The sequence below is a fragment of the Helianthus annuus genome, chromosome 5, assembly GCF_002127325.2.
Source record: "Helianthus annuus cultivar XRQ/B chromosome 5, HanXRQr2.0-SUNRISE, whole genome shotgun sequence".
NCBI classification, from domain to species: Eukaryota; Viridiplantae; Streptophyta; class Magnoliopsida; order Asterales; family Asteraceae; genus Helianthus; species Helianthus annuus.
The window spans coordinates 172,539,350-172,611,148 of NC_035437.2; the positions used below are offsets into that span (position 1 = coordinate 172,539,350).

A 71,799-nucleotide genomic window follows, 5' to 3' on the forward strand; every position below is an offset into this window, starting at 1 on the left:
TTTATTATTCGTACCTACACTTATTGTCACACCCCCAAAATCCACCCGCGGAATACCACCGCTCGGGAGCGTGACTGACCAGGATCAAGCCATCAATCATATCAAACCATAGCAATTAATAATAGAAGTAGTTAATATAAGTCACCATGACATGATTGATGTTTCAAAAACCAAACACTGTTTTAAGTAGCGGAAGCATAGTAAAGTAAATCCAAATAGTTTTACGAGTTATGAGTTCAACATCATCACGATCCATCTGCCCACAACGACCTGCTCTTCCCTGTGCAAGCTCCAAGTATACCTAAGGTCCTGCAAGGCATGCAGCAAATAATCAACAAACTAGTTGAGCGAGTTCACAGAAAGTAAGTTCATTGTGTAATGCATAAGTATAGCTAGTGGGGGCTTCCCATACTAGTGTGTAATAAAGGTGGGGGCTTCCCATGTTCATCCTGGTTAATGAGGGCTTCTCATTAACGGTACTTACTAGACTAACATCCGACCATGTGTTCTTCTTTACCGAGAACAGGAATACGTACAGGGTCACGTAGGCTTTACGTGACGTGCCCTTCCCCGAGGACAGTGGTACGCGTGGGGGCTACGTAGGCTTTACGCAGCGTGGCCTTCCGACCTGGAAGCCAGTGAATGGTATTGGGTTACGTAGGCTTTACGTAACGTGTCCTTCCCGACCCGGGAGACATATGGCAAGCATACTGGGTTACGTAGGCTTTACGTAACGTGTCCTGACTAACCTGAGGACGATGGTCTATAGTCTGGTATATGCGTAAGTACAAGTAACTCCTTTTACAATAACGTATCCAACCCAATTCCCAACCCGGGAATCCCATGCCTTGGCTGTGTGAACTCACCTTGGTTTGCTCGGCAGATACACAAAGAATATAAGTAGCAAGTAAATGGTCACTCACGTCCTATCATGGTTATTATACGAGTCAGGTTTGTATAGCACGTATATAGTAATCACGTATAGTCATGGCAAGCATGTACGCACGTAAGCAGATAAGACATAGCATGTGAGGATCCAATTGTCTAAGTCCAACCATACCCAGCCCAATGACATAAGCAGCCCAATAACAAAACAATCCAGATTCTCAATCGGCCCAAATAGCAAGCACAAACAAGTCCAATAATAAACAGTCCACAGTTCAAATCGTTGGGCTCAATAGATTGGGCCCGTGACAGTGAAGGCCCAACAGTGTGCGTGTAAACGATGGTCTCGAGTCGCAGCGGAGATCTCGAGTCGCAACCGGAGATTACGAGTCGCAACAGCTGGTTGCGAGTCGCAATGGAGATCTCGGTTCATCATGGTCTGGTTACGACTGATCATGTGCTGGTTACGAGTCGCAACGGGACTCGCAACCGTAGTCTCGACTTGTGCTGGCTTGGTTACGAGTGGGATTCTGACTCGCAACTATGGTCCCGACTCGCAACCAGGTGTCGAAATCGCGTATGTAACTGATTTCCATAATTCCTGCATTGACTATTCCGTGATTCTAGCAAACATCTACGGCAGTTTCGAAATCAGATCAATCACAGAAATTTATCATCAGTTAATTCAGATTTCATGCATATTCATAACAATTCAAGAACATCAAAAACGTGAACTGCATTCATATGAACAATAATCTATTTCTATGAACATGTAACCGTGACTAATTACCTAGCCCAAAACTTAGCACATCTACAAGTTAACATCCGAATCACATAGCATGACAACAGATTTCATCGAGTTTCATCCGATCCGTATGAACATGTTAACAATCCGAAACACATATTAACATTTGATTTATAACAAAGCACACATGTAAACCGGTTCTATCCCAATCAACCATACTATCATCATCCGAATTACATCATGTAATGTTCAAGAATCATATAAAATCATCAAATACAATCAAATAACAATGTACACTAACCGGTTGAAATCAAAGAGAGGGTGAGCCGAGAAGTGTTGTTCGCCGTCGGGTTCCAAGTAAACGAGAGAGGGAGAGCAAAGCTTCTAGGGTTTGTGTGTGTGTTCTTGTGTTTTGCAAAAGTGGTAAAACAAAACCCCTAAACTCAGTTTTGTGTGTTGCGAGTGGGGAGTGGGCCGAGCCCACTCGGTTGTCTAATGGTCCGCGTACAAGGTGTGGCCCAAAGGGCTTTGTGTGGCCGGTTTGTAGTGTTGTGCGGATCGGGTTTGGCTCGATAAAGATAAACATAACACACACACATAAAAAGCACATAATATCATAACATTCATTAGTCCGAAAATATCACATAAGCACGTAACGTTACATCACAGCAAGCCTAAAGTTCGAGTTGTCACATTATCCCCAACTAATTGGAAATTTCGTCCCGAAATTTGGTATGCACTCACTGAGGAAGCTAGGTAAACTGTACTGTTCACTGGTTTTCCTGGGGTGTCACATCCTCCCCCCGTTGATCTGGAATTTCGTCCCGAAATTCCGAAGTAGTAGCTTCAGCCTCAGTAGTGGTTGCCTTGTTCCCGAATAACTGGGGGTACTTTTCTGTCATCCTGTCTTCGCGTTCCCAGGTGTACTCTGGGCCACGTGTGGAGTTCCAACGAACTCGGACAAGAGGGATTCTCTTGTGTTTGAGGACCTTCACATCCCGGTCCGTGATTTCAACTGGTTCCTCGACGAACTGTAACCGCTCGTCGATAGTGAGTTCTTTAAAAGGAATGATAAGATTTTCATCTGATAGGCACTTCTTTAAGTTCGATACATGAAAGACATTGTGAACTGCCCCGAGTTCAGCTGGTAGGTTCAACTTGTAGGCTACCTTGCCAATCTTTTCTATAATTTCGAATGGTCCGACGTACCGCGGATTCAGTTTACCCCGTTTGCCAAAACGAACCACACCCTTCCAGGGTGAGACTTTCAATAAAACCCGGTCCCCGACCTCAAATTCCAATGGCTTTCTACGCTTATCCGCGTAGGCTTTCTGACGGTCGCGTGCTGCCGCCATGCGTTGTCGTATTTGTGCAATCTTTTCTGTGGCGTCCACAACAATCTCTGGACCCGTGATCTGACTATCTCCCACCTCTGCCCAACAGAGAGGTGACCGGCATTTACGCCCGTACAATGCCTCGAATGGAGCGGCTTGAATGCTGGTATGGTAACTGTTATTGTAAGAAAACTCCACCAAAGGGAGGTGCTTTTCCCAGCCGTTGCCGAAGTCGATAACGCATGCCCGAAGCATGTCTTCAAGTGTTTGAATCGTACGCTCAGACTGTCCATCCGTCTGAGGGTGGTATGCTGTGCTCATGTCTAGTCGTGAGCCAAAGGATTTATGCATCGCTTGCCATAGTTCTGATGTGAATCGTGCGTCGCGATCCGAAATGATAGATGTGGGCACCCCGTGCCTCGAAACAACTTCTTTAAGATAGACGTCTGCAAGTGTGGAGAACTTGTCCGTTTCCTTAATCGGTAGGAAGTGTGCAGACTTAGTGAGTCGATCCACGATCACCCATATAGTATCATTCCCACGCTGGGATCTAGGTAAACCCGTAACAAAATCCATGGAAATTTCCTCCCATTTCCATTGCGGTATTTTAGGCTGCTGCAGTAGGCCAGCTGGTTTCTGATATTCGACCTTGACTCTTGCACAGGTCAAGCATTTTCCAACGTACGTAGCAATGTGGGCCTTCATACTAGGCCACCAATAAGTAGTGCTAATATCGTGGTACATTTTATCCGACCCTGGATGTACCGAATAGCGAGACTTGTGTGCTTCATCCATCACAAGTTCGCGTAGACCGCCATAGAGTGGGACCCAAATCCGGCCCGTTACATAGTAGGCGCCGTCTGCCTTCTGTTCCATCTGTTGTCGTGAGCCGCGTAAGGCTTCAGCCTTGGCGTTTTCGGGCTTCAGTGCTTCTGTCTGAACAGCTCGTATCTGAGCAGGAAGGCTAGACTGAATCGTAAGCTGTAGCGCTCGCACGCGCCGTGGCAAAGTGTCTTTTCGACTAAGGGCATCAGCCACAACATTGGCTTTGCCTGGATGGTACTTGATGGCGCATTCGTAGTCATTAAGTAACTCGACCCATCGTCGTTGACGCATGTTCAAATCCTTCTGCTTAAGAATATGCTCGAGACTCCTGTGATCGGTGTAAATCGTGCACCTGGTACCGTACAGGTAGTGTCGCCATATCTTAAGCGCAAAAACAACAGCTCCCAGCTCTAAATCGTGCGTCGTGTAGTTCCGTTCGTGAACCTTGAGTTGACGAGAGGCGTAAGCGATAACCTTGTCGCGCTGCATTAACACACATCCCAATCCCCGAATGGATGCATCACAATAAACCACAAAGTCATCCGTGCCCTCTGGCAATGAGAGGATAGGTGCACTGCAAAGTCTATCCTTTAGGTGCTGAAAAGCAGTCTCCTGGGGCTCTCCCCAGCGATAGGTAACACCCTTCTGTGTCAGTAACGTAAGCGGCTGAGCAATCTTCGAGAAATCCCTGATAAACCGTCTGTAGTAACCTGCCAGACCCAAGAATTGGCGTATTTCTGTCGGTGTACGCGGTGCAGGCCAGTTCCTGATCGAATCTACCTTGGATGGATCGACATGGATCCCATCCTTGTTCACCACGTGGCCTAGAAAGTGGACTTCACGAAGCCAGAAGTCGCATTTAGAAAACTTAGCGTACAGCTGTTCCTTCCGAAGGAGTTCCAAAATCAGGCGAAGATGCTGCTCGTGCTCCTCCTGACTCTTGGAGTAAATCAGGATGTCGTCGATGAACACAATGACGAACTTGTCGAGATAGGGTTTGCACACCCTGTTCATAAGATCCATAAATACCGCAGGCGCGTTCGTTAACCCGAATGGCATGACGAGAAACTCGTAGTGACCGTAACGAGTTCTGAATGCAGTCTTGGAGACGTCCTCATCCCGGACTCTCAGCTGATGATAACCAGACCTCAAGTCTATCTTCGAGTAGTAGCACGACCCTTGCAACTGGTCGAATAAGTCGTCTATGCGTGGAAGAGGATAACGGTTCTTCACCGTCACCTTGTTCAGTTCCCTGTAGTCTATACACATCCTGAACGTACCATCCTTCTTTTTCACGAAAAGTACTGGAGCTCCCCAAGGCGAAGAGCTTGGTCGAATGAAACCCTTTTCCAAGAGCTCTTGTAATTGCTTTGACAATTCCTCCAATTCCGATGGAGCTAGGCGATATGGTGCGCGAGCTATGGGTGCTGCTCCTGGAGCGAGCTCGATCTGGAATTCGACCTGACGATGAGGCGGTAAGCCAGGTAAGTCTTCAGGAAACACCTGAGGGTAATCACGTACAATCGGAATATCCTCCAATTTCTTTTCCTTCGTCGATGCATCTGAAACTAGTGCCAGAATGGCAGTGTGCCCCTTACGTAAGCATTTCTGAGCCTTCAAGAAAGAGATGATGCCCACCACTGCACCACTCTTGTCGCCTTGAACTTCTAGAGGTTCCTGACCAGAACGAGGAATGCGAATAACTTTTTCGCTGCATAAGATTTCTGCCTGGTGTTGGGAAAGCCAATCCATCCCAATCACGACGTCGAAGCTACCCAAAACTATGGGAATGAGATCAATGGAGAAGGCTTGACCAGCTAGGATAAGATTACAACCCTGAACTACGTGCGTGGCTTCTAGACTTTTACCGTTAGCTAACTCTACTACATGTTTGGTGGGTAAAAGTGTTGGTGCACGTTTTAGCAGTTGACACATTTTCACAGACATATAGCTTGTATCCGCACCCGAATCAAATAAAACAGTAACGTAAATATTGTCAAGGAGAAACTTACCCATGACAACGTTGGGATCGTTCACTGCGTCGCCTCGACCTAGCACAAAAGCACGACCACGAGCTTCATTGTCGTTGTTGTTGTTGTTTCCACCATTGTTGTTCCCGTTGCCCTGGTTGTTATTGTTGTTGCGGTTCTGGTTCAACTGAGGGCAATCGCGTTTGAAGTGACCTTCAGCCCCACACTGGAAACATCCCCGGTTTCCACGCTGTGGCTGCTGCTGCTGCTGCTGGTTCTGTGGAGCTGGTTGCTGAGGCTGCTGATTCTGATTCGCAGGACGAGGGCTCCTACAATCTTTGGCCTCGTGACCCATCTTGAGACACCTTTGACAGCGACCCTTGTTACATGGGCCGTGGTGATGCCTGTTGCAGTTGTGGCACCTGGGTTGACTACCCTGATATCTCCTCTGTCTGTGACCACCAGAGGATTGCTGACTGGGACTCTGATAATGGTCGATTTTCTGTTGCTGAGCTTGTGGCTGAACAGATGCTGAACCTTTACTAGAATCTCCATCCCATTTTCTTTCACTGTCACCAGATGTAGCAGGAGTAACTGAGGTGGTGACGTTAGCAATAGCATTAACACGCTTGGGCAGTTTATTCTGATCAACTGCCTGATCGGTGATACGGTGAGCGAGACGTTGAATTTCCTGGATGTTTTCGAGGTTAGCCGACGTCACGTGGCTCTGAATTTCTGGCGCCAATCCCTTGAGATACAACTCAATGCGCTTGTATGGAGGGTCCACCATAGTTGGACACAGAACGGCCAGCTCATTGGACCGTTTGGTATACGCTTCGATTTCCGATCCAACCATTTTCAAGTTATAAAGCTCATCTTCCAGCTTGTGTATGTCTTCCCGCGTGCAATACTCACGCTTGATGAGTTCCTTAAAGTCGTTCCATGGGGTGGCGTTAGCAGCTGCCAACCCTAAAATCTGCACTTGTGCGTTCCACCAAGTGAGCGCAATCCCTTCAAGTGTGCCAGTGGCGAACTTCACCCTGCGAGCCTCAGGGCATTCGCACATTTCGAAAACCGACTCGAGCTTTTCAAACCAGTGTAGGAGTCCAACTGCTCCCTCTGTGCCACTAAACGAGCTAGGACGACATTCCATGAAGTTCTTGAAGGTGCACCCAGGCTGCTGCTGAGCGGGTTGACCTGCTTGGGCGGCTGCAACTGCCGCAGCAATGAGAGCCTCTAGCTGGGCTTGAGTCATGTTAATTCGTGCGGCCATTGATCTTCATAGTAACAAGTAGCATACATAAGAATGGTTCGCGAGTAGGGCGATGACAGAAAAGCGTAGGCATATAGGTGTTCTCATGAAATCAAAGCATGTGTATCTAAGCGTAATGCGAGCAAAGTTCTAAGCAGTTCTAGCAAACAGGCAATAAACATAACATAACCCTTATTACCTAGGATGTCGAGTCTTGCACGTGGAGCGAAGCGTCGTTGTGGATCGTTGAGAGCACTGTTCTGGTTATAGTCCGGTTTTAATAAAAACGTTTTCCCATATTAAAACCTAGTTCTCTATAACCAATGGCTCTGATACCAATCTGTCACACCCCCAAAATCCACCCGCGGAATACCACCGCTCGGGAGCGTGACTGACCAGGATCAAGCCATCAATCATATCAAACCATAGCAATTAATAATAGAAGTAGTTAATATAAGTCACCATGACATGATTGATGTTTCAAAAACCAAACACTGTTTTAAGTAGCGGAAGCATAGTAAAGTAAATCCAAATAGTTTTACGAGTTATGAGTTCAACATCATCACGATCCATCTGCCCACAACGACCTGCTCTTCCCTGTGCAAGCTCCAAGTATACCTAAGGTCCTGCAAGGCATGCAGCAAATAATCAACAAACTAGTTGAGCGAGTTCACAGAAAGTAAGTTCATTGTGTAATGCATAAGTATAGCTAGTGGGGGCTTCCCATACTAGTGTGTAATAAAGGTGGGGGCTTCCCATGTTCATCCTGGTTAATGAGGGCTTCTCATTAACGGTACTTACTAGACTAACATCCGACCATGTGTTCTTCTTTACCGAGAACAGGAATACGTACAGGGTCACGTAGGCTTTACGTGACGTGCCCTTCCCCGAGGACAGTGGTACGCGTGGGGGCTACGTAGGCTTTACGCAGCGTGGCCTTCCGACCTGGAAGCCAGTGAATGGTATTGGGTTACGTAGGCTTTACGTAACGTGTCCTTCCCGACCCGGGAGACATATGGCAAGCATACTGGGTTACGTAGGCTTTACGTAACGTGTCCTGACTAACCTGAGGACGATGGTCTATAGTCTGGTATATGCGTAAGTACAAGTAACTCCTTTTACAATAACGTATCCAACCCAATTCCCAACCCGGGAATCCCATGCCTTGGCTGTGTGAACTCACCTTGGTTTGCTCGGCAGATACACAAAGAATATAAGTAGCAAGTAAATGGTCACTCACGTCCTATCATGGTTATTATACGAGTCAGGTTTGTATAGCACGTATATAGTAATCACGTATAGTCATGGCAAGCATGTACGCACGTAAGCAGATAAGACATAGCATGTGAGGATCCAATTGTCTAAGTCCAACCATACCCGGCCCAATGACATAAGCAGCCCAATAACAAAACAATCCAGATTCTCAATCGGCCCAAATAGCAAGCACAAACAAGTCCAATAATAAACAGTCCACAGTTCAAATCGTTGGGCTCAATAGATTGGGCCCGTGACAGTGAAGGCCCAACAGTGTGCGTGTAAACGATGGTCTCGAGTCGCAGCGGAGATCTCGAGTCGCAACCGGAGATTACGAGTCGCAACAGCTGGTTGCGAGTCGCAATGGAGATCTCGGTTCATCATGGTCTGGTTACGACTGATCATGTGCTGGTTACGAGTCGCAACGGGACTCGCAACCGTAGTCTCGACTTGTGCTGGCTTGGTTACGAGTGGGATTCTGACTCGCAACTATGGTCCCGACTCGCAACCAGGTGTCGAAATCGCGTATGTAACTGATTTCCATAATTCCTGCATTGACTATTCCGTGATTCTAGCAAACATCTACGGCAGTTTCGAAATCAGATCAATCACAGAAATTTATCATCAGTTAATTCAGATTTCATGCATATTCATAACAATTCAAGAACATCAAAAACGTGAACTGCATTCATATGAACAATAATCTATTTCTATGAACATGTAACCGTGACTAATTACCTAGCCCAAAACTTAGCACATCTACAAGTTAACATCCGAATCACATAGCATGACAACAGATTTCATCGAGTTTCATCCGATCCGTATGAACATGTTAACAATCCGAAACACATATTAACATTTGATTTATAACAAAGCACACATGTAAACCGGTTCTATCCCAATCAACCATACTATCATCATCCGAATTACATCATGTAATGTTCAAGAATCATATAAAATCATCAAATACAATCAAATAACAATGTACACTAACCGGTTGAAATCAAAGAGAGGGTGAGCCGAGAAGTGTTGTTCGCCGTCGGGTTCCAAGTAAACGAGAGAGGGAGAGCAAAGCTTCTAGGGTTTGTGTGTGTGTTCTTGTGTTTTGCAAAAGTGGTAAAACAAAACCCCTAAACTCAGTTTTGTGTGTTGCGAGTGGGGAGTGGGCCGAGCCCACTCGGTTGTCTAATGGTCCGCGTACAAGGTGTGGCCCAAAGGGCTTTGTGTGGCCGGTTTGTAGTGTTGTGCGGATCGGGTTTGGCTCGATAAAGATAAACATAACACACACACATAAAAAGCACATAATATCATAACATTCATTAGTCCGAAAATATCACATAAGCACGTAACGTTACATCACAGCAAGCCTAAAGTTCGAGTTGTCACACTTATACTCATACGTTTTATGCTTATACTTATACTTATACCCATACTACTCGTACGTTTTATGTCTATACTCATACTTACGTGAATGTTCATACTTAAACATATATTTATGCTTATACTTTCATACATACTCATGATTCATACATTCGTACCCGTACGCGAGTGGAATCCGAGAGATTCGCTTGCGTGGGTCCCATACTATATTCTTGTACGTATACATTCTTATCCTTTTTTTATGTATACCCTGATTCATACACAACTAGTACAAGCTATGTGGATCATGCGACGATCAAAATAATCGCGGGTGCACATGGGATTATAGTGATAGGCGTAAGAGAACCATAGAGTGTACTATTGTGCATGGTAAGACACGGAACGTAACATGACACCGAATACGAGACAGACGTGACATGGTTAAAACATGGTGGATACGCCACTGGTACTTTCTAAATATAAGTGTTTTCCCCATGTTACCAGACTTTCGTATAACGTGCCATGAGAAATTCGGTGTTTTGCAGACCTACTTAGACCTAATACGTAAACTTTAACAACTCACAAACGCATTACTAACGCATTAAATCCGATTATTCACGACGAGACCTCGTTCTTAACACACTACTTTAGTCTATCTGATACTTATGCCATTCTTATACTTGCATTCACTTGGAATCAATCGTTCGCTTTTATACTCCCCTTATTCTCCCTTATTCTTTGTCTTTTATACGGACCTCGTGCGCGGTCAAGTCTCATCTATTCTCTCTGATTGAATCCTTGGATGTCATCTTTTCAAAAGTCTTCCTCTTAGATTTCGAGGACGAAATCCCCTAAAGTAGGGGAGACTGTAACATCCGTAAAAAAACGGATATCCAAAATCTTACCCGTTTTGAATCTTGAATCCTAACCTTTGAAACCTCAAAATCTTTCGCGAATAAATAACCGTTTAAAAATTTTATTCTTTGATTTAATCATCATCATAGTTATTTAATTAATTTAATTAATTTATAGGTGACATAATGAGAGTTTAAACAAATTAAATAACCATTAAGAGGTTTTCGGTTACTTAATTAACTAATTTATTCTAAACATTTGCAAAGTTAATATTCTTTTATGTTACTTTAAACTAGTGTTAAAAACTTAGTTAGTATATATAACAAACAGGGACCATTTGTGTATTTAATAGAAACAGTAACTAACAGGGGCTATTGGTGCCAATAATGAAAGTGTAAATACTAAAAAAAAAAGAACAAAAATGGGCCATGCCCAGACTTGAACTCGGGTGTCTACCGGTTCAACGAACAAACACGCATACATAAACCAACTGTGCTAAGTCTTGACATCGGATTTCCTTGTTAACGTATGATATTTATTGACAACCTACGTTTGAATTCCATTTCAAACTTGCCGCCAAACAGAAACATCATGGCCTTCATCTCCAGCTTGTAACCGTCGCTGAGTTTACGGATTTTATTCATTCCGCAAATCATTTCATCTCGGTTACACGCTGATATATCGTAATTAATTCCGCATTTCCGTTTTTGCGAAACCAATCAAGAAATTTAATCGATAATCATGGCTCATACGACCTATATATACTTAGGTTTCGATACGTATCTCGCACATCTCGATCACCACTCCTCTCTCTACTCCCACTCGATTCTCCCAACCCCAAAACATCTGTCTCGATATTTCACCCACACTCTCCAACTCTCTCTGGTTCACTACACTTTCGCCGGTGATCGGAGTTTCGTCGGAACCGTACGGAAGCTTCGGGACTCCTTTCGTTACGTCTCGTTCACCGGGGAATACCGCAACCTTTCCGGAAACGAAGATCACGTCGGAGTTCTGCGACGGAACTCGAATCCACATCATTTCGGACTTTCGGTATAAATCTTATCGTCCTTTTGTCCTTGTTATTTAAACATCTACTTAATAGCACAAGGATTGATAGTTGAAAGAAAATAATATGTATATAAGCCACTATTGTTGGTTTTAAATGAAGAAATTGATATACAGATTTCATTTGTTCTTATTTACGTTCATACTTTTAAAACATAATAGTGGATCCATGTGTTTCTTCCTTTGTTGAAGTTGGTTTGCATATAACAGTGGTTACGGGTTCGACCCGTGTCCCCTACAAAGTCACTACACATAAAAATTTTGGGATATTTTCTATATATATACATATTAATTCATTTTCCTTGTTATAAGGAAAACATCAGTTTTTTTTATTTTAAACAGTTTTCAAATCCCTTAAATCCATAGATTTTATTTAGTTTTACCCCTTTCTTTTACATAGTAAAACCTACTAATAAAATAGATAATTATAAATTTTCATTTTTTTAGTTCATTCTCTATACAATCAAACCTCTAAATTTATTAACAACATAATGACTTAATAATTTATTTCTTTTAATTAATGAGATAAATTATAATAATTAATTAAATAAATTGTAGATCTTAAGCATTAGGGATTATATTTAATCTACAAATTTTAACGAGATCGTTATGTGATATCCCAAAATATAGGGTAACCGTTTCGTTATTTTGGAAATTCTCCAATCTTTACTCGCGCGTTATTTCAAGGAATCTCCATACGTAATCACGGTGAGTATACTTGAACCCCTTTTTCGTTTACCACTTTTTGGGGTGTAACATGTTATTTATAACTTACACACAAAACTTTATCATAATACATAAACATTCCTATTACACGCATGCTTATTTGATTACTTGGTACTTTAAACTTGGGTTGAGGACATCTTGTGTTAGACTTATCATTAACTTCGTACGAGCCTATCCGTGACATATATAGCGCTATAGGATTAACGCACCGCCCGTAGACTTGTGGTTATGTCATGAGCATATTGCGTTTCATCATTGGTTTGATATGTTGAACACATGCCGATTTTATTGTTTATCTTGTATCAAGAGCTTGCCACATGGAATTGTTTGAAACATATCTTTTTATGCTACGTATGAAAAACCTGTATACTCGCCTTTGCTTTTGCATTGAACTTTATTTTAAACATGTTACAGGTTGAGGATGACGATTGCTATGAAATGAAGTAGTGTTGATGCTTAGATACACATTTAGACGTCTTAGGTCAAATACGTCGTATAAATTCCATATTTGTTGTTGTATTGTTTTCTTGTATTTTTCATGTATTGTAACATTTATTTATGAATGAAATCAATTTATCTTTAATTCTATTGTCACATTTAGCGTTATGTGTGATGAGCAATCTTTCTTCGTCTCACTCCGATGTTTCCGCCATCGGTTGGGGTGTGACACTAACCTTACCAGAAGGAACAGAAGATTTTAAAGTATATAGTGATGCTTCAAAGCTAGGATTTGAATGTGTGTTAATGCAACACAAAAAGGTAATTGCGTATGCATCAAGACAATTGAAAAAGCACGAAGAAAACTATACCACTCATGACTTAGAATTAGGAACCATAATTTTGCCCTTAAGATTTGGAGACATTATCTGTATGGAAGTAAGTTTACTGTGTATACGGGTCATAAGAATTTAAGATATATTTGAGCAAAAAGAATTAAACATGAGGCAAAGGAGATGGATGAAAATCCTAAGTGACTACGACTGTGATATTCAGTATCACAAAGGAAAGGCTGAAGACGGCTAGAGATCGCCAGAAGAATTATACAGATAATAGACAAAAGCCGTTGGAGTTTCAAGTTGGAGACAAAATGCTATTTAAAGTATCTCCTTGGAAAGGAGTTGTTAGATTCGGTAAGAAAGGAAAGCTAAGTCCAAGGTACATAGGACCATTTCCAGTAATACAACGAATAGGACCAATTGCTTATCGGTTACAACTACTAGAGGAACTAGTTGGAGTACATGATGTATTTCATATATCCAATCTCAATAAATGTTTATCAGACGAATCCCTGTGAAGGGGTATGGTCCCAGATCTCGCGTCAACATCGACCGCGAGTGACCATTACCCTTATCAAAACCCCCACCAACCAACAACCTACTTGTGCCCATGCGGGAACGCGTCGACACAAGGGTTGAATCCAATCTATCTAGTGATGAAGGAGGACTTACCTGGAACATGAGAACGGTAGAGTGACGCGACATAGCATCACATCTGGTGTATGAAAACGGAAGTATTCACAGCGATGCGGCCTCGCACCGCGTCCAGTGAACACTTCTATCAATACAAGGAAGCTGGATAACAGCAACAGTCACCACAGGCGACGATGCGGCCAGCACCGCATCTCGCATATTTCTTGATCACAAGCAAGAGACGCGATAACATCAGATGTTACCGCAGGCAGCGATGCGGCTCGCACCGCATCCTATACGCTCAACAAGTGGGACTGACACCACAATGCAAGTGGAACCAATGGCAGTCACCTGTCAGGTCTACGTAAGCGACAGACTGACGTGGCGTCGTCTCCCCGGCCGACATGTCTGACACACCTGCAAAGGTGCAGCATGCCGTCAGTCTATCCATCCACCTCCTCCTTCACTCCTCGGCTATAAATACCAACCCCAAACCAGGTTTGAGGTATCTCTTTACAACTCCCTCACTACTATTACTATCTTACTTTGCTTCCCAAGCAAATTACTGATTCTCACGCCGGAGAGTGGTAACAAGGAGCACCCCCACCCCATCCTCCTTGTTACGAGTCACGGTTTGTTTCCTTGTGCAGGAGATCAACCCACCGGTGATCCAGCCAGCGATCCTCGAGAGGAAGGGATTAACCCTTCTTGGCGAGACCAGTGAGTTAACCCTGCCCGGTTAACCACTGTTTCATCACCCTGGTAGTATCTCTTCAAGATATAGAGGTAAATGAAAAGTTAAAATTTGTAGAAAAACCACTACAGATAGAAGATAGAAAAGTCAAGTTTCTCAAGCACAAACGACTAGTATTGGTCAAGGTCAAGTGGAATTCAAAGAGAGGACCGAAGTACACTTGGGAGCTAGGACGAGATTTTCCTTAAGGTGGGGAGGATGTAACAACTCTCACTAAAAATCAATACTTATTATGCTAATTGTCTAGTAAGGAAACCCTAATTGAGAAACGCAAGTAATTCTGCATAAACCCTAAAATTTTTATAACAATCAGAATTAGGATCAGGGCCCCTAAAACTCAAGGGGGGTTAAACCCTAATTGATAATTATCCTCCGAATACGTTGTCTAAATTGAGAATTCTTAAACTGTCGACTCATCAGGCCTATACCAGTGACTAACATACCCTACCCTAAATGGACACCCCAGGCGATACGCGGCAAGTGCCACGGATTCTTCCGCGACACGCGGGAGGTGCAAATTTCGGGTATAAATAGAGGGCCTTGGGACTTGAATTTTGACACTGAAACGACGTAAAAATTCCAAACGTACGCTAAGTTATCGTAGGAACAGTCCAACAACACACACGATTCACGAATCGCTGCCGCAATAAGGGTAATAACTCGATCGCTATTACGATTCAACATCCGATCGATTGTAACTATCCAACGATTGTTTGAGTGCTGCTCAAATTGAGTTTATACTTTGTCATTCGTCGTGATTTCAACTTGAATGTTTGAGTGCTGTCCGAACTCGGACTATACTCTGTCATTCGTTGTGAATCCACTGAGTTGTTAAGTATTGCACTTTGATAATCATTGTGAGGGTTTAATCTCATGAATTGTCGTAACTGCTGTGTTAGTTACTAACCCAGTTTGTGTGCACTATTATTAAAATTAGGTTAAACAAGGCTAAATCAGTAGGCTTATACACTGCTCGTTAAATCTGCAATGTGAGTCATTCTCTTTTTATCAATTGTTTTACAATACTCCAAATTATTTTCAAAAGTTATAATTACAGGGACTAAGTCGTGGATATCTTGAATCACTGGCTAGTGGGGTATTGTGCACATTACTAATTTTCTCCCAGTTAGGTTCATTGACCTACTAGGGATAATCATCACTATTTGGGTTCATTGACCTAATAGTGGTATGACCATCGTCACCATTGTGACATGTCACCATTGTGACACGGCGCCAGATAAAAAAATAAGATATAAACCATTGTAATCGCTCTTATGCTGTAATTTTATAACTAAGGGTCATTTTATAAAACCTGAATGAACTCACTCAGTATTTCCCGCTGACAAAACCTTTTTCAAACATGTTTCAGGTGATCTGTTATGATCCAGGAAAAGTGCCGTGAAGCACTACAAGCTTAAGAAAGTGGCTCATGATAAAATAAAGAAACATGTTTTGTAAAATAAAAGATTTCCCAGTGAAATCAAATGATTGTAAATTACCGGGGTTTTATCCCTAAATTATGTAAACAGGCAGTTTTAAATATTGAAAGATCCTGTTTTAAAAGACTTCCGCTGTCGCCTAAATTAAATACCACGGGATTTCTGTCCCGCGGCTCCTGAAACGGGTCAAACCGGGTCGGGGGCCGTGACAAAAACCAAAGGGGTCAAATTCGACAGAAACAGAGTTGTCGGTTGTGAATCGACGAACAGAAATTAAAATTTTGATCAGTTTAGGTGCATATAGGACGTCTTTAAGGATGAGTGGGGGGAATGATGGGGGAAGGGTTTGTGCGCCTTGTCCAACAACCGGTATGGATGAACCATTTCTAACAATGATATTTGAATTCACGCTATTATCAAAATAAGACCGAAAATTAGTTGCCGAATTAGACATATTACCTGTTGCTCCCGTGTCCATGTACAGGTTAGGATCCGGCTGGTTGAGAGACATAGTGTAAAGCGCTTGTTCTATGTCGGTCGGGGCATACGCATTGTGAGCTTGAGTGGGCCTGGGGCCGAGAATTCTATTTCCGCCATGTGTGTTTGCTGAATTGGGCCGAGGAGCAGTGGGGTACGGGCAAGGAGGAGGGGCCCAAGACTGATTCTGTGGTGCGGCCCACTGCTGGGAGGAAGTCGGCTGAGGATAACCGAGCCCAGTCCACTGATGTTGCTGGGCTGAGTTGGGCCAGAAAGGTTGCTGAGTAGGCCAAGTTGAGTGGAAATTGGGAGAGCTGTTGTTGCGGGTCCGACCCCAGTTGCCCCGTCCTCTGCCGCCTCTGCCACGGGAGCGTCCGCGTCCTCTGCCACGGTCAGAGTCTTGACGATATTCGCTGGTATTCACCTGTGGGTGCGGTTTGTTGGAGTTTGCATTCAAGGCGGTGCCCGCAGTTTGGGCTAAAATAAGTGCTTGTTCTGCCTTACGTGATTCGACTAGCATGACCTTTGATCGAGCCTCATAGAAGGTTGGAAGAGGGTCCTGTTGCTGGAGGATGGTAGCGATGCCTTCGTATTGTTCGTTGAGACCGGTGATAAGTTGAAGAACCAGGCGGTCATTGTCAACCGGACTGCCTACATTGGCGAGTTGATCGGCCAGCACTTTGAGTTGCTGGCAATATGCGGAGACGTTGGGGAACCCGTCGAGATGTGTGTTCGAGAATTTGTGTAGAAGATGAATGGAGCGAGAAGTTTTGTTATCCTGAAAAATTCCTTCAAGGGTCTTCCACGTGTCATACACGGTTGTGTTTGGCTTCAGAATAACATGAAGGAGATTGTTGGATATTGTTGCATAAATCCATTGTAGTACAATAGCATCCAAACGATCCCAGGAATCATCGGCTGGAGAATCTTTATCGGCTTTGTCTTTGTCGGTGTCCTTGTTTTTACCAGAAGAGGAGGAGGGTCGGGGTGAAAGATGGTCGATGACCAGGGCGGCACGACACTGTATTTTGAAAAGTTCGGACCATGAGGCATACTGCCCGGATTCCATCTCGGATGTATTTTTGGCTCCATTGAGAGAGTGATGAAGCCGGCAAGGAGAATGGGTTAAACAGGGGAGGAGATCGGCTGTACAGGAGGAAGAAGGAGGGAGATTAGGAGAGGTCTCGTGATACCATGTAAGAGACGATAGTTTTTAATAGGATCGATGATCCTTTCCCTCAATTCTCATTCCATTATAAAGTTATAGATCTCCTCTATTTTGGGAGTGATATAACTAATTTCCATAATACATGCGATTGCTATCATATCTATATTTACAAATAATAATGACAGGAGCTATTAATTTGTTATCCATCTATTTAAAACCCAACATAAAGAATAGTGGCTAGATGTTGCAGAATTTTTTGCAGAATTAGGTGTCCTGAACAAAAAAAGAGTGCCATTAGGTGGTTGAAGGGGTAAGGTCCCAAAAACCCCATAAAAAGTGCTTGGGACCACACCACAACCTTACCTTTCAGCCTTGTACCTTGCGCGGCCGCGCAATGATTTCACAAATAAAGACTTAAAGAACAGACAACTATCAACACTTGCGCGCCCAAAGGAAATCATAAACCTTTGCGCTTTCTCCCATAGACAAAGGATGAAAATCCTGAAATAAACACTCCCGCCTAAATATCCAGACCTGGATATTACTTACCCAGACTTGGGATTTATTTATTCACCTGTCTCCACACGATAAGGTGCCACACCAGATTACAGCAGTAATCTTCTAGAAGAAATACAATCGTGCATCACCAAGACGGTTACAACCGTCTGGACACGTGTCACCATCTCAAGCATCCCTGAATTCACAACGGAAGCATGCAATTGGAAAGTAATCTCCACTTGATCACTTTACACGTGGCAAATTCCCAGCCTTCGATCTAAGCCACGATCCGTGTGCTCTCACGTCGGATCAAGAAGCTTGACGGAAGGGAAGGTAACTGCTTACGGGGTTAGTATCTTCCGTCAACTTTTCACTAACGGGTTTTCCCGCCTAAAACGACTCCCGGCTATAAATATGAGAAGCAACCCAGGTATGAATTCAAGTTACACACACTTACAAAAAACATCTTCTTCTTCATTACCAATACTTATTCTCACACCGGAGTCGGGTCAAGGATAGAACCCTTTTCTCCCCTTGGCGAGGCTAACGGTGCTCTTTTTTGCAGAGTTATCGGAGAAGAAGACCAGTCGGACCTGAATCAATCGAGTGGAAACCAACCTTTTATGCGGATTCAAACCCCCTAGATATCTCAGTTCCGACCATTTATCTAGTGTTTCTTCATTGGCACCCACCAATTCCTCTGTTTTTTCAGTTTTCATCTCGTTTCGATTCAGTTCTTTTCATCCTCTGTTATGGCAGAAAATTCATCATCTCATCGGCAAACCGGTCTTCGACCGAACGTCGAAAACAATGTTCAAGTAGAAGGAATCCCAGAGGATGCCTCGGATGACAACGAGGTTCAATCCAACCGAGCAAACGACCCTCCAGGAATATTACCAGCAAACCCTGCTCAATCAATTTTGCCACCAGGAGAAACTCTGATATCCTGGTACGTCAGGTCTCAAGGGGCACTAAACGCAGTATACACACAGCTGTGTGCTCAGACCGCTCCCTTAACTCAGTCACGGAGACCAGGATCTCGGGCAAACGCTTCCCAACGGGAGGATTCAACTTACGGAAATACAGAAGTTTATGCCAGATCCACATCACAACGTGAATACACTCAGACAGGAAGTCATCAGAGAGAAAATCATGGTAGACCACATCCTCACCGAAGACAATCGGTTCATGACAGGTTGGGTTCCCAACGAGACACCCACACCGACGAGTCTGATCCAACATACCGTTTAAGTGCAAATACCAGTGTGTTCAATCGATTGCAGCCAAATTATAATAAATGCAGGCCTCGTACGGTTTATAACCCTGAGGCAGAACACAACTATGATTTGATTTACCGCCCTGCGGAAGCAGCGGAAAATTCAAAGTTCGTCATGGAAATATGTCACACCCCGATTTCCACGTGTCACCGGTGGGCCCGGTGTGGGGTACAGTGACGTAGTTGGCATCGTCATAGACAATCAACACAAATAATAATGCACAGCGGAAGCAGAATAGAAACATTTCAACTTTTAAATAAAGTGTAATAATAAATATCACAGTAGTTGAAATGGATCCACAGGCGGATCAAATAAAATAAGATAAAAAAAATAGTTCAACAGATAAATGTCGTCCGAGTTTGCGAGACTATTGTGGACGCTCTTCTAGGAAACAGCCAGCCTATTTCCGTATAGTACCTGCACTTAATCTTTTGGGAAAAATACGTCAGTTTACACTGGTAAATACAAATCGACTGACTCATTTTGAAAATGATTGAAAATTGATTTAAATGCACAAGGCATAAATATTTTTATTAACTTGGGATAATTATGCAATATAAACTTGTGAACGATTTACATGCACTTATATCTCTGGTGGCCCGGGATCTACTGTCCGGGCTAGAGATTTAATTGACACACCACATCAAAGAGTTATACACGACGGGTGTACGCCTACACCCCGTGCTCTGGTCGTGGCCATCTCGTAAGAAAATGCCAAGGATATCCGGGACACGGTCAACAACCCCCCAAAGCCTTTTAAGTAAGACAAAACTGTTTAAACGAAGTCGCACAAGCTATTCAAGACTGAACACCTATAAGGAGCAGGACTTGTGCGCCCGATCAAGCGGTATTTTAAATACCGTACCCCAAGCCCGTATAGGGAAAATAAGTCAAAATGTATTTACCTGAGCAAGTATAAGTCACAAACGATAAGTGGTGGTAGCTTTTACCGGGCTTCCTAATCTGGAACAAAGGTTTATAATTAACCTATTAGATTCCTAACGGCCTTTTATTTAAGCCTAAGCTTTGACCGGTTAGTTTTAGGAATGATACGGTTTACGCACGATTAAGCGAAAGACCGGATAGAATGTGATTTAGACCCGACAAGTTTGAATACTTGTATAATATGGGTATACTAAATACATTCTGGATTTTGAGATAAAAATGATATCGTTTGACCCGGTTCGGTCAATTTACGCAAACTAGTTACGTAAACCGAACCGAACGCAATAAGGGCGATACGGGTAGCCAAAAGATTCAAATGCAAGTTCCCTGAATTAATATGCTTAGAATATGATATTATATCAGTAAGTTATGTTCTATATTGCCCGGGATAATTTTAAACTCAATTTATGCCTTAGAAGGGCATTTTGGTCATTTAAAAGATAATAAAAGGGTAAAATTAGAAATCTGAGTTTCGGGTCTGGTTCATACAGTAAATATACTTAATATAACATATTATATCAGTAGGGTATGACCCATATACCAAATATATCATTTAAAACCAAACTATGCACCGTAGGGGCAATTTAGTAATTTCACAAGGGCTAAAAATGCCAAAACTGGAAACCTGAGTTCAAAATATCATACTTACTGTTATTATATGAAAATATGTGATTTACATCAGTAGGTATAAGTTTTATAGGTTTAAAACAAGTACAACGCTTACTATGCGCTTAAGACGCTAAAAATACGATTTAAGGGCGTTTTCGGGTTTTCACAGTAAATCTGAGATTTTTATATTTCCAGAAGTCTTATAATAATTTATTCATCATACAAAATCAGTAGAAAAAGGTTTCGGGTCAAAAGGATGTGTAAAACTCCTTTTATGGCTAAAACGGTCAAAACCGACATAAGCCGAAATGGCTAGGTGATCGAGGATCCGTTCAGCCAAAAATTAATTAAAAATCATCAAAATTCCCAGAATATTATATATAATCAGTTGGTAAAAAGTTTTGTACCAAAACGTGGCCAGAAACGGGTTCTACGCGAAAAGGACCGTTTATGTAAATTTATAACATAGTTTTACGCTAATGGCCATAACTCACAATCTGGACCACCAACTGATCCGAAACTTTCGGTGCAAGTTTATATAATAAAAATAAAGATTTCTATCCTTTCACTTTTCCAAAAATCCCGTTTTAAATCAAAAAGGGCAAAATAGTCAACTTTATGCATAAACCGGGAACAAGCATTCGAATAGGCTAAGCATAGACTCAATCAAAGAAAATTCCAGAAAGTTTAACTAAAATAAAAAATAGTCAAAAATACTTTCCAATACAGATCTTGAACATACATGTACGAATCCGAATCGATAGTCTACGAAATAATCGTTTTACAAGACTTTCGGTTCCGATTCGTGTCTACACTATAGATTGTCGAGTTGATGATGGTTAAAACACCTTTACATATATATTACAAGTCATTTTTAATGATCAATCAGTTTGCATGTCATCTATATCATTAATCATGTCATTTTCCACGAAAATCACTTCTGTTGACTTTTTAGAAATAGGTTTGACTCGACATTAAGCATGCATGTAGTGGGAATCAGTTAGTACCCTTTAGAGGGTTTGTTTCCCACATAAATACCAATCTATAACAAGTTTCAATTCGAGAAATTACTGAAAGAAATCCGTTTAATCAGAAAGTCAAAGGTTATGAACACCCAGTTTGACTTTTACTAATAATCACAACAAGAATGGATTAGAGAACGAATTGAATGCTTACAATGGTCCTAAAGATGTTTAGTGGACACTAGAAGTCGGCCTTGATGCTCAGAATTCCTCCAGAGAAGCTTTGAGAGCTCTTGCAAGTCTTGGTGTTCTTGGTTACTAGTGTAAATGATCACAAATGGATGCAAATTCGGATTTAAAGCAGGGAATTGAGGTTTACTGTTGTAATAGGCTTGCATGTAATGTTATTGGTGCAAGAGGAGGTGCAAACAACTGTATCCCACTCGGATTCGGACCCAAATCAGCCCCAAATACGTTTTCTGTTCGCTGGGCAACCCACGCGGCCCGCTTGGGCATTCCCAGGCGGGTCGCCTGACCCCTCTGATCAGCCAACAACTTTCCTCAATTGACAGAAATGGTCCCTGTGCTTGTACGTGATGTTTCGGCTACTTTTCTCGACCCGTAAACCCCCAAACTTGGTTTTTAAGAACCTTAGGACTTTTACCAACATGGTAATGCTCTCGGATAACTTTGCGCTCAACCGAAAAGCCCTGAATTCGGCGTTGACGCTTTTAGTCCTTTAAGTACGGTTTTGGCCATAACTTTCTCATACGTTGACGAATCTTCATGAAATTTTTACCACATATTCTAGTGAGTATATTTTAGCTATACAAAGCTTCGGGTCTGCCAAAAGTTCACTCAGAGGTATAAATTAAACATGTTGACACTTTTGGCCCCTATAGTTTACGATACTTCACTTTTGGGCAATTTCCGCGTCGTATGATCCATGAACCATCCGTTAAATGTTATAAACATTATGTGGGGTTATCATAGAGTCTATTTATCCATTGTTGACACCTTGGACCCTTACGTTCCATAGTTTTCACTGTTTGTCACTTTTAGTCCCTCTAAAGTATGTTTTCACATAACGGAACCTTATGACACGTGTCAAGACATTATTGGCCGAAATTTTTTTTTCGAGGTGTTACATCCTCACCCCCTTAAAAGAAATCTCGACCCCGAGATTTATTCAAACAATTGGGGATATTTTTCTTTCATCGTGGATTCCACTTCCCACGTGTATTCGGGACCTCTACGGGCATCCCATTTGACCTTAACAATAGGCACTTGCTTCCTTCGAAGCTTCTTTACCTGTCGATCCTCGATCGACAAAGGTTTTTCGACAAACTTTAGACTTTCGTCTATGTGTATATCTGTATGCGGTATAACCAGTGAATCGTCAGCGAAACACTTCTTCAAGTTACAGATATGGAACACATTATGAATAGCACTAAGCTCTTCAGGCAATTTTAACTTGTAAGCGACTGCCCCGACACGTTCGATTATCTCGAAAGGTCCAATATATCGCGGGCTCAGCTTGCCTTTCTTTCCAAATCTCATCACACCTTTCCAAGGTGATACCTTGAGCAATACTTTTTCACCCACATCGAAGTGAAAATCTTTGCGCTTAGGATCCGCATAACTTTTCTGCCTATCCCTGGCAGCTTTCAAACGATCACGGATCTGAACGATCTTGTCTGTCGTCTCAAAGACGATATCTGGTCCAGACAACTGGACATCTCCAACTTCTGCCCAACAAATGGGCGATCTACACTTCCTACCGTATAGGGCCTCAAAAGGCGCAGCCTTTATGCTGGAATGGTAGCTATTGTTGTAGGAGAATTCAATCAGTGGTAGGTGCTTATCCCAACTACCACCTAAGTCGATCGCACATGCACGAAGCATGTCTTCCAAAGTTTGAATAGTACGCTCACTCTGACCATCAGTCTGAGGATGGTAAGCCGTACTAAAATTCAAACGAGTGCCCAACGACTGTTGGAAACTTTTCCAAAAATGTGACGTATATCTAGTATCTCTATCAGAGATAATAGATATAGGTATACCATGTAGCGCTACTATCTTATCGACGTATAATTGGGCTAACATATCTGAGCTATACGTCTCTTTGATGGGTAGAAAATGAGCTGACTTAGTCAGTCTGTCCACTATGACCCATATGGTATCATTTCCCTTTTTCGTTTTCGGCAACTTGGTGATAAAATCCATTGTCACCATTTCCCACTTCCATTTGGGAATTTCAGGTTGTTGAAGCAAACCTGACGGCTTCTGATGCTCAGCCTTGACTTGCGCACAAGTCAAACACCTGGCCACATACTCGGCCACGGACTTTTTCAAACCAATCCACCAGTAGTTCGATTTCAAATCCTGGTACATCTTATCAGCTCCAGGATGGACGGAGTATTTAGAGCTGTGGGCCTCCTGGAGGATAACATCCCGAAGTCCTCCATATACTGGGACCCATATTCGTCCGTTTAGGCGTAGCATTCCATCTTTGTCGTGGGATAACTGCTCCTCAGTTACTCCCAACTTTTCTGCCGGATAGTTAGCTTCCAGCACAGCTTCCTTCTGTGCAGCCAACACCCTTTCATTCAAATTATTTCTTATCTCAATGCGCTTGGCATTGATCCTGATCGGTTTCACCCTTTCTTTTCTGCTTAAGGCGTCGGCAACCACATTCGCCTTGCCTGGATGGTATCTTATCTCACAGTCATAATCATTGAGGGTTTCCATCCATCGCCTTTGACGCATGTTCAATTCTTTCTGATTGAACAGATGCTGAAGACTCTTGTGATCCGAATAAATGATACACTTGGTTCCATACAAGTAATGTCTCCATAGCTTCAAAGCAAATACAACCGCACCCAATTCCAAATCGTGGGTGGTGTAGTTCTTCTCGTGCACCTTTAGCTGGCGAGAAGCATAGGCAATGACTTTGCCTTTCTGCATGAGTACACAACCCATGCCCGTATGCGATGCATCACAATACACCACAAATTCATCTATACCATCGGGCAATGTCAACACTGGCGCATTGCTCAGCTTCTGCTTCAGAATGTCAAAGGATTCCTGCTGCTTAGGGCCCCAATCAAACTTAATCTTCTTACGGGTCAACGAAGTTAGGGGCGCAGCAATCCTTGAGAAGTTCTCGATGAATCTCCTATAATATCCTGCCAATCCGAGGAAACTGCGGATCTCGGTAGGAGTTTTCGGTTCCTGCCAGTTCATGACTGCTTCTACTTTAGCGGGATCTACTTGGATACCACGCTCACTTACAACATGTCCAAGGAACTGGACTTCTCGAAGCCAAAATTCACACTTCGAGAATTTGGCATAAAGCTTCTCTTGATTCAAAAGTTTGAGAATACAACGAAGGTGTTTCTCATGTTCAGCTTGGCTCTTCGAGTAGATAAGAATGTCGTCAATAAAGACGATAACGAACTTATCTAAATAGGGTTTGCAGACGCGATTCATGAGGTCCATGAACGCGGCTGGTGCGTTAGTGAGCCCAAACGGCATCACCAGGAACTCGTAATGTCCATAACGAGTCCTAAACGCGGTCTTGTGTACGTCTTCTTCCTTGACCTTCAACTGATGATAACCTGACCTTAGGTCAATCTTGGAGAAATAACTTGCTCCTTGTAACTGATCGAACAGATCGTCGATCCTGGGTAACGGATACCGATTCTTGATAGTGACCTTATTCAGCTCACGATAATCGATGCACAGACGCATCGATCCATCCTTCTTCTTAACGAACAAGATTGGCGCTCCCCAAGGAGATGAGCTAGGTCTAATAAAACCTTTAGCTAATAGATCATCCAACTGCGTCCTCAACTCCTTCATCTCCGTTGGTGCCAATCTGTATGGTGCTCTTGCTACAGGTGCAGTGCCTGGAATGATATCTATCCGAAACTCTACTTGTCTATCCGGTGGCAATCCGGGTAGTTCTTCAGGAAACACTTCAGGATATTCTGATATAACAGGGATATCCTCAATCTTCGGCTTCGGCTCATCAATGGTAACTTGTGCCATATAAATGACACATCCCTTCTGCATGCATCTGGATGCTTTGAGCATGGACACTTGCTCCGGCAATCCATGCTGGGTATCTCCTTGAATAGTAAGTGACTCACCAGACGGAGTCTTAACTATTACTTGCTTTCTATTGCACAGAATCTGGGCTTGGTTACTTGACAACCAATCCATGCCTATCACTATATCGAATCCAGCTAGCTTAAAGGGAAGCAAGGATAACGGGAAGGAATGATTCCTAATGGATATAACACATCCATCTAGAACAGTCGAGGCGGTTTCTAAGGTTCCATCGGCTAATTCCACCTCATATTTCACACTTAAGGTTTTAACAGGAAGGTTCAACAGTTTACAAAACTTATTATCTACAAACGATTTATCAGCCCCCGAATCAAACAAAACTCTAGCAAAAATATCGTTTACAAGAAACGTACCGGTAATGACGTTATCGTCAAGGACTGCTTCCTTTGCGTCCATTTTGAAGACTCTCGCATTAGTCTTCTTCCCTTCCTCGGCCTTCTTCGCAAACTTTGGACAGTTGGGCCGAATGTGACCTTTTTCGTTGCAACCAAAACACGTTGCATCCTTCATCTTCTTGCAATCCACAGCCTTATGATCGGTGGACTTGCAGATTCCACATCGCTTCTCCGAAGACTGGGATTTTGTTTCAAACCGACACCTCCCAAAGTGGTGTCTCCTACAAAACTTGCATCTGGGTTTTTCACCCGACTGATGATCACTTTTCCTAGACCCCGACCCTTTCCTGTGGTCGTTGTTCCCTCTATGTCGCTTTTCAGATCTCCGTGAGGTGTCATCCTCACGTTTTCGTTTGTTCTCCTCAGAGCTCCTTATGGCTCTCAATCTAACCACGTCTTGAGTGAGGGAGAGGGATAGATCCGCTACGGATCGAAATGTTGTAGGTCTTGAAGCTTTAACACTCGCCTTTATTTCCGGTGCCAGACCCCCGATAAATCGAGCAATCCTACGCGGCTCCGGGGTCACCAAGTAAGGCACTAAACGAGACAGCGTGTTGAACGTAGTAAGATACGTTTGACAGTCGAGGTTCTTCATGACTAAGGATACGAAATCCGATTCGATTCGCTCGACCTCGTGCTGCGGACAGAAGTTCTCTTTAATCAGGGCCACAAACTGTTCCCATGACAAACCGTACAGTGTGGCCTTACCGGCAGCTTGTAGGAGTGACCTCCACCATGCTAACGCATCTCCTTTGAATGATTGGGACACGTACTTAACGACGTCCCTATCAGCACACCCGCTGATGTCAACTACAGTGTCCATCTCGTCGATCCACGTCATGCAGTCGACGGCTCCTTTTTCCCCAGTGAAATCTCTGGGCTTGCAGGATACAAAGTATTTGTACGTACAGGACCTGCTGTACGTGTCACGTTTCAGCTCAATCTCCTGCTTCGGGACGCTGCTGTGGTTGGAGGAATGATTATCATCCTCAACTTTCTTTGGCTCACTCTTTTTAGAAGGAGGCTTACTATGAGCCCCAGAATGAGTCTTAGCCTTGACATGCGTCACTGAGCGGGTTCTACTCTGAGTACCACTAGATTCTTTGAACTGCCTATCTATAGCCTTGGCGACAGCATTATCAATCAGTGCTTGCAGTTCTGCACCGGTAACGTGAATCTTTGCATTATCTGAGCGTTCCCCAGAATGACTGTTGGTTTCTTCCGATTTGGCCATTGTAGCTTTAAGCTACAATAAGGACAAGGTCTATTTAGAACCTAACAGTATTATCGTCCTAGACGATTTATTAACCATGGTATCAAAACCTTAGCAGTTAATTTAATAGATTTCATTCAGGCTCTTATTAGCAATCAAGGAATGAAAATATATATATTGGCACCATAGGCCTAGTCACAAGGACAATCACTAAATTATAAATTTAGATTTTTATAGGACTATAAATTGTATAATTAAACAAATAATCCTTTACTAGACAGAGAGTCATAAACCACAACTGTCATTATATAACATAGTTATAACCCGTAGGTATCAAGCCATTAATAGACTTGTGTACAGATTTAATCTGTAGATATTTCTTTACTAGGCAGGGAGTCATAGACCACAACTGCCACTATATGACCTAGTCATAACCCGTAGGTATCAAGCCATTAATAGACTTGTATACAGATAGAATCTGTAGATAATTTATTAAAAAGGTGGGTCGTGTGATTCTACAGATCACGCTTAGCCCAGAATGTTAACATGTTCTCAGATGTTAACAGGGAGTTGAATCCTTTCAACCAGGTTTTACCATCAGGGCCAGGCCTGTTAATAAGGCATTCAGGCTAGGTTATACCTTACTAAGATTCTTATAAAATGGCAAATCAAATAAAAATTGATATTTTCCATTATTTTAATATTATATTCATGCATATAAATAAAATGAGAAATTCAAATTAATCATTTCAAATTTCAATTAAAATACCAGTACATAATTGCCCTAAACGGGACTTTGAAATAACATAACTAGCATGAATAACATGCCCGCGCAGGGGCTAAACAAGTGCAACAATAATAAAATAAAATAAAACAAACCCACGCAGGGGTTAACAGGATAACATACCCACACAGGGGTAGAGAAAGATAGATATACCCACGCAGGGGTAGAGTACTGGAATAAATGTCCACGCAGGGACATGAGTACATGCAATAATAATCGAAGGATTCAACGATCCTTCTTGCTCTTACCCTTGAGCAAATCGAACACCTTCTTAAACAAGCCACTGGTGCGTCGGCGATCCTCTCGCATATTGTGCTGAAACTCGCGTCGCATGCTATCAATTCCCTGCAGGATCTCCTGAACCTGCGGTGGCGACATCATAGGCGCCGGTGGTGGTGGCTGGTAGTGCTGCGGCTGCGGCGGCTGGTAAGGCTGCGGCTGCGGTGGCTGCTGGTAACCCGGAGGGTAACCAAAAGTAGATGGGCCAGCAGCCCAAGGGTCTCCAAGTGGACCACTATGTGGGAGTGAGCTGTAGTTCACAGCTTGCCAATAAGGGTCTCCCGTGTAATCATAACCCTGAGGGAACACCTGCTCGAACGGGTTGAACTGAGCGGCACTAGCATAAGCCGGAATCGGCTCTCCAAAATTCTGCGGCGGCAGAGGCGGGATCGGAACAGAAGTAACCTCCGATACGGGATGCTGAGACTCCCCTGTCTCAGACTCCCCGGGTAGAGATGTGTAGCGGCTGCTACTAACACGTGGAGGGGTGCCTATGCGAATCCCTCCGCGCGTAGACATGCGCGCATTCCTCCTAGGCCTCTGAGGCGGAGGAGGTAAAACTGGCGGCGGCGGTGGTGACGGAGTGATCACGTCACGCCACAGGGCCTCAGATAGGTCCTGCGGTAGAGGCGGCTGCTGCTGGAGCTGCTGCTGCTGTGAGTGGTGCTGTGAGTGCACCGGCGAACCATGGAGCGATTGAAGCATCGGAGTACCATGGAGTGATTGAAGCATAGGAGAGTTGTGGCTAGGGGTGAAGTACCAATCATGCTGCTTGAACCTCTCCTGGAAGCTGTCCACACCATTAAATGGTGATCCTGTGTATGGCGACCCATCCGATATCTCAATCGGGTGGTTTGGTGTACCTGATGGTGGGAGCGAAGGGTCCGTCTCCTCGTCTACGTCCATCTCGTGACCACCAGAAAAGTGGTCCTCCTGTCCAAGTGGGTTATGGCCCACTGGCTCCTCCACATAAGCATTAGGGTTATACAAACCCTGGTAGGCTGGCGCTGGGTGCTGGTGTGGTGACTGGTGCAACGGTATGTATGATCCAAGCGAATCATGGGGCCCGTTCTCCGAATGGGGCCCAAACGAGTGGGGTAATGACGGAGAAGTGCTCGCGGAAACCGAATGCCTAGCAGGCTCGGCAATAGACCTCCAAAGGTCGTTGGCGGCTGTGTGGTGTGTAGCAGATGGGGCCCGCCTATGCGAGGGACCAGCCTCATGATCGTGCGATGTAGGAAATCCTCCACGACCTCTCATCCTTGGCGGCATCCTGATCCTGTCAAAAGTCAAACAAGTTGCACAACAAAATATATAAGACAATGCATTAATAAATAAAAATAAATTAAACGAAATGTCGAACATTTCCTAAGTTCTTTGTCTAGACTCGAAGATCGAGGAATGTGCAATTGTGTAACTGAGATTAAACACAAAAAGGATAGTGTTTAATTCACTCAGCGTTGGCTCTGATACCAACCTGTCACACCCCGATTTCCACGTGTCACCGGTGGGCCCGGTGTGGGGTACAGTGACGTAGTTGGCATCGTCATAGACAATCAACACAAATAATAATGCACAGCGGAAGCAGAATAGAAACATTTCAACTTTTAAATAAAGTGTAATAATAAATATCACAGTAGTTGAAATGGATCCACAGGCGGATCAAATAAAATAAGATAAAAAAAATAGTTCAACAGATAAATGTCGTCCGAGTTTGCGAGACTATTGTGGACGCTCTTCTAGGAAACAGCCAGCCTATTTCCGTATAGTACCTGCACTTAATCTTTTGGGAAAAATACGTCAGTTTACACTGGTAAATACAAATCGACTGACTCATTTTGAAAATGATTGAAAATTGATTTAAATGCACAAGGCATAAATATTTTTATTAACTTGGGATAATTATGCAATATAAACTTGTGAACGATTTACATGCACTTATATCTCTGGTGGCCCGGGATCTACTGTCCGGGCTAGAGATTTAATTGACACACCACATCAAAGAGTTATACACGATGGGTGTACGCCTACACCCCGTGCTCTGGTCGTGGCCATCTCGTAAGAAAATGCCAAGGATATCCGGGACACGGTCAACAACCCCCCAAAGCCTTTTAAGTAAGACAAAACTGTTTAAACGAAGTCGCACAAGCTATTCAAGACTGAACACCTATAAGGAGCAGGACTTGTGCGCCCGATCAAGCGGTATTTTAAATACCGTACCCCAAGCCCGTATAGGGAAAATAAGTCAAAATGTATTTACCTGAGCAAGTATAAGTCACAAACGATAAGTGGTGGTAGCTTTTACCGGGCTTCCTAATCTGGAACAAAGGTTTATAATTAACCTATTAGATTCCTAACGGCCTTTTATTTAAGCCTAAGCTTTGACCGGTTAGTTTTAGGAATGATACGGTTTACGCACGATTAAGCGAAAGACCGGATAGAATGTGATTTAGACCCGACAAGTTTGAATACTTGTATAATATGGGTATACTAAATACATTCTGGATTTTGAGATAAAAATGATATCGTTTGACCCGGTTCGGTCAATTTACGCAAACTAGTTACGTAAACCGAACCGAACGCAATAAGGGCGATACGGGTAGCCAAAAGATTCAAATGCAAGTTCCCTGAATTAATATGCTTAGAATATGATATTATATCAGTAAGTTATGTTCTATATTGCCCGGGATAATTTTAAACTCAATTTATGCCTTAGAAGGGCATTTTGGTCATTTAAAAGATAATAAAAGGGTAAAATTAGAAATCTGAGTTTCGGGTCTGGTTCATACAGTAAATATACTTAATATAACATATTATATCAGTAGGGTATGACCCATATACCAAATATATCATTTAAAACCAAACTATGCACCGTAGGGGCAATTTAGTAATTTCACAAGGGCTAAAAATGCCAAAACTGGAAACCTGAGTTCAAAATATCATACTTACTGTTATTATATGAAAATATGTGATTTACATCAGTAGGTATAAGTTTTATAGGTTTAAAACAAGTACAACGCTTACTATGCGCTTAAGACGCTAAAAATACGATTTAAGGGCGTTTTCGGGTTTTCACAGTAAATCTGAGATTTTTATATTTCCAGAAGTCTTATAATAATTTATTCATCATACAAAATCAGTAGAAAAAGGTTTCGGGTCAAAAGGATGTGTAAAACTCCTTTTATGGCTAAAACGGTCAAAACCGACATAAGCCGAAATGGCTAGGTGATCGAGGATCCGTTCAGCCAAAAATTAATTAAAAATCATCAAAATTCCCAGAATATTATATATAATCAGTTGGTAAAAAGTTTTGTACCAAAACGTGGCCAGAAACGGGTTCTACGCGAAAAGGACCGTTTATGTAAATTTATAACATAGTTTTACGCTAATGGCCATAACTCACAATCTGGACCACCAACTGATCCGAAACTTTCGGTGCAAGTTTATATAATAAAAATAAAGATTTCTATCCTTTCACTTTTCCAAAAATCCCGTTTTAAATCAAAAAGGGCAAAATAGTCAACTTTATGCATAAACCGGGAACAAGCATTCGAATAGGCTAAGCATAGACTCAATCAAAGAAAATTCCAGAAAGTTTAACTAAAATAAAAAATAGTCAAAAATACTTTCCAATACAGATCTTGAACATACATGTACGAATCCGAATCGATAGTCTACGAAATAATCGTTTTACAAGACTTTCGGTTCCGATTCGTGTCTACACTATAGATTGTCGAGTTGATGATGGTTAAAACACCTTTACATATATATTACAAGTCATTTTTAATGATCAATCAGTTTGCATGTCATCTATATCATTAATCATGTCATTTTCCACGAAAATCACTTCTGTTGACTTTTTAGAAATAGGTTTGACTCGACATTAAGCATGCATGTAGTGGGAATCAGTTAGTACCCTTTAGAGGGTTTGTTTCCCACATAAATACCAATCTATAACAAGTTTCAATTCGAGAAATTACTGAAAGAAATCCGTTTAATCAGAAAGTCAAAGGTTATGAACACCCAGTTTGACTTTTACTAATAATCACAACAAGAATGGATTAGAGAACGAATTGAATGCTTACAATGGTCCTAAAGATGTTTAGTGGACACTAGAAGTCGGCCTTGATGCTCAGAATTCCTCCAGAGAAGCTTTGAGAGCTCTTGCAAGTCTTGGTGTTCTTGGTTACTAGTGTAAATGATCACAAATGGATGCAAATTCGGATTTAAAGCAGGGAATTGAGGTTTACTGTTGTAATAGGCTTGCATGTAATGTTATTGGTGCAAGAGGAGGTGCAAACAACTGTATCCCACTCGGATTCGGACCCAAATCAGCCCCAAATACGTTTTCTGTTCGCTGGGCAACCCACGCGGCCCGCTTGGGCATTCCCAGGCGGGTCGCCTGACCCCTCTGATCAGCCAACAACTTTCCTCAATTGACAGAAATGGTCCCTGTGCTTGTACGTGATGTTTCGGCTACTTTTCTCGACCCGTAAACCCCCAAACTTGGTTTTTAAGAACCTTAGGACTTTTACCAACATGGTAATGCTCTCGGATAACTTTGCGCTCAACCGAAAAGCCCTGAATTCGGCGTTGACGCTTTTAGTCCTTTAAGTACGGTTTTGGCCATAACTTTCTCATACGTTGACGAATCTTCATGAAATTTTTACCACATATTCTAGTGAGTATATTTTAGCTATACAAAGCTTCGGGTCTGCCAAAAGTTCACTCAGAGTTATAAATTAAACATGTTGACACTTTTGGCCCCTATAGTTTACGATACTTCACTTTTGGGCAATTTCCGCGTCGTATGATCCATGAACCATCCGTTAAATGTTATAAACATTATGTGGGGTTATCATAGAGTCTATTTATCCATTGTTGACACCTTGGACCCTTACGTTCCATAGTTTTCACTGTTTGTCACTTTTAGTCCCTCTAAAGTATGTTTTCACATAACGGAACCTTATGACACGTGTCAAGACATTATTGGCCGAAATTTTTTTTTCGAGGTGTTACAAAATAGCTTTGGCTCCACTTGAGAAAGCTAAAATACCATCCAACGTGGGTAAATTTAATGGGCTGACAGACCCCGATGACCACCTAAGAGTATTTACCAGCGCAGGTCTGGTTGGGGGTTGGACCCTCCCGCTATGGTGTCATCTGTTCGTTCAGACCCTGACCGGTCCAGCACGAATTTGGTTTGATAACTTACCAATCGGACAGATCGAATCTTGGAAGGACCTGCGTGAAAAATTTTTGACACACTTTAGCCAGCAACGGCGTTCCATTCGCGATACATCTGACGTCATAAACATTTGGCACCGTGATGACGAGAATTTGGAGGATTTCATCACCGAATACAATAAAGAGGTTTTGGAGATTGGCGGAGTTCATGAGCAACTAATCCGCGCACAATTCAAGTACGCGGTTAGATGTGACGACATGGTTAAGGTCTTATCTGGAACAGAGGGCCTTCCAAAAAGTTGGGAGAAGATAATGGCGGCGGCCAAGGTTTACGCGCAAACTGAGAAAAATCTTACTACAAACAGGCCACCACCACCACACAATAGGCCCGCGGACTTAAGCTCAACCGGCGAAAGGAGGTTAAAGAAATCATGGCGTGAGTCTGGACCGGGAAGTCGTTCGTCTGAAGATGCCCGCACAACAATCAACAAACTCACCGCGCATAGGGAGAACAAACATGAAAATAGGGAGAGGCAACGGACTCCCCTAACAAAGACCCCGGCGGAGGTCTTAAGTACCGAAGACTATCAATTCAAACCTCCGATCCCAATGAAAAATAAGCGTGGACAAGACCCGGCACAATACTGCGAATATCACAAAGATAACGGGCATACCATTAACAACTGCATCTCTCTACGCACAGAAATAGAGAAAGCCCTCAAGAGCGGCGAACTCACACATTTACTCCAAAATGTGCGCAAAGAGATTAAGCAGATAACCCGGGGTGAGGAGGGCCCAAGCAAACGGGCGAAAACCTAAAAGACAACTCTATAAGTTTCCTGCGGAAAGACATGATTCATCAAGCAAAGCGGAAATATTAGAGAGTAAGTTAAGTTTCACATAATTATATTAGCAAAACTTTGTAAAAGCCTTTGTGCTCTATCCGTAAATAAAATTGCAAAGTTTCTATTATTTCTGTGTTTACAAAGTGCATGCAATTTCTTTTAGTAAGCGCAAAAACATTATGGTAGTTCTAAAAACAAGCTTCATGAACGGTCAGTGATCACATCACAAACGACCATAAGTTCAAACATGAGCTTTATACCAACTTCATTCGCCTTACTCAACAAAAAGTAATCGTACTCATGCAAAATATTGTAAACAAACAAATAAGAAACATCATCCTATTCTTAGCGTACAGATACGCCCTAAAAAAAACTTTCAAACACGGCAGAGTTTAAGTTACTTGCGCAGCAGCGCACCAACAAAAAATAGGGATTTACATCCCAAATATTACAAGAAAATTGTTCAATACATTTTTCAATCTATGACAAATCTTCACCCTCATCCGGAAAGATTTCCCTTAGTTGCGCTACGTGATCATCAGATTGCAGCGCAACATTTATCAGATCCATAACCGGCAGTTACAAGTTGTTAAACTCTGTCTTCAAGGCAGCAAGCGCGGCACCAGTATCCACGCCGAAGGTTGCAGACTTACTGTTATCCCAGTCAACCTTTAAAGCACTGTTCACATGATGGGAACATTCAGCATATCCTTGCGCATACCCATCTCTTCGCGCAGCAACCACTAAACGAGCAACGGTTTTTTCTAACTCTTCAGAGTTCAACACAGATTCAGCAACCTATGAAAGAAAGAAAAGATGAATAAACAAAAAAGCGCATTAACAGTTCCACAACAAAAAGGAGAAAAGAAACTTACACAGGCAATACCGCGATCTTTTAACCATGCCATATCATTCTTCAAAGGTTCAAGCTCACTTTCCGCTGTAACCCGCGCCGTGTCTGAATTTTCCAACTTCTCTTCAACTTCAGACAAACGGCGGGAGGTTTCAGTATTCTCGGAATGCGCAAGCTCCAGATCCTTCTTAAGTTGTTCCTGACCAGCAACCAAAACAGTAAGTTCTTCTAACTCCTTATCTCTAAGGGCAAGAGTGGCGAAAGCTTGTACGTCTCGTTGCTCACTACGCTCCCTATGAGAACGCGCCTCCGCTAGCGCAGCTTCTGCATCAGCTTTCTCCTTCTTCAACTTTTCTACCTCTGCATCCTGATTCTTCAGTTTTTCAACCTCAGCTTTGAGGTTATTAATGATATTACGGAGGTTTGCCTTCTCAACATTATCTTTTTCGCAAATTCTCCTCCAGTTTTTACGTTCCTCGGAAAGGAGAGCAGCTTCAGCTTCCGCTTTTCTCTTCCAACCAGCAACAGACCATTCCTCAATCTTGCGCTCAGCTTCAAACTTGGCCTGATTAGCTTCCAATTTAGCCTTCAGCTGAGCCAGGCGTTTCTCATCTTTGGCAAATTTCTTTTGAGACACCATAAAGGATTCCTGGTCCTTATGCATACTATAGCACTAACGCATTATGCGGTGAGTGGTAGACACATGAGAAGCAGTTTCTTCAAGATAAGATTGATAGGTTTGTTCATAAGACCGGCCTTCTTGAATCTTGATCTCTCCAGGCGGAAGTATCCCCTGCAACCAATCTTGGCACACGCGCCAATCCGAGAAGGTGTCACCTTTCTTTAAATTCCAAACGGGGGCGTGAGGCTTAGAGACATCTTTCTCCATATAAGTCTGGTAGTAATAATCTCCCAAGGTTTCTTCTGGGCGGATTGGAGAATGTTTACCAACACCAGCAGATGAGCCTTATCCCTCAACCGTCACCTTCTCGACTTGCTCAGGCATAGCATCAGAAGGTTTAGGGGAAGAAGTCGAAGTTTTTTCAGCAGTTGGTTCTTTCCCTGGATCTTCAGCAACAGTTTCAGGGGTTTGTGGCTTACCAGCACCATCCACCACACCTGGATCAACAACTTTTTCAGCCTCTCTAGCAGTATCAACAGGCTCCTCAGCCTCAACAATATTCTCCACACCACCTTCAGCAACCTCTGTAGGCTCTAACTGGTCAACGCCAGAAGCACGCGGAGAGGTGGATGGAAGCTCTTCATTTACCACAGGTTGCAGTACTGTGGGAACAGGGGAAACAGGAACCTCTGAAAAAGCAACAAAAATCTTTAAAGATTTAACGCACATAAAGAAAACAAGAAAAGACAACACTTACCAACAGATTCTGAAATAAAAGAGTCAAGATTCCCTTTTCTGGTAATTTTCTTCCTCTGAACTTTCTTAGGAGGTTGACCCTCCGCATCAGTATCAGCTTGTTTCCTTTTACCAACTTTCCTGTGCACCAAATGTTCGGGACTAGAATCCAAATCGATAGGATCACTTGGGTTGGATGGGGGAATATCAGCAGAATCCCTCGGTTCAGGTTTCGGTTCTCATACAGTTACTGCAGGGGTAAGACCCTCCAAAGAATCAGAAACCACCACATAATCACACCTGGAGTCAGAGGAACGACGCATACCTTTCTTCTCTCCAGCATTTTTTATCCTCAAAGTATGAGTTTTATCAGCCCCACTTTTCTTCGGCGCAGAAGTAGAAGTCACCGCGCGTTTCTTCCTTTCAGGGCCGATGCCCAAATTCAACAACTCACCTACAAAGGCGCAAACAAAAATTTACCCACAAGCGCAAAAAGGAAAACAAAAACAGATATAGCTTACCAGCACCAGCAGCTGGTTGGGCAGACAGATCCGCATCCCGCGGACGAACATAATTTCTTACAATACGATGGTACCAAAGTTCCTCTTCAGGTTTCTTCTTGATAGTACCCATCCTTCCGCCTTCCCTCTTGAAGGCAACAACATATAGGTATTGTTTGTTTTTTGCTAGAAGTACTTCAGAACCTCTTATGTCTGCGCTGTGCAGACCACGCGCAGACATAAGGGTCTGCAGCTTGTTTGTTTTTTAGAAGAGGTTAGGTCTTCAAACCTCTTCCCCACCTCTGTTTGGGGCAGACTTGTCTTGAGGTCTTCAAACCTCTTCTGAAGACTTATCTCCTTCTCAAAACATCTCCTCCTCAAAAACACAGAACCTCAACCCTTCACCTCACCTCCGGCGCTACCACCTTCACCTCCGGCGCCACCACCTCCCCCACCACCTTCACCTCCGGCGCCACCATCTCCCCCACCGGCTCCTCCTCGTCGACATACACCTCAGCTGCACCCCCTCCTCCTGCTCGATCTCCAACCTCATCCGCCACCACCTCCCCCACCGGCTCTACCTCGTCGTCGACCTCCACCTCCGGCTCCCCTTCTTCTCCGGCTCCCCTTCTCTGCCGGCTCCCCTTCTTCTCCGGCTCCCCTTCTTCTCCGGTGGGTGGTGGCTGAAGTGGTGGTGGTTGATTGTGGTGGTGGAGGTGGACGGTGGTTGTGGTGGTAGAGGAAGGCAGGGAGAGAGAGATGAGAGAGAGAGGTTATGGTGCTGGGTTGTCTGTGTGTTGTTTGTGTTTATAAAATATGAGAAGAGGTTTTTAAATATAAAAAAACCAAACCCTCTTCTCCTTGCAGACTGCAGACATTTGGTCCACCTCTTCTCCTGCAGATGCCTGCAGATGTGGTCCGCAGACTGCAGACCTTTTCCCACAGAAAAAACAAACACCACCATAGTGAAACAACTGCAAGCAAAGGATAGCAAGTCAAAAAAAAAAAAAGAGAGAGATGGAAATAGAAAAACCCCCAATCTTACCATGACCATCCTCGATGTACACCGGTTTGTCATCACGCTCCATCTTCCAATTCAAACTCATGCCGGCCCCGACGAGAGCTTTCTCCGGTAAAGCAATATTGGGCACATCCTTCAAATCTTGATACCAGTTTTCATCAACAGGGGTCTGAAGCGTTTCGATCGGAACGTCTTCTTTCCCCCTTAGAACCATCCTCACCGGAATTATTCCAGCCTTGATAAAAAAAAGTTTTTGTTTCCAATCGTGAAAGGATTTTGGGGGTTGTTGTAGAATCTTCTTTGCAGAAGCCCTCTGAACGAACGAGTAAAACCCTTGGGGTACAATGCATCTGATGAAAAACCCTAAATCGGGAAACGGTTGGCTCAACATGCATTGTCCGACACACGAATTCGAAATGTCAAACCCTAACCATGCCAATAGGATGAAGTTGGGAGATGTGCAGGTTGTAAAACCCAAGGATTTCAAGAAAAAATTTAGTGACAGGCAAGCGAAAGTTACCCTCACAGAAAAAATCCCAAAAAAGGGTAATATTCCCAGCCGGAGCATCCGCTGCAGTCTGCCCCTCTTCAGGATACAGAGCACCCCAGTTTTTCGGAAATTTGAGATTCCGAATTAAACCATCAAAGGTCGCTCTAGGCCACTTTAACGGTGGAAGTTCAGTTGACATTTCTTCAGCAAGATCTTCTTGGTGTTCTCCGGTCGACATAAGAGGAGGGACTGATAAACCTTTTCTTAGAAGAACGGAACAGGGAAAGTTTTCAACAAAACAATGATTACACAAAAAGAGGGGTTACTCAAACGTTACATATACTCATCACAATAAATAGCATAGGTAACCGCCACAACAACTTTTTCAAATATCACAGTTCTCCAAGCAGCAGAGAGAACAGTAACTGACACAAACGCGCTTACACGCGCGCGTGTAGGACACGTGTAGTAAAAACAACTGACAATGACAGACTGTCATTCAGGTTTACTGTACCAGTCTCATCCAAAGCCAAAGATTTTACAAAAATCTTTACAAAAATCAGAATGAATCTTCCTCCGGAAGTTTCCCCTCATTTTTCGTAACAAAAAGCATTTCCCTCCTGAAAGTCCAGTGCTCCACTTACTTGCATAAGTGCAACACTAGACTGGGGGGACTTGAAGGGGTAAGGTCCCAAAAACCCCATAAAAAGTACTTGGGACCACACCACAACCTTACCTTTCAGCCTTGTACCTTGCGCGGCCGCGCAATGATTTCACAAATAAAGACTTAAAGACAGACAACTGTCAACACTTGCGTGCCCAAAGGAAATCATAAACCTTTGCGCTTTCTCCCATAGACAAAGGATGAAAATCTTGAAATAAACACTCCCGCCTAAATATCCAGACCTGGATATTATTTACCCAGACTTGGGATTTATTTATTCACCTGTCTCCACACGATAAGGTGCCACACCAGATTACAGCAGTAATCTTCTAGAAGAAATACAATCGTGCATCACCAAGACGGTTATAACCGTCTGGACACGTGTCACCATCTCAAGCATCCCTGAATTCACAACGGAAGCATGCAATTGGAAAGTAATCTCCACTTGATCACTTTACACGTGGCAAATTCCCAGCCTTCGATCTAAGCCACGATCCGTGTGCTCTCACGTCGGATCAAGAAGCTTGACGGAAGGGAAGGTAACCGCTTACGGGGTTAGCATCTTCCGTCAACTTTTCACTAACGGGTTTTCCCGCCTAAAACAACTCCCGGCTATAAATATGAGAAGCAACCCAGGTATGAATTCAAGTTACACACACTTACAAAAAACATCTTCTTCTTCATTACCAATACTTATTCTCACACCGGAGTCGGGTCAAGGAGAGAACCCTTTTCTCCCCTTGGCGAGGCTAACGGTGCTCTTTTTTCCAGAGTTATCGGAGAAGAAGACCAGTCGGACCTGTATCAATCGAGTGGAAACCAACCTTTTATGCGGATTCAAACCCCCTAGATATCTCGGTTCCGACCATTTATCTAGTGTTTCTTCAGTGGTCAACCTTTTTGTTTTCATATTTAGGTAAGTAGCGGTTCCAATCAGCGACCTTCAAGAGTATTTCTGCAAAAAGTTGTGGCCACTGCAAAAGCTGCAAAATGTTGCTGAAAGTCGCTAATTGATATAACAACCTTCTTAAAGTCGCCGAATGATATAACAATGTTGCTGAAATTCACCGAATGATATAACAATGTTGATGAAAGTCGCTGTTTCATATAACAATCCTTCTGAAAGTCGCTAATTGATATCACAATGTTGCTGAAAGTCGTCGAATGATATCACAATGTTGCTGAAAGTCGCTATATCATATAACTTTCTTGTTAATGGTCGCTGATTCATATAACTTTGTTGGTGAAAGTCGCCAATTCATTTAACTTTCTTGTTAAATGATGCAGCAGGCAATGATCACATGTGAGTTTTAATTTCAAATTGTTTGCAGGAGTCACTTTAATTTCAAAGGTATCATGTGAGTTTTAACTTTCTTGAAAAATGACCTTGTCTTTTTGCAGGGAGTCACATGTGTGTGAATTGAATTTGTGGCCATTGTTCAAGAAGACTGCATGCAATATACAGTACCCCTGCATGCATTCAGTACCCCTGCATGCATTCTTATGACATGAAATGACTAAAGAATGCAAAGTTTAATTTCTGTGTAAGGATTCCACTATAGTGTAAGAAGCATCCACAACAGCAATTTTTATTATCCTCGTACACCTTACGGGAGGAGATGGTAGATGAGAATAATCTTTCACCTCCACACAAGATCTTCCCACTTGGTATACGAAAATTAAAACTGAGAAAAACATCATGATGAATGAGGTCCCGAATGATCCAAGAGCATGATGATACATTGACCAAATTTTCGTATCACCATAAATATCAACCAACGAACATCTTTTATAAAGAACATCATACAGACACAATTGAAAATTCAACATTATATTTTTTTAACAAACACAGTATGTTGTTACATACGAATTGTTGTGCATCTGTTTTGTAATATAGTTGGGTTATAAAACTGAACATTTCAAATTTCAGAACAATTATAAAATTCACTCCCTGCAACACGACAAGGTCAAACACCAACTTTCATTAACATTGTAGGATGAATCAGCAACCTTCATTAACATTGTAGAATGAATCAACAACCTTCAATAACATTGTTTTATGAATCAGCAACCTTCATTAAAATTGTACTTTGAATCAGCGACCATTTATAAGAAAGCTGTATCATTTGGCGACTTTCAGCAACCTGGTTATATGATCTAGCGACTTTCAGCAAGGTGGTAACATGAAACAACGACTTTCATCAAGGTAGAAACATGAAACAGCGACTTTAACAAAGTTGTTATATCATACAGCGACTTTCACCAAGGTCGCTGTATCAAACAGCAACTTTCACAATGTTTTGCAGCTTTTGCAGATGGTCTGATTTTTTGACAGAATCATCATTGAAGGTCGCTGTATCAAACAACAACTTACCTAAATATGAAAACAAAAAGGTTGACCACCTAATGACACTCTTTTTCATCTCAATCCACCTATTTATGCAAAAAATTCGATGTCGCGTGGGATGATGTAGTTGTAATAATATATATACCTTTCAAAAACATTATAATTGTTCTACGCATCTGAAATTTTATTTTATTGTTTGACCCCTTAATATTAAACCATAATTAAATTGACCATTTACACATACATATGTAAATTTCCCCCTTTATATTATCCCTCTCTTGCTATATGTAAGTCAACATCCTATTGCAAATTACAACCATGCCTTTAATACAAAGTTATATGTAAGTCAACATCCTATTGTAAATTACAACTATGCCTTTAATAAAGGTGAGTGGGAACCCATAATGGTCCTAACAGTGATGGAATCCTTGTGGCAAACATATGAATAATCAACCTCAAACAAGGCATCTAGGCTAGTTGAGTATTACAACATATCATAACTGTATTATGGTGTTTGGTATAGTGACTGATAGTAAACTACATAGGATTGATGTAAAATGTTAACATGTCAGGTAAACAATACCCGTTTAGCTAAATGTATACGGTTTTATAAAACCCAACGAGAGTATAGTTGTAAAATTATACATTTCTTTTTCTCTTCCTTTCAACTCAGGAACACACGAAACCTTTACTTTCTTTTCTTTTCCTTCAAACTCGGAAACACGAAATGAAATTGTACATTTTTCTTCTAAATTACCTTCCTTTGTAAAAGCTTATTAATATCCAACCGACGAGAAAGAGAAATTGTTCAAGAAGTTGCAGGAATCGGCGATAAAAGATGTTCATTGAGCGTTTAATATTTTGAAAGGCCAATGGAGTATAATGAATCGACCAGGACACACAATGAAACAATCGACAGTAGAGAGTTTGGTGTACGCGTGTATCATATTGCATAATATGATCTTAAAGGATGCGGACACACAATATCGTCAAACTACGTGATGGACCCTCTGACCCAGATAGTCGTTCCCGATGATATTGTTTTGGAGTTGTGGAATGAAAACACCCACCTTCGTCTATTATATGATCTAACGAAACAAGTTGGTGCTTTACATCTTCACTTTCTTGATTTCGATGAAGAGTTCGATGAAGAGTAGATTTAATTGTATTCTAGTTTTAAATTTGAGTTGTTTTTTTATTTTATTGGATTTTCTTATTTAATTTTAAGTATTTTAAAAATGTAGATTTTTAGTTAATATTTTATTCAACAAAAATGTTTAGTGATATAACGTGACGGTGTGATGGGTGTTACAAGTATTTAAGGGATGGTGTGATGTAATTAGAGAGAATGAGGTGTCAGACTGAGCATGGAAAAGAAGATAAGTGAACTCATCCCTTTCTTTTCTTTTCTTTTCTCTTCTCTTCTCTTCTCTTCTCTTCCTTTCCATTTCTTTCCAATTTAAAATGATGAATTTTAATATAAAAAATCCTCCTTATCTCTTCTTTTCTCTTTATAAAAAAACTCCGAAACACTATTTTCCCTTACTTTCTTTCAAATTATTTATCTTCACCTTCTTAGGAACGCAACGTTAATTATAACATAAACAAAAAGCGTGACAATCAAGGGATGGTTAACATATAGGTTGAGTTGAGTGGTGAAGATAACGGAAGTGAGTAGGGTTAGAGACAAGTATAACACATAACTTTCCGTCATATGTCAAATGTTCGAAGGCCGTTTTGCTTCGAAGAGCTTAGGAGTTAAGACTTTATCAGGATCCACCTCAGCAGATTATAAAGGTGCACGTCCCTAAGTCATGTTTATCTGACAAACACACCACTCATCGAGACTCGAGATCTGTTGCCGCTCTCCTGATAATCTAATGACACACGTGAGTGAGTTTGACCGAAAACTACATACAACACCATCTTCATCAAGCACCAACGATCTTGTTGGTTCATCACCATCGTTCCCCTTCAAAAGATCTCCATCTGTATCTATAATTCTGTATCTATATCTATATCCATCCACTACACTCCACCATATTCACAGACCTCAATCTATTCAACTCACATAACTTCCAGTTTCACGCATCAACAAGATCCATATCTCAATCATGACACACACAACCTAGGGTTTCAAAAAAATGTCTGGAGTCGATCACAGTGACAACGCGATTCTATTGCGGTCAAATAACTCAAATTCATCGTCTTCAGACAGAGATTTAGAATGCCAAATCTCATCTGCAAGAAGCAGTAAAAGCATTAAGGATATATGGAATAAAGTGGATCGAGCGTTTTCCGATATTCGTCTCAGCATTAAACGCCGCTCACCTAGGGCACGCTGGCCGGAGAGAGATCATGCGTCGCCGGTAAGAAGCACTGCCGGTGGTGGTGGTGGTGGTGATGATGAGATTCTCGGTGACGGAGCTCCGCCGGAATGGGCGTTGTTGCTGATTGGATGTCTTCTAGGTCTTGCCACTGGTTTGTGTGTTGCTGCGTTTAATCGTGCGGTAATGTTGAATGCTTATATTGTTTGATTGATTTGCATGTTAGGTTTTTGTTATGTAATAGTGAGATCTTGCTTAGGGACCTATAATTGGTGTCTGAACCTTGAATTGTAGTATACTGGGGGTGTTTGGCTATTGGCATTGAAAGCGGTTATCATCGGGTTATTGCATTTTGAATCTGCGGATAATCGATTAGGGTTTGAGGTAGTTGAACGGATTCTCATTATTAAGGCTGCAAACGAACCAAACGTTCGGCGGGAAGTTCATTTGTGCTCGTTTGTTTATCGAACACGAACAAGAAATTTCTTTCGTTTAGTTAAATGAACGAACATGAATAGAGGTCGTGTTCGTTCGTTTTTGTTTGTGAACGTTCGGTAACGTGTTCAATAGTTCATTAGTGTTTTTAGTTTTTATATTTTATTTAAATACTTCAAAACCTCGACAAATAAAATATTTAATAAGTGTTGGTGTATTGTCTATTTTGTTCATGAACGCTTATTTGTGTTCGTTACTTCGTTTGTTTCCATTTGTGTTCATGAACACATATATGTTCATGAAAACCTATGCAGTTAACTCGGCCGATATATCGGTGCTATATCGGTGATATAGCGGTTATCGGTCCTTCAGTCAAATATCGGTTTCATATCTCGGTCCTTATATCGGTCAGCGATAATATCGGTGGTTATCGCCGATATTATGTCTAATTTATCTCGGTCGAATCGCCGAGATTATCGGTTGGGCCAGTTTTGACAGAGAAGAAATGGTGGCTAATCGAAGTTGTTGAATCGAAGCTTACCTGCTGATCGAACCTTACCTTCCGAATCGTAGAATGAAAGATCTGTAGGCTGTTTTTTAGGTTTAGAAGATGGAGGAGCGAACAGGGGAGATAGAGGACGGCTGCTGAGATAGAGGACGGCTGCTTTAGTTGTTTAGGGTTTTTTTAGTTTAAAGGGATTAGTAATAGTAGGGTTATAAAAGTTAAATCATTCAGTTTACCTCCTTTTCTTTTAACTTGAATTACAATTTCATCCTCCAGTTATAGATTTATCAAAATTAACCTTAGACTTTTACAAGTTAGTGCATAAAAATGTTGTATACATATATTATATAGGTTTTAGATATTAATATACATATATTATATAGGTTCTATATATATATATGCATGATATTATAAATTACCGATATCTCACCGCGATAAACGATATCTCAAATATCGGTCCTTGACCGATAACCGATATTTTTCCGCATTAACTGCTTAGATGAAAACATATATTTCTTAACAAACGAACACGAACAAGGTCTTGTTTGTGTTCGTTTGGTTCGTTCGCAACCCTAGTCAATACTCATTATCTTGATTGTTTAGGGATCAGATAATTAGTTTATGAGTAGCTATAACAAAACTGATTTTGGCTATGTTATTATTTTGGGGTTGTTATTACTCGTAAACCTTGATTAGTGGGTCGATTGGGATTGCTTATTTGAACAGATGATTTTCTGATTATGTTATATTACATAATAACTTTACCTGACATTGAGGGACTGAATACAGGTGCATGTAATACATGGATGGGCGTGGGCCGGGACACCAAATGAGGGTGCTGCATGGCTACGGTTACAGCGGCTAGCTGACACCTGGCATCGGATTCTTCTAATTCCCGTCACTGGTGGAGTGATTGTCGGAATGTTGCATGGTTTACTTGAAATTTTAGACCAAATAAAGCAGTCGACTCCTGGAAACGGGTCGAGCTTCCTTTCTGTGTTCTTTCCAACAGTGAAGGCTATTCAAGCTGCGGTTACTTTAGGTACAGGCTGTTCATTGGGCCCTGAAGGCCCAGATGTAGATATCGGAAAGTCGTGTGCCAATGGGTGTTCGTTAATGATGGAAAATAATAAAGAACGCAGGATAGCTCTTGTTGCTGCTGGTGCTGCTGCTGGCATAGCTTCAGGTTTTGACTTATTTTCTCTTTAGTATTTTGGAAAATAATAAACAGCAGAACCGCGTCCAAACACTTTCCTTTGTTTCAGGTTTCAATGCAGCAGTCGCTGGCTCTTTCTTCGCCATTGAAACTGTTTTAAGACCTCTGCGTGCCGAAAACTCTCCTCCATTTACAACTGCAATGATAATATTAGCATCTGTTATTTCTTCAACTGTCTCAAATGCCGTGCTTGGGGAAAAACAGGCTTTCACAGTGCCCAGTTATGATTTGAAATCTGCTGCCGGTATTTAATCCTTACATATTTACATATAGGGAAAAGAGTAAAATGTCATTTTCGTCCCTGAGGTTTGTCTAGTTTTGCGACTTTTGTCCAAAGGTTTGTTTTTTCACATATGGATCCAAAAGGTTTGAAATCTTGCCATTTTCATCCGGCTCATTAACTCCATTCATTTTTCTTCGTTAAGTCAGGGGTATTTTTGTCTTTTTTGTTAACTTAAAGGGCAATTCGGTCGTTTAAATACTTGTACATTATGCTAAATGCTTGTACGTAAAGTGAAAAAGACCGAATTGCTTTTTATGTTAAGAAAAAAGACGAAAATACCCCCTACTTAGCAAAGAAAAATGATTGGAGTTAACGAGTCAGATGAAATGGCAAGATTTCAAACCTTTTGGATCCAAATGCAAAAAACAAGCCTTTGGACGAAAATCGCAAAACTAGCCAAACCTCAGAGACGAAAGTGGCACTTTACTCTAGGGAGAATGTTATTATACAGGAACCAAGTTTCACCGTTGTTTTATATAAACACAATTGGCATATGTAGCCGCTGATTCATGTTGCATGCTAATTTTTTTAACAAAAATCACAACACCTAAATACTAGTGAAACTTGATTGCTATTTAGTGATATATTTGTTATAAATGGTGTTTAGATCTTATATATATGTGCAGAACTACCTCTATACCTGATATTGGGCATGCTATGTGGAGTGGTTAGTGTATTATTTACCCGTTTGGTAACGTGGTTTACTAAGGCATTTGAATACATCAAAGAACGGTTTAATCTTCCTGGTGTTGTAACTCCAGCTTTAGGTGGTTTAGGAGCTGGTATAATAGCACTTAAGTACCCTGGGGTTCTATACTGGGGATTCAATAATGTTGATGAAATATTACATACCGGAAAGATAGCTTCAGCACCTGGAATCTGGCTTCTGGCTCAGTTAGCCGCAGCTAAAGTTGTAGCCACGGCTCTATGTAAAGGGTCTGGGCTTGTTGGTGGGCTGTATGCACCAAGTTTGATGATTGGTGCTGCAGTTGGTGCGGTGTTTGGTGGTTCGGCTGGTGAGTTGATTAATTCTGCTATTCCTGGGAACACTGCTATTGCCGAGCCACAGGCGTATGCATTAGTAATGTTTTATTTTCTTTGTTTGTTTTTCTGTTTAATTATTGAATAATTGTTGGTGACTATAACTTATGAGTGCAATATTTTATTGTAGATCGGAATGGCGGCAACCTTGGCTTCAGTTTGTTCTGTTCCGTTGACTTCGGTTCTACTTTTGTTTGAGTTGACCAAGGATTATAGAATCTTGCTTCCACTTATGGTAATATTACGGGATTATGTATACATAGGCCACTCAAGTATTGATAATTTTGGGTGTCGTTATCCCTAATTTTTAGTGTACATTTGCGTGTCCATTACTGTGCGAATAAGCTAGATAGAGTGTGTGTTGTATGTGTATGTTAGATAGATGTAACGCATGAGTGTTACGTTCGTAATATCAATATGACATACATTGTGTGATGTACAATGTATGAGTCATACGTGTTTTATTGACTAAAGCATGAGCCATGTCTATATATAGTTGAGACATGCGTTAGTGCGAAACAAGTTTTAGAGATTGGAAATTGAACACACTTGGTTCCTCCCTGAGCTTAAACGATTTAAACTCTTTCAGCATTAATAAATCTGTGATGGCGTTGTTATGCTGCCGAAATTTCTACCGAATTTGTTTATTATACTAAACTTCCGTCTTGAACATATTTAAACACTAATCGTTAGGTTAAACGATCCGTTTCACATATATTCACTAATTTTATTCCTGAGAAACTTATATGAATTTAAATACGGTTTTTGTTATGAATTTGTGTTTTTCAGGGGGCCGTTGGATTAGCAATATGGGTACCATCTGTAGCAAACCAGTCTAAGGAGAGTGATACAAAAAAGGGTTATACTATGCTTTCACCTGTTGACAAATTTGAAACGTGGAGACAAACGACAGGCGATGCAGATGATTTGGAATTATGCATCATGGGGCCCGATGGTAACCATGAATCCGTTGATGAAGATATTATTCTCGAAGACTTGAAGGTTTATTATATAGAATTTGTTACAATACAAATATATTGTGTTTGCATGGTGACAGTTTTAGTTATTTCGTTAATTAGGTTGCACAGGCGATGTCAACCATCTACCTTAATGTCGGGTTATCGTCAACTATTAAAGAGGCTGTACAATGCATGGATAATGGTCAACAAACATGTGTGCTTGTCGTTGACCCTGAAGAACGTTTAGAAGGGATTCTGACCTATGGTGACATTAAACGTGGCATGTTGAAGAACTATGATGAAATCGATGGTGTTTCAATGCCAGATGTATGTTAGTTATTTCTATTTAACATGCTTTTTATTTGCCTTTATATTTAACGCACACAATATATATCCTTCAAATATTCATAGTAGAGTAAATTGCCATTTTAGTCCCTGAGTTTTGTCCAAATTTGCCATTTTAGTCCAAATAGTTTTTTTTTTGCCTCTGGGTCCCTGACTTTTCCCTTTTGTTGCCATTTTGATCACATACACTAACTCCATCCAAAAACTCCATCTTTAACCAGGGGTATGATTTTTTGGATTTTTTAGAATTTTTATGATTTTTTATTATTTTTTGGAATTGGATCAAAATGGCAATTGAAAACATTTAAAATGAAAATCCCCAAAATACCCCTGGTTAAAGATGGAGTTTTTGGATGGAGTTAGTGTATGTGATCAAAATGGCAACAAAAGAGAAAAGTCAGGGACCCAGAGGCAAAAAAAAACTATTTGGACTAAAATGGCAAATTTGGACAAAACTCAGGGACTAAAATGGCAATTTACTCTTCATAGTATCATCATATTCATCTTTCAAAACACTAAAAATGCATTATTTACCCATTTAATAGTAAATAAATAAACTGAATTGTTTTGCAGTTTGGTGAGAGCCTTGTTTCGTCTGTGTGTACACGAGGGATAAGTTATCGTGGGCGTAAACGCGGGCTTTTAACTTGTTATCCTGATACCGATCTAGCAATTGCTAAAAATTTAATGGAAGCTAAAGGAATAAAACAATTGCCTGTGGTACAACGAGCTGTTGATTTTCGAGAAGAAGGAAAACGCAGGATTGTTGCTATTCTTTACTACCATTCGATCTGGAATTGTCTCAGGTGACATAACTGCTTTTATTTTTATTTTTTTTTTATTTTCATTTTTTTTTTCAGATTTTCTATACTTTTTGGTGGGGTTAACAGTACGAAAGTGAAACAAGCTTTTACATATTTTTCTTATATTTAGCAACCAGCTTTAACTTGGGTGCAAATAGCCAAAAGAGTAAAATGCCATTTTCGTCCCTGAGGTTTGGTCGGTTTTGTGACGTTCGTCCAGAGGTTTATTTTTCCGCATCTGGATCCAAAGGTTTGAAATCTTGCCATTTTCACCCGGCTCGTTAACTCCATCCATTTTTCTCCGTTAAGTCAGGGGTATTTCCGTCTTTTTTGTTAACTTAAAGGGCAGTTTGATCTTTTTCACTTTTATGTAAAAAGACCAAGTACCCCTGAAGTAGACAAAAAAGACGGAAATACCCCTGACTTAACGGAGAAAAATGGATGGAGTTAACGAGCCGGATGAAAATGGCAAGGTTTCAAACCTTTTGGATCCATATGCAAAAAAACAAACCTTTAGACTTCAAACCTTTTGGATCCAGATGCGGAAAAACAAACCTTTAGACGAAAGTTGCAAAACTGGCCAAACCTCAGGGACGAAAACGACATTTTACTCTAGCCAAAAAGAAAGAAAGCTACATTTTATAACACAGGTTTTAGCAGCCAACTTTAACTTAAGCGCGGAATAGAAACCAACTTGCATTTTATTACCGGTTTTTGCAACCATATTACTAATTGTAGCCACAGACTTGTTCATTTTATTACATTTCATTTAAAAAATTGTTGACATGGCATCTTCACATTTGATATTTTGTTGTATATATGTCATGTGGCATCTAATGTGACATTTAATAATTATTTTCAAATATCTAAATAAATGTATTTTTTAAAATTTTTTCACATAAACATGACATCAAGGTTGGTTGCTTATAAAAATCGGTAATAAATTGCATTTGCGTCCAATTTTAAGCTTATTGCTAAAAGTGGGAAAACGTGACGTTAGCCTCGATTTCTTAAAAGGGTGTTTGGCATTGTCGTTTGATAGTGTTTGGACGCGGTTGTTTGAGATTTTGAGTGTTTGGCAAATCTGTATAATAATCAAAATCAGTTTTGTTTTCTAAACTGATTATCTGATCCCCGATATTATTGTGCAGAGAGGAATTGAATCGCAGGGGACCCGAGTATCAACCGAGGGTAGAAGAGTGTGTCGAAGATAAGATTTCCAATGGCCATTGATTCGAATTGTTCCCCACGTTGGATGTTTTTAGTGTTACTTGCCAAAGTGGAAGACCGTACAGTAAGCTGAAATTTATGACACAAGGGGTATGCACTTTCATGTGCATTGTCCCGAATACGTAGGACTCACGTGTTGTCGAACAAGATGTTTTATTATACTTGTAATATACCAATTCGTTATACGATTTTTTTGACCTTAGTCGTAGGATTATTAAAAAATGATGAATAAAGCCTAATTTTTTACTCTATGTTGTTCAAGGTTGTGTTATTTTTGCCCATCTTGAATAAAATTTCGTCTTTAGTGTTTTAACGTGTTTATTTTCATCAGCGTCACGATGGAGTCGACCGCCGCAACGCACGATCATTAAAATTTGTACTTAAATTGAAAAGGTTAGATATGATTAGTTTATTTATGATGACCACTTAATTTTTTTGGGTTTTATATTTTGATTTACCGAGTGAGTGTCAGTATTAGACCTTTTTTAGGTTTTATATTTCAATTGCTTTGGATTTTATATTTCGATTGCTAGATTGCTATACCTTGTGAGTGTCAGTATTAGACCGATAGCGTAATGAACCGAATCGCTGTCGACTGAACTCCCGCCGCAACACGGCAGGGCAATCCACTACTTATTAATAATCTTGTGAATAGTCATGAATGGTAAATCTATTTTTAAGTATTTCTTTTAACTTTTTAATAATATTTTATTCATAATTTTGTTTGATTTTTTTATACTTTGCGTACGTAAACTTAAAAAAAATCTAACTCCGCAACTATGTTTGTTTATTTTTTTCAGTATTGTGATATAAATTTTATTAAAAATGGCTATTGTGTCGTTGTCATACCCAACCGTGACAATAAATGAATATCAGTATCCACCTTGATGATCTGAACCGATAATATTGTTCGAACAACATCAGTGCCCATACCAGTGTTCGTTTTTATCGTTTTCAGTCGATGTAAAACACGCGTTGATTTCTACACCGAGTACATGTATTCTACTGGTACTATAACAAACCAAACTGATACCCATCAAATGCCCACGGTAACGTACCGCCGCAACGTGTGGTCAAATATTTTTAACAAAGAATTTCCAGTGGAAGAATTGCAACATAAACAAGTTCAAATAATAATATAAAGTTGTGAATATTTGTACTCTTAAAACACCAATAAAATTTACATCTGAGGACCAAGGGGCAACCTATTAATAACCATATGATGGTAAAGAGACGAACCGTTAGCGGCAAGGTTCAAACCAGGGTCCGACACGGGCTCCACCTTCGGTTCACCTTTCGGCAACATCATTCCCATCTCATTCATTTGTCCAATAAACTGATGACCATGAACCGGCATTTTACCTTGGTTAGGTCCCAACCCAGCCATAGCCATTTGACTCATGTTCATCCCATAACCATAGCCATTGGGACCGGGCTGCAAACCGTAATGGGGTCTTTCAAACCTAGCCATGCTGTTTTGAACTTGAGAGGCTTGAACTGATTGAGGTTGTGTGACGGTGGAGTTAACGTGACTGCTGTTACGCGCAACTGGGACGTCGTGGTTGTGTTTCCCTTCGTATGTTGTGATTACCGACTTAAGGTCGTGTGAAGCCCGTTCTACGTGTTTTCTGACTGTGCATCCGGTGCTCGTGCATTTGTAGTAACTCCTGTATCAGAAGTAGTAACACAAAATGTTATTTAACTAATCGAGGGCACTATAGTAGACGAGTAGGGCTGCAAACGAACCGAACGAACACGAACAGGACCTTGTTTGTGTTCGTTTGTTAAGAAATATATGTGTTCACGAATTGTTCATGAACACTTACCGAACGAGATTTTTGTCCTTTTTCGTTTGTTAAGGAAATGAACGTGTTCGTGTTCGTTTGTTAATTTTAGGAAAGAGTTAATTACTGTTTTCGTCCCTGTGGTTTGTCAAAAATCACTATTTCAGTCCATTAGTTTAAAAATTGCGATTTTAGTCCCTGTGGTTTCACTTTCGTAACCATTTCAGTCCCTGTGGTTTCACTTTCGTAACCATTTCAATCTATTTATTCTGTTAGTACAGGGACTGAAATGGTTACGAGGTGGACTGAAATGGTCACGAAAGTGAAACCACAGGGACTGAAATCGTAATTTTTAAACTAATGGACTGAAATAGTGATTTTTGACAAACCACAGGGACGAAAACAGTAATTAACTCTTTAGGAAATGAACGTTGATGAACACAAACTAATGTTCATGAACACAAATGGAAACAAAAGAACACAAACAAGCGTTCATAAACAAAATATATAATACACCGACACTTATTATATATTTTATTTATCGGAATTTTGAAGTATTTAAATTAAATATAAAAACTAAGAACACTAATGAACTATAGAACATAAACGAACATGTTACCGAACATTCACGAACATAAATGAACGAGTGCGGCTTCTATTCATGTTCGTTTATTTAACTAAACAAACAAAATTCGTGTTTGTTTGTTTAATAAACGAACAAACACAAACGAACTTCCTGCCAAACGGTTCACGAACTGTTCGCTGAAAGTACTGTTCGTTTGCAGCCCTATAGACGACCCCATGGCAATAAGCTGCCCAAATAACTAGAAAATGTAACCTTGGATTTGGATTTCCTTTGACGACTTTCTGCCCGTATTTACGCCAGCGGTACCCGTCATCGAGAATATCCACCTCGCTCGTGGTTTGCACAACTACTCTCGGCTCCCTTATGGCTCGGCTGGCCCCACTTACATCTGCTGCGTATGCTTCAACCTTTCTGGAGAATCAAAAAAACATCCACAATTACAATAAAGGCGAAAATATATATATATATATATAGAGTAAGGTTAACATACAAAAAGCCTTATCATACATCACATAGGAGACAATGGTAACCGTTGGATCAGGGGTATAATCACGCATGGGACCACATAATCACGCATGGGACCACATAATCACGCATGGGACTATAATCACGCACGTTCTATGATAATAACGCACGTTATATTTTTTTGTCATGTATGTTAATGTAGGTTAAGCCTTGAAGTACATTATACTTTCTCTCTCTCTCTCTCTCTCTCTCTATATATATATATATATATATATATATAGTATATTATAGGGCTGCAGAGAAACCAAACGTTCAGCGAACAATTCGTGAACCGTTTGGTGGGAAGTTCGTTTGTGTTCGTTCATTTAGTAAACAAACAAACATGAACAAAGGCCATGTTCGTTCGTTTATGTTCGTGAACGTTCGGTAATGTGTTCACTTATGTTCGATTGTGTTCGATAGTTCATTAGTGTTTTTAATTTTTCTATTTTATTTAAATACTTCAAAATCCCAACAAATAAAATATTTAATAAGTGTCGGTGTATTATATATTCTGTTCATGAATGCTTGTTTGTGTTGGTTTGTTTCCATTTGTGTTCATGAACGCTTGTTTGTGTTCATCAACGTTCATTTTCGTCCGTTGCCGAAACTTAACAAACGAACACAAACAAACACGAACACGTTCATTTCCTTAACAAACGAACACGAACATAAAATCCCGTTCAGTATGTGTTCATGAACAGTTCGTGAACACATATATTTCTTAACAAACGAACACAAACAAGGTCTTGTTCATGTTCGTTCGGTTCGTCTGCAGCCCTAAGTATATATCTAGAGGCTAAGAAGGCAGGAAAGATTGACGAACCTTCGTTTTGACTCAGACTCGTCTCCTTCAACGTCACCACCCAATGACACGCTGCCATGTGTCGCACGATCATCATCTTCTCCTTCCTCATTAGAAAAGGTCAACGAGCCGTCCACATGATCACTAGACTCAACCTGAGTTCCATGATGAACCGCGGTTGACGACACTTCAACATTAGCATCTTGGGCCCACTCAATGCCACCTTGGATGTCGTTAGAAGATGCGAACCCGGATCTACGGCCAGGAGGAGGTTTTGGATGATTGTGGGCCCCTTTATAAATAATTTCGGTGATGTGGCCCTCGTGAGATCGCTCCACCTTTTTTGTGACCGGACAATTTGCATAAGTGCATTTGTAATAGCTTCTAGGATACTCACTACCCTTCACTTGTTTTTGGCCGTACTTTCTCCAGTTATACCCATCTTCATTTACGTAATTACCATTTTCGCCACTCGGTATTTGATCTGCGTCTTCTTCGTGATGTTCTTGAATAATATTCCCATTTAAACCACCGTTTTTGGCGGTTTCAATGGATGGTACGCGATTCTCAGATTGCCAAGACATAAAAGGCGAATTAACCTAAAAGTAAACGAAATAATCGTGATATAAATAACCACATACACTTACAGTTTTTTCATGCATAAGTATAACATATTTAAACGCTTATAACTAGAGGTGCAAACGAGCCGAGCTACTCGCGAGCTACTCGAGCTCGGCTCGAAAAAAAGCTCGAACGAGCCGAGCTTAAACGAGCTCTAGCCCGAGCCTAAAAACAAGCTCATTTAGTAAACGAGCCCGAGCTTCGCTTATTGTTTATATAATTTTTATTAATATATTAAACATGTATTTATATAATAATAATTATCATTTATATAAATATAAAAATAACTAAATTATATGTATAACAATAATTATAATTAATATAAATTAATTAATAAATACTAAACGAGTCGAGCCCGAGACGAGCTCGAGCTTGAAAAATTACCTTCGAGCCGAGCTCGAGCTTTAGAAATAAAGCTCGAATCGAGCCGAGCTCGAGCTTTCATATGTTAAACGAGCTCGAGCCTGGTCGAGCTCGGGCTCGGCTCGGCTCGTTTGCACCCCTACTTATAACTACCTTGTTGGAAACCGGAACAGAAGCAGATTCAAGAACAGGTTTAAATGCAAAAGATGAATTGTTGAATTCTTCAAACGAATCATCTTTATTTTGTGCAAATGCGAATTTCCCAGTTGTTGGAGATGGTTGAGCCTGCAAAAAAAAAAAAAAAAAAAAAAATAATAATAATAATAATAATAATATACACAAATCATGCTATTTGAGTACTGTATTTGGCATTGCTTTTAAAAGTGATTATCTGTCAATATTCAAACAACTGACTGACTATCTGATTATAACAACACTTTATCCCTCAACACTTTTGTTACAGTTAATTATCGAGTGAATTTCAAGAATTGTCCTTTATCTTTATACCCATTTTCAGGCGCTGTCCTTTATGTTCAAAATTAACGAGTTTTGTCCTTTATGTTTTCATATCATACACGTTTTGTCCTTTTTCAGTTAAATTTGGTCATATGCTTTGCACATGAGGGTATTTTTGTCAATTCAAAGGTACATTCAACGGCAGATTTACAGCTCAAAGCTTCTGCAACCTTTGAATTGACAAAAATGCCCTCATGTGCAAAGCACATGAACAAATTTAACTGAAAAAACTAACTGGGTTAGGCCTAAAGGACAAAACGTGTATGATTTGAAAGCATAAAGGACAAAACTCGTCAATTTTGAACATAAAGGACAACGCCTGAAAATGGGTATAAAGATAAAGGACAACCCTTGAAATTCACTCGTTAATTATCTAATTGTTCCGTATACGAATAATAATCACTTTCGAAACATATCACCAAACACGCAAACATCGCTAAACTAAATCTTAAATCCGACTTTATTAAAAAACGATGCGTTTTACTGTTTTAGTAAACTTTACCAGCGAATTCGACAGAAAAACCGGCGAATCTAAAAGCGAAGTCGGACTAAGACCAGGAGGGATTGTCAAAACAGACGATTGTTTGTCCACGTCAGCAGGACTCGGAGGAGGTCTGATGATGTCAGTGTTTAATCTTGGAGCATTGTAACCAGCTCTAGCAGCCATTCTTTCAACAAGACCTGACCTTGAGCTTCCCGACTTCTGTTCGGCACCAAACGCACCGTTTTCTGACCCGAATTGTTTGTCGGGTCCATGAAAAGTGAACCTACTGGTTGGGTTGTCCTTGGGTGGTTCAGTCACTGACCCTGAGCCTGCTTCACTTAACATAGCCATAAAGAATGACCTTGGGCTAGGGCTTGGGTTAGGAGCCATCCAATCTCCAATTATTCCAACATGGTCATCAAATCCACCCATCAAAAAATAGAAATTAAACTCCTTTTTTGCTGTCAGCTTCTAATTAAGGTCAACTGAAACACAAGATTATTAGAAAAAAATAAAGATTGTAAATTTTTAACTAAAAAAACATAAATTTTAGACCTTTTTTGTAAAAAAGAATAATTTGCAGTCTGGAACAAGAGCATATGATGAGAAAGATTGTAAATTTGTTACTAAAAAACATAAATTTTAAACCTTTTTGCAAAAAAGAATGAATGAACACTCTGAAGCAAGAACATATGATCAGAAAGATTGTAAATTTGTCACTAAAAAACATAAATTTTAAACCTTTTTGCGAAAAAGAATGAATTTCACTATGAAGCAAGAACATATGATCAAAAAGATTGTAAATTTGTCACTAAAAAACATAAATTTTAGACCTTTTTTGCAAAAAAGAATAATTTGCAGTCTGGAACAAGAGCATATGATGAGAAAGATTGTAAATTTGTTACTAAAAAACATAAATTTTAAACCTTTTTGCAAAAAAGAATGAACTCAATTCTGAAGCAAGAACATATGATCAGAAAGATTGTAAATTTGTCACTAAAAAAATATAAATTTTAAACCTTTTTGCAAAAAAGAATGAATTTCACTATGAAGCAAGAACATATGATCAAAAAGATTGTAAATTTGTCACTAAAAAATATAAATTTTAAACCTTTTTGCAAAAAAGAATGAACTCAATTCTGAAGCAAGAACATATGATGAGAAAGATTGTAAAAATGGTACCCAAAATTATTATATTTTTGCAAATAAAGAAGTGAAACAAGAGAAATTGATGGGAAAAAAAGATGAAAGATTTGTAACCTAATTACCATAATTTCAGACTTTTTTTTTTTTTTTTTTGCAGAAAAAGAAATAATCCCACACTAAAACAAGAACAATAAATGGGAAAGCTGATAAATTGTAACTCATAAATGGTAATTTTAGCCGTTTTTCTGCAAAAAAAAAAAAAAAAAAAAAAAAAAAAAAGAGAGAGAGAGAGAGAGAAGAAATCCCACACTGAAACATGAACTGTAGAACTTATATGAATACAATAGTTTCCATGAAAAATTAGTAACTGATAATCACAAAAAAAAAAAAAAAAAAAAAAAAAAAAGATTTTTATAATCCACCCAAATGGGCAATTGCAAAATGTCAATCAAAACATTTTCTTGAATCTTGATTCTCTTAGCTACACACCCAATTTCACAATCTTGACCCAAAAACAAAATCTAAATAAAGATCCATCTGATCAACAATCCCACTTCATTAAAACCAAAGATCTGCACTGATCATCAAGAAAACCCCAAAAAAGACATAAAGATTGTAACTTTAATACATACAAATTAAAGGATTGAAATTTAAATGAGAAAACAAGAACACCCAATTGAAAGATTATAAATTTATGATTACCCACCTGGTAAGAACACACAAGAAGGAGAGAGAGAGACAAACAGTCAAAAGGGTAAACTGTTTTTTTTTTTTTTTTTTTTTTCTGTTCTTCTCAGATTAATTGGTTCTTGTGTCTCTGATTAACAGCTTCTTTCATTCCATGAAAAACAGTGTTTTTAACAGAGAAAAAAAAATGGGTAATTTTCCTGTTAGTTTCCCCACATATGTGATATGGCCTCTCAATCTATTTGGAGACAAATTTGTAGAGAAATATAATATAATGGAGTACTAAAAGGAAAATTAAAAAGGTTGGGATAATTGTGGTGGACCAGAAATGATTGGAATCTTTAAGAGGAAGAGTTAAATTGAGTTATTAATTAAAGTTTATATATATTTCTTTTTCCCTTAATTTATTGCAAAAAGTAAAAATTGATGGGGGTAATACGTATACGCTCCCCAATCACCACACTCCAACATTCAAAGTGGGATTGCTCCGGACGTCCGGAGCATTGCACCTCGGACGTCCGAAGCATCACAGCTCCGAATATATCTTGTGACGTTATCAATTGTACTATAGATATGAACTAATGCCGCTAGAGGTGCACAACTATATCAATCCTGAAACTAATTTGAAATTGAATTAATCTGCCATCTTGAAGGGGTATGGTCCCAAAACGACCATTACCCGCATCAAACAAACCCCTACCAGTAAGCAAACCGCACCCATGCGGTCACATCCTTCGAACCCATTCGGTTCGAAGACGAATAGCTTGACCCAAGTACGAAAGAAGATGAACATATCGATGCGGCTGGCACCGCATCATATGGCCATTTTCGTCACGACAAGGGAAGCGAGCAAATAGTCTCCACATACGATGATGCGGCCAACACCGCATCTCGCGTATTTCTTGGTCACAAGTAGGAGACGCGGTAACTTCAGACGTTACCGCATGCAGCGATACGGCTCGCACCGCACCCTGCATATCCAACAAGTGGACTGACACGCCAGGCAAGTGGCTGACACCACGAGGCAAGTGGCGCCGGCGACAGTCCCCTGTCAGAGCTATTAAAGCAATGGGCTGACGTGGCGTAACCCCCACGGCCGGCGAGACTGACACACCTGCAACGGTGCAGCTCGTCGTCAGCCCATCCATCAATCTCCTCCTTCACTCCTCGGCTATAAATACCGACCCCAAACCAGGTTTGAGGTATCGCTTCACAACTCTCTAACTACTACTATTATCTTGCTTTGCTTCCCAAGCAAACTACTGATTCTCACGCCGGAGAGTGGTAACAAGGAGCACCCCCCACCCCATCCTCCTTGTTACGAGTCACGGCTTGTTTCCTTGTGCAGGAGATCATCCACCGGTGACCCAGCCAGCGATCTCCGAGAGGAAGGGATTAACCCTTCTTGACGAGACCAGTGTGTTAACCCAGCCCGGTTAGCCATTGTTTCATCATTGGCGCCCACCGTGGGCGCCAATGATGAAACAATGGCTAACCGGGCTGGGTTAACACACTGGTCTCGTCAAGAAGGGTTAATCCCTTCCTCTCGGAGATCGCTGGCTGGGTCACCGGTGGATGATCTCCTGCACAAGGAAACAAGCCGTGACTCGTAACAAGGAGGATGGGGTGGGGGGTGCTCCTTGTTACCACTCTCCGGCGTGAGAATCAGTAGTTTGCTTGGGAAGCAAAGCAAGATAATAGTAGTAGTTCGAGAGTTGTGAAGATATACCTCAAACCTGGTTTGGGGTCGGTATTTATAGCCGAGGAGTGAAGGAGGAGATTGATGGATGGGCTGACGACGAGCTGCACCGTTGCAGGTGTGTCAGTCTCGCCGGCCGTGGGGGTTACGCCACGTCAGCCCATTGCTTTAATAGCTCTGACAGGGGACTGTCGCCGGCGCCACTTGCCTCGTGGTGTCAGCCACTTGCCTGGCGTGTCAGTCCACTTGTTGGATATGCAGGGTGCGGTGCGAGCCGCATCGCTGCATGCGGTAACGCCTGAAGTTACCGCGTCTCCCACTTGTGATCAAGAAACACGCGAGATGCGGTGTTGGCCGCATCATTGTATGTGGAGACTATTTGCTCGCTTCCCTTGTCGTGACGAAAATGGCCATATGATGCGGTGCCAGCCGCATCGATATGTTCATCTTCTTTTGTACTTAGGTCAAGCTATTCATCTTCGGACCGAATGGGTTCGAAGGATGTGACCGCATGGGTGCGGTTTGCTTACTGGTAGGGGTTTGTTTGATGCGGGTAATGGTCGTTTTGGGACCATACCCCTTCAAGTCCCCCCAGTCTAGTGTTGCTACTTTGTGCAAGTTGCACGTGGGAGGAACACTGGACTTATGGTGTAGGAAGGTAGTTTGGCAGTCTGGAGAAAATTCTAGGCCAGATCAAGGTGGTGATCTGGTAAAAAATCCGGCTATGCCTCTTCCGTACCGGTGAAGGGGTTTCGCTTGATGCGAAATTCTCAGCCGTTGCATGTCATCAGGTGGGTTGCCACCTGTTGTTGTGTTGAAGGCCTGTTAGGGACCTTCATAGTAATGCTGCACAAACTTCGAACCAACCTCTGGGATGGTGGTTCGAAGGTTTGCACATGTTTCGAACCTCTTGGAGGTGGTTTCTTCTTCGAACCATTTGCCAGAATGGTGCACGAAGAAGAAAAGAAAAGCTTTTAAACCAACCTTTGCGGTCGGGTTTGAAGGTTTTGGATGTTGTGTTAGAACTTTGCTCAAGTTCTATGTTCAGCATCCTATGATGAGATGACCATCCCTTTTTTGTGGGGTGTTCGTGTTTGTCTTGATAGCTCTCAAGTAACCGTACGTTCTTTGCGGTTACTTCGTTGCGTCATTGTTGGCCCTGTTTGGTCGAACAATGTGGATCTAAACTATGGGTAAATAAACATGGTCATAGGCAAGGGGATGCCCATCGTTGTTTATTCCATGCGATCCATTGGTAGGTAAACAAAGTCCTAAGCAGACTTGTTACCGCGGTCCGTTGGCAGGTAAACAAAGTCATAGGCAGACTTGTTACCGCTGTTCGGACACTTGCTGCTTGATAAGTGCTTGTTTAGAGCACGTATCTGCGTTCTTTCTGGAGCCACTTTCCTTCACGCTCCAATACCGAGTTTATAACGAGGTAGCCTCGTTCGGTGATGTGGAGTGAGCTTTGCTCTTCCGTAGCAACCACTCTGCGGAAGCTATGGTTATGTCTGTAGCTCTTCATGGGTGTCTGCGATGTTGCAGTCCCATATTCGCTCAAAGTGTGCTTGTTGCACGGATGTAACTCTTGAAGGTTCAGGAGTCAGGGCTGCTGATGTGCGGGCGCGTAGATTCCGTTCCTTCTTTTTTCTGAAGAAGTTGTTCATGCACCCTCTGTGGTTGTGAACCGGACAGGAGGGATTTGAAGCTTGAAGAAAATGAAGGCAATGCGCTTTGCCTGTTCCTGAGATGCGGTTCAGTCCAAAGAACAACACTGGTTCTGAGCATCTGACACATCTGAATGGGTTCATGTGTGTCACTTCCGCATATTTCACGTGTGCTCGTGAGTGATGCGGAAAAGGTAATATATCCCTTTATAGTATAGATAGATATATTTCTACCTATTTTTTAGGGTTAACCGGTGGGCGCCAATGATGAAACAATGGCTAACCGGGCTGGGTTAACACACTGGTCTCGTCAAGAAGGGTTAATCCCTTCCTCTCGGAGATCGCTGGCTGGGTCACCGGTGGATGATCTCCTGCACAAGGAAACAAGCCGTGACTCGTAACAAGGAGGATGGGGTGGGGGGTGCTCCTTGTTACCACTCTCCGGCGTGAGAATCAGTAGTTTGCTTGGGAAGCAAAGCAAGATAATAGTAGTAGTTCGAGAGTTGTGAAGATATACCTCAAACCTGGTTTGGGGTCGGTATTTATAGCCGAGGAGTGAAGGAGGAGATTGATGGATGGGCTGACGACGAGCTGCACCGTTGCAGGTGTGTCAGTCTCGCCGGCCGTGGGGGTTACGCCACGTCAGCCCATTGCTTTAATAGCTCTGACAGGGGACTGTCGCCGGCGCCACTTGCCTCGTGGTGTCAGCCACTTGCCTGGCGTGTCAGTCCACTTGTTGGATATGCAGGGTGCGGTGCGAGCCGCATCGCTGCATGCGGTAACGCCTGAAGTTACCGCGTCTCCCACTTGTGATCAAGAAACACGCGAGATGCGGTGTTGGCCGCATCATCGTATGTGGAGACTATTTGCTCGCTTCCCTTGTCGTGACGAAAATGGCCATATGATGCGGTGCCAGCCGCATCGATATGTTCATCTTCTTTTGTACTTAGGTCAAGCTATTCATCTTCGGACCGAATGGGTTCGAAGGATGTGACCGCATGGGTGCGGTTTGCTTACTGGTAGGGGTTTGTTTGATGCGGGTAATGGTCGTTTTGGGACCATACCCCTTCAAGTCCCCCCAGTCTAGTGTTGCTACTTTGTGCAAGTTGCACGTGGGAGGAACACTGGACTTATGGTGTAGGAAGGTAGTTTGGCAGTCTGGAGAAAATTCTAGGCCAGATCAAGGTGGTGATCTGGTAAAAAATCCGGCTATGCCTCTTCCGTACCGGTGAAGGGGTTTCGCTTGATGCGAAATTCTCAGCCGTTGCATGTCATCAGGTGGGTTGCCACCTGTTGTTGTGTTGAAGGCCTGTTAGGGACCTTCATAGTAATGCTGCACAAACTTCGAACCAACCTCTGGGATGGTGGTTCGAAGGTTTGCACATGTTTCGAACCTCTTGGAGGTGGTTTCTTCTTCGAACCATTTGCCAGAATGGTGCACGAAGAAGAAAAGAAAAGCTTTTAAACCAACCTTTGCGGTCGGGTTTGAAGGTTTTGGATGTTGTGTTAGAACTTTGCTCAAGTTCTATGTTCAGCATCCTATGATGAGATGACCATCCCTTTTTTGTGGGGTGTTCGTGTTTGTCTTGATAGCTCTCAAGTAACCGTACGTTCTTTGCGGTTACTTCGTTGCGTCATTGTTGGCCCTGTTTGGTCGAACAATGTGGATCTAAACTATGGGTAAATAAACATGGTCATAGGCAAGGGGATGCCCATCGTTGTTTATTCCATGCGATCCATTGGTAGGTAAACAAAGTCCTAAGCAGACTTGTTACCGCGGTCCGTTGGCAGGTAAACAAAGTCATAGGCAGACTTGTTACCGCTGTTCGGACACTTGCTGCTTGATAAGTGCTTGTTTAGAGCACGTATCTGCGTTCTTTCTGGAGCCACTTTCCTTCACGCTCCAATACCGAGTTTATAACGAGGTAGCCTCGTTCGGTGATGTGGAGTGAGCTTTGCTCTTCCGTAGCAACCACTCTGCGGAAGCTATGGTTATGTCTGTAGCTCTTCATGGGTGTCTGCGATGTTGCAGTCCCATATTCGCTCAAAGTGTGCTTGTTGCACGGATGTAACTCTTGAAGGTTCAGGAGTCAGGGCTGCTGATGTGCGGGCGCGTAGATTCCGTTCCTTCTTTTTTCTGAAGAAGTTGTTCATGCACCCTCTGTGGTTGTGAACCGGACAGGAGGGATTTGAAGCTTGAAGAAAATGAAGGCAATGCGCTTTGCCTGTTCCTGAGATGCGGTTCAGTCCAAAGAACAACACTGGTTCTGAGCATCTGACACATCTGAATGGGTTCATGTGTGTCACTTCCGCATATTTCACGTGTGCTCGTGAGTGATGCGGAAAAGGTAATATATCCCTTTATAGTATAGATAGATATATTTCTACCTATTTTTTAGGGTTAACCGGTGGGCGCCAATGATGAAACAATGGCTAACCGGGCTGGGTTAACACACTGGTCTCGTCAAGAAGGGTTAATCCCTTCCTCTCGGAGATCGCTGGCTGGGTCACCGGTGGATGATCTCCTGCACAAGGAAACAAGCCGTGACTCGTAACAAGGAGGATGGGGTGGGGGGTGCTCCTTGTTACCACTCTCCGGCGTGAGAATCAGTAGTTTGCTTGGGAAGCAAAGCAAGATAATAGTAGTAGTTCGAGAGTTGTGAAGAGATACCTCAAACCTGGTTTGGGGTCGGTATTTATAGCCGAGGAGTGAAGGAGGAGATTGATGGATGGGCTGACGACGAGCTGCACCGTTGCAGGTGTGTCAGTCTCGCCGGCCGTGGGGGTTACGCCACGTCAGCCCATTGCTTTAATAGCTCTGACAGGGGACTGTCGCCGGCGCCACTTGCCTCGTGGTGTCAGCCACTTGCCTGGCGTGTCAGTCCACTTGTTGGATATGCAGGGTGCGGTGCGAGCCGCATCGCTGCATGCGGTAACGCCTGAAGTTACCGCGTCTCCCACTTGTGATCAAGAAACACGCGAGATGCGGTGTTGGCCGCATCATCGTATGTGGAGACTATTTGCTCGCTTCCCTTGTCGTGACGAAAATGGCCATATGATGCGGTGCCAGCCGCATCGATATGTTCATCTTCTTTTGTACTTAGGTCAAGCTATTCATCTTCGGACCGAATGGGTTCGAAGGATGTGACCGCATGGGTGCGGTTTGCTTACTGGTAGGGGTTTGTTTGATGCGGGTAATGGTCGTTTTGGGACCATACCCCTTCAAGTCCCCCCAGTCTAGTGTTGCTACTTTGTGCAAGTTGCACGTGGGAGGAACACTGGACTTATGGTGTAGGAAGGTAGTTTGGCAGTCTGGAGAAAATTCTAGGCCAGATCAAGGTGGTGATCTGGTAAAAAATCCGGCTATGCCTCTTCCGTACCGGTGAAGGGGTTTCGCTTGATGCGAAATTCTCAGCCGTTGCATGTCATCAGGTGGGTTGCCACCTGTTGTTGTGTTGAAGGCCTGTTAGGGACCTTCATAGTAATGCTGCACAAACTTCGAACCAACCTCTGGGATGGTGGTTCGAAGGTTTGCACATGTTTCGAACCTCTTGGAGGTGGTTTCTTCTTCGAACCATTTGCCAGAATGGTGCACGAAGAAGAAAAGAAAAGCTTTTAAACCAACCTTTGCGGTCGGGTTTGAAGGTTTTGGATGTTGTGTTAGAACTTTGCTCAAGTTCTATGTTCAGCATCCTATGATGAGATGACCATCCCTTTTTTGTGGGGTGTTCGTGTTTGTCTTGATAGCTCTCAAGTAACCGTACGTTCTTTGCGGTTACTTCGTTGCGTCATTGTTGGCCCTGTTTGGTCGAACAATGTGGATCTAAACTATGGGTAAATAAACATGGTCATAGGCAAGGGGATGCCCATCGTTGTTTATTCCATGCGATCCATTGGTAGGTAAACAAAGTCCTAAGCAGACTTGTTACCGCGGTCCGTTGGCAGGTAAACAAAGTCATAGGCAGACTTGTTACCGCTGTTCGGACACTTGCTGCTTGATAAGTGCTTGTTTAGAGCACGTATCTGCGTTCTTTCTGGAGCCACTTTCCTTCACGCTCCAATACCGAGTTTATAACGAGGTAGCCTCGTTCGGTGATGTGGAGTGAGCTTTGCTCTTCCGTAGCAACCACTCTGCGGAAGCTATGGTTATGTCTGTAGCTCTTCATGGGTGTCTGCGATGTTGCAGTCCCATATTCGCTCAAAGTGTGCTTGTTGCACGGATGTAACTCTTGAAGGTTCAGGAGTCAGGGCTGCTGATGTGCGGGCGCGTAGATTCCGTTCCTTCTTTTTTCTGAAGAAGTTGTTCATGCACCCTCTGTGGTTGTGAACCGGACAGGAGGGATTTGAAGCTTGAAGAAAATGAAGGCAATGCGCTTTGCCTGTTCCTGAGATGCGGTTCAGTCCAAAGAACAACACTGGTTCTGAGCATCTGACACATCTGAATGGGTTCATGTGTGTCACTTCCGCATATTTCACGTGTGCTCGTGAGTGATGCGGAAAAGGTAATATATCCCTTTATAGTATAGATAGATATATTTCTACCTATTTTTTAGGGTATATATTTCTACCTATTTATAGTATAGATAGATATATTTCTACCTATTTATATATCCTAAAAATAGGTAGAAATATATCTATCTATACTATAAAGGGATATATTACCTTTTCCGCATCACTCACGAGCACACGTGAAATATGCGGAAGTGACACACATGAACCCATTCAGATGTGTCAGATGCTCAGAACCAGTGTTGTTCTTTGGAGTGAACCGCATCTCAGGAACAGGCAAAGCGCATTGCCTTCATTCTCTTCAAGCTTCAAATCCCTCCTGTCCGGTTCACAACCACAGAGGGTGCATGAACAACTTCTTCAGAAAAAAGAAGGAACGGAATCTACGCGCCCGCACATCAGCAGCCCTGACTCCTGAACCTTCAAGAGTTACATCCGTGCAACAAGCACACTTTGAGCGAAAATGGGACTGCAACATCGCAGACACCCATGAAGAGCTACAGACATAACCATAGCTTCCGCAGAGTGGTTGCTACGGAAGAGCAAAGCTCACTCCACATCACCGAACGAGGCTACCTCGTTATAAACTCGGTATTGGAGCGTGAAGGAAAGTGGCTCCGGAAAGAACGCAGATACGTGCTCTAAACAAGCACTTATCAAGCAGCAAGTGTCCGAACAGCGGTAACAAGTCTGCCTATGACTTTGTTTACCTGCCAACGGACCGCGGTAACAAGTCTGCTTAGGACTTTGTTTACCTACCAATGGATCGCATGGAATAAACAACGATGGGCATCCCCTTGCCTATGACCATGTTTATTTACCCATAGTTTAGATCCACATTGTTCGACCAAACAGGGCCAACAATGACGCAACGAAGTAACCGCAAAGAACGTACGGTTACTTGAGAGCTATCAAGATGAACACGAACACCCCACAAAAAGGGATGGTCATCTCGTCATAGGATGCTGAACATAGAACTTGAGCAAAGTTCTAACACAACATCCAAAACCTTCAAACCCGACCGCAAAGGTTGGTTTACAAGCTTTTCTTTTCTTCTTCGTGCACCATTCTGGCAAATGGTTCGAAGAAGAAACCACCTCCAAGAGGTTCGAAACATGTGCAAACCTTCGAACCACCATCCAAGAGGTTGGTTCGAAGTTTGTGCAGCATTACTATGAAGGTCCCTAACAGGCCTTCAACACAACAACAGGTGGCAACCCACCTGATGACATGCAACGGCTGAGAATTTCGCATCAAGCGAAACCCCTTCACCGGTACGGAAGAGGCATAGCCGGATTTTTTTACCAGATCACCAGTTTGATCTGGCCTAGAATTTTCTCCAGACTTCCACACTACCTTCCTACACCATAAGTCCAGTACTCCTCCCACGTGCAACTTGCACAAGGTAGCAACACTAGACTGGGGGGACTTGAAGGGGTATGGTCCCAAAACGACCATTACCCGCATCAAACAAACCCCTACCAGTAAGCAAACCGCACCCATGCGGTCACATCCTTCGAACCCATTCGGTTCGAAGACGAATAGCTTGACCCAAGTACGAAAGAAGATGAACATATCGATGCGGCTGGCACCGCATCATATGGCCATTTTCGTCACGACAAGGGAAGCGAGCAAATAGTCTCCACATACGATGATGCGGCCAACACCGCATCTCGCGTATTTCTTGGTCACAAGTAGGAGACGCGGTAACTTCAGACGTTACCGCATGCAGCGATACGGCTCGCACCGCACCCTGCATATCCAACAAGTGGACTGACACGCCAGGCAAGTGGCTGACACCACGAGGCAAGTGGCGCCGGCGACAGTCCCCTGTCAGAGCTATTAAAGCAATGGGCTGACGTGGCGTAACCCCCACGGCCGGCGAGACTGACACACCTGCAACGGTGCAGCTCGTCGTCAGCCCATCCATCAATCTCCTCCTTCACTCCTCGGCTATAAATACCGACCCCAAACCAGGTTTGAGGTATCGCTTCACAACTCTCTAACTACTACTATTATCTTGCTTTGCTTCCCAAGCAAACTACTGATTCTCACGCCGGAGAGTGGTAACAAGGAACACCCCCCACCCCATCCTCCTTGTTACGAGTCACGGCTTGTTTCCTTGTGCAGGAGATCATCCACCGGTGACCCAGCCAGCGATCTCCGAGAGGAAGGGATTAACCCTTCTTGACGAGACCAGTGTGTTAACCCAGCCCGGTTAGCCATTGTTTCATCAATGGCTAACCGGGCTATAAAGGGATATATCTATAAAGGAACAATGGTTAACCCAGCCCGGTGGGCGCCAATGATGAAACAATGGCTAACCGGGCTGGGTTAACACACTGGTCTCGTCAAGAAGGGTTAATCCCTTCCTCTCGGAGATCGCTGGCTGGGTCACCGGTGGATGATCTCCTGCACAAGGAAACAAGCCGTGACTCGTAACAAGGAGGATGGGGTGGGGGGTGCTCCTTGTTACCACTCTCCGGCGTGAGAATCAGTAGTTTGCTTGGGAAGCAAAGCAAGATAATAGTAGTAGTTCGAGAGTTGTGAAGAGATACCTCAAACCTGGTTTGGGGTCGGTATTTATAGCCGAGGAGTGAAGGAGGAGATTGATGGATGGGCTGACGACGAGCTGCACCGTTGCAGGTGTGTCAGTCTCGCCGGCCGTGGGGGTTACGCCACGTCAGCCCATTGCTTTAATAGCTCTGACAGGGGACTGTCGCCGGCGCCACTTGCCTCGTGGTGTCAGCCACTTGCCTGGCGTGTCAGTCCACTTGTTGGATTTGCAGGGTGCGGTGCGAGCCGCATCGCTGCATGCGGTAACGCCTGAAGTTACCGCGTCTCCCACTTGTGATCAAGAAACACGCGAGATGCGGTGTTGGCCGCATCATCGTATGTGGAGACTATTTGCTCGCTTCCCTTGTCGTGACGAAAATGGCCATATGATGCGGTGCCAGCCGCATCGATATGTTCATCTTCTTTTGTACTTAGGTCAAGCTATTCATCTTCGGACCGAATGGGTTCGAAGGATGTGACCGCATGGGTGCGGTTTGCTTACTGGTAGGGGTTTGTTTGATGCGGGTAATGGTCGTTTTGGGACCATACCCCTTCAAGTCCCCCCAGTCTAGTGTTGCTACTTTGTGCAAGTTGCACGTGGGAGGAACACTGGACTTATGGTGTAGGAAGGTAGTTTGGCAGTCTGGAGAAAATTCTAGGCCAGATCAAGGTGGTGATCTGGTAAAAAATCCGGCTATGCCTCTTCCGTACCGGTGAAGGGGTTTCGCTTGATGCGAAATTCTCAGCCGTTGCATGTCATCAGGTGGGTTGCCACCTGTTGTTGTGTTGAAGGCCTGTTAGGGACCTTCATAGTAATGCTGCACAAACTTCGAACCAACCTCTGGGATGGTGGTTCGAAGGTTTGCACATGTTTCGAACCTCTTGGAGGTGGTTTCTTCTTCGAACCATTTGCCAGAATGGTGCACGAAGAAGAAAAGAAAAGCTTTTAAACCAACCTTTGCGGTCGGGTTTGAAGGTTTTGGATGTTGTGTTAGAACTTTGCTCAAGTTCTATGTTCAGCATCCTATGATGAGATGACCATCCCTTTTTTGTGGGGTGTTCGTGTTTGTCTTGATAGCTCTCAAGTAACCGTACGTTCTTTGCGGTTACTTCGTTGCGTCATTGTTGGCCCTGTTTGGTCGAACAATGTGGATCTAAACTATGGGTAAATAAACATGGTCATAGGCAAGGGGATGCCCATCGTTGTTTATTCCATGCGATCCATTGGTAGGTAAACAAAGTCCTAAGCAGACTTGTTACCGCGGTCCGTTGGCAGGTAAACAAAGTCATAGGCAGACTTGTTACCGCTGTTCGGACACTTGCTGCTTGATAAGTGCTTGTTTAGAGCACGTATCTGCGTTCTTTCTGGAGCCACTTTCCTTCACGCTCCAATACCGAGTTTATAACGAGGTAGCCTCGTTCGGTGATGTGGAGTGAGCTTTGCTCTTCCGTAGCAACCACTCTGCGGAAGCTATGGTTATGTCTGTAGCTCTTCATGGGTGTCTGCGATGTTGCAGTCCCATATTCGCTCAAAGTGTGCTTGTTGCACGGATGTAACTCTTGAAGGTTCAGGAGTCAGGGCTGCTGATGTGCGGGCGCGTAGATTCCGTTCCTTCTTTTTTCTGAAGAAGTTGTTCATGCACCCTCTGTGGTTGTGAACCGGACAGGAGGGATTTGAAGCTTGAAGAAAATGAAGGCAATGCGCTTTGCCTGTTCCTGAGATGCGGTTCAGTCCAAAGAACAACACTGGTTCTGAGCATCTGACACATCTGAATGGGTTCATGTGTGTCACTTCCGCATATTTCACGTGTGCTCGTGAGTGATGCGGAAAAGGTAATATATCCCTTTATAGTATAGATAGATATATTTCTACCTATTTTTTAGGGTATATAAAAAATAGGTAATATATACCCTAAAAAATAGGTATAGAGCCAATGATGAAACAATGGCTAACCGGGCTGGGTTAACACACTGGTCTCGTCAAGAAGGGTTAATCCCTTCCTCTCGGAGATCGCTGGCTGGGTCACCGGTGGATGATCTCCTGCACAAGGAAACAAGCCGTGACTCGTAACAAGGAGGATGGGGTGGGGGGTGCTCCTTGTTACAACTCTCCGGCGTGAGAATCAGTAGTTTGCTTGGGAAGCAAAGCAAGATAATAGTAGTAGTTCGAGAGTTGTGAAGAGATACCTCAAACCTGGTTTGGGGTCGGTATTTATAGCCGAGGAGTGAAGGAGGAGATTGATGGATGGGCTGACGACGAGCTGCACCGTTGCAGGTGTGTCAGTCTCGCCGGCCGTGGGGGTTACGCCACGTCAGCCCATTGCTTTAATAGCTCTGACAGGGGACTGTCGCCGGCGCCACTTGCCTCGTGGTGTCAGCCACTTGCCTGGCGTGTCAGTCCACTTGTTGGATATGCAGGGTGCGGTGCGAGCCGCATCGCTGCATGCGGTAACGCCTGAAGTTACCGCGTCTCCCACTTGTGATCAAGAAACACGCGAGATGCGGTGTTGGCCGCATCATCGTATGTGGAGACTATTTGCTCGCTTCCCTTGTCGTGACGAAAATGGCCATATGATGCGGTGCCAGCCGCATCGATATGTTCATCTTCTTTTGTACTTAGGTCAAGCTATTCATCTTTGGACCGAATGGGTTCGAAGGATGTGACCGCATGGGTGCGGTTTGCTTACTGGTAGGGGTTTGTTTGATGCGGGTAATGGTCGTTTTGGGACCATACCCCTTCAAGTCCCCCCAGTCTAGTGTTGCTACTTTGTGCAAGTTGCACGTGGGAGGAACACTGGACTTATGGTGTAGGAAGGTAGTTTGGCAGTCTGGAGAAAATTCTAGGCCA

General features: G+C 42.4%; 5 protein-coding genes across 6 annotated transcripts; 2 read left to right on the forward strand and 3 right to left on the reverse strand.

Moving 5' to 3' along the window:
- Nucleotides 1-16,280: 16,280 nt before the first annotated feature.
- LOC110944116 lies at nt 16,281-17,421 on the reverse strand. Its single transcript, XM_022185831.1, has 2 exons — nt 16,335-17,421; nt 16,281-16,285 (listed from the first exon to the last, which is right to left on the reverse strand). The coding sequence occupies exons 1-2, from the start codon at nt 17,419-17,421 to the stop codon at nt 16,281-16,283; spliced, it is 1,092 nt and encodes a 363-aa protein (XP_022041523.1).
- Nucleotides 17,422-18,770: 1,349 nt separating this feature from the next.
- On the forward strand, nt 18,771-34,622 carry LOC110944115. Its single transcript, XM_022185830.1, has 2 exons — nt 18,771-19,281; nt 33,643-34,622. The coding sequence occupies exons 1-2, from the start codon at nt 18,771-18,773 to the stop codon at nt 34,620-34,622; spliced, it is 1,491 nt and encodes a 496-aa protein (XP_022041522.1).
- Nucleotides 34,623-35,227: 605 nt separating this feature from the next.
- LOC110944114 (myosin-11-like) lies at nt 35,228-36,141 on the reverse strand. Its single transcript, XM_022185829.1, has 2 exons — nt 35,524-36,141; nt 35,228-35,446 (listed from the first exon to the last, which is right to left on the reverse strand). Exons 1-2 carry the CDS (start codon nt 36,139-36,141, stop codon nt 35,228-35,230), a joined length of 837 nt encoding a protein of 278 aa, XP_022041521.1.
- Nucleotides 36,142-43,735: 7,594 nt separating this feature from the next.
- On the forward strand, nt 43,736-51,333 carry LOC110942189 (chloride channel protein CLC-f). Its single transcript, XM_022183936.2, has 9 exons — nt 43,736-44,390; nt 45,937-46,333; nt 46,413-46,607; nt 47,273-47,727; nt 47,818-47,922; nt 48,477-48,689; nt 48,767-48,973; nt 49,565-49,797; nt 50,946-51,333. Exons 1-9 carry the CDS (start codon nt 44,025-44,027, stop codon nt 51,025-51,027), a joined length of 2,253 nt encoding a protein of 750 aa, XP_022039628.1. The 5' UTR covers nt 43,736-44,024; the 3' UTR covers nt 51,028-51,333.
- Nucleotides 51,334-52,038: 705 nt separating this feature from the next.
- Nucleotides 52,039-58,775, reverse strand: LOC110942188 (probable WRKY transcription factor 2). 2 transcript variants are annotated; one of them, XM_022183934.2, is made up of 6 exons: nt 58,540-58,775; nt 56,706-57,172; nt 55,841-55,972; nt 54,725-55,302; nt 53,647-53,805; nt 52,039-52,691 (listed from the first exon to the last, which is right to left on the reverse strand). In XM_022183934.2, exons 2-6 carry the CDS (start codon nt 57,117-57,119, stop codon nt 52,205-52,207), a joined length of 1,770 nt encoding a protein of 589 aa, XP_022039626.1. In that variant the 5' UTR covers nt 57,120-57,172; nt 58,540-58,775; the 3' UTR covers nt 52,039-52,204. The 2 variants fall into 2 exon arrangements, with proteins under 2 accessions (XP_022039626.1, XP_035846314.1); XM_035990421.1 differs by lacking the exon at nt 58,540-58,775 and adding an exon at nt 57,243-58,111.
- Between the last annotated feature and the right edge of the window lie 13,024 nt (nt 58,776-71,799).

What these genes read in the sequence shown, in the direction of transcription:
- LOC110944116 (XM_022185831.1), bottom strand. Translation starts at nt 17,421, where the DNA reads ATGGAATCCGGGCAGTATGCCTCATGGTCCGAACTTTTCAAAATACAG.
- LOC110944114 (XM_022185829.1), bottom strand. Translation starts at nt 36,141, where the DNA reads ATGGTGTCTCAAAAGAAATTTGCCAAAGATGAGAAACGCCTGGCTCAG. An exon ending in AAGATCGCGGTATTGCCTGT is followed by an intron (nt 35,447 to 35,523) that starts GTAAGTTTCTTT and finishes TTTCTTTCATAG; the next exon opens with GTTGCTGAATCTGTGTTGAA.
- LOC110942189 (XM_022183936.2), top strand. Translation starts at nt 44,025, where the DNA reads ATGTCTGGAGTCGATCACAGTGACAACGCGATTCTATTGCGGTCAAAT. An exon ending in TGATTTGAAATCTGCTGCCG is followed by an intron (nt 46,608 to 47,272) that starts GTATTTAATCCT and finishes ATATATGTGCAG; the next exon opens with AACTACCTCTATACCTGATA. An exon ending in ATGGTGTTTCAATGCCAGAT is followed by an intron (nt 48,974 to 49,564) that starts GTATGTTAGTTA and finishes ATTGTTTTGCAG; the next exon opens with TTTGGTGAGAGCCTTGTTTC.
- LOC110942188 (XM_022183934.2), bottom strand. Translation starts at nt 57,119, where the DNA reads ATGGGTGGATTTGATGACCATGTTGGAATAATTGGAGATTGGATGGCT. An exon ending in TTTTTCTGTCGAATTCGCTG is followed by an intron (nt 55,973 to 56,705) that starts GTAAAGTTTACT and finishes TTTTTTTTGCAG; the next exon opens with GCTCAACCATCTCCAACAAC. An exon ending in GAGTCTGAGTCAAAACGAAG is followed by an intron (nt 53,806 to 54,724) that starts GTTCGTCAATCT and finishes TTGATTCTCCAG; the next exon opens with AAAGGTTGAAGCATACGCAG.
- LOC110944115 (XM_022185830.1), top strand. Translation starts at nt 18,771, where the DNA reads ATGGCAGAAAATTCATCATCTCATCGGCAAACCGGTCTTCGACCGAAC. An exon ending in CCGTTTAAGTGCAAATACCA is followed by an intron (nt 19,282 to 33,642) that starts GTGTGTTCAATC and finishes GTTACAAAATAG; the next exon opens with CTTTGGCTCCACTTGAGAAA.